We start from the raw sequence: 72,089 nt of genomic DNA on the forward strand, positions 1-72,089 counted from the left end.
CTCCATCCGATGCGATCTGCCAGGCGTTTCGCGTGGTCTACTCTGAGCAGGATGTGGCGAAACTCGTCGACTTGGCGATCCCCATGGATGACCCGGCCTGGCCGGGACTTGAGGAAGACGCTGTTGAGGTTGTCCGCCGGGTAGTCCACCGGCGTACGTCGGCGACGGTGATCCGGCCAAGGCGAGGACCTCTTCCGAAGGTATGTCTTCCTAAACCCACCTTGTCAGATTTTCTCGAGGCCGGGGCTTGGAAAGTTATCCAGAGAAGAAAGAAATCGAGGCCGGCGGCGGCGCCGGCGCCGGTGACCGGCGGATCGGCCGGGATCCGAGCCGCCAGGGTGAGTCGTTTGAATTCTATTTTGGGCCTGGCTGGGCTCGAACAGACTGTGGTGGATCTGGGCCGGCCTGACGATGGGTATGAGGCCCATCGCATGGCAAAGCAGAGTGGGCCGGAGTTAGCTGGGTATGAGGCGCAGGCTAACCCGGACTCCACGTGCACCGAAGCCAAAGGCCCTTGCATGCGAACGAGCAATCGTGTTTCACCGTGCTTCGTGCTTCTGTCGTCGCTGTGCCCTAGGTTTCGGCGCCGCGGGGGACGATCGGGGTTTCCTCGCTATGGTCCGGGGCGGGCCACTCGGATCCCACCTCTGATGGCGGGACGGGGGGCTGCGGCTGCAACCGGTCCCAAGAATCCGGTGCTCGCCGGGGCGGCGCCGGCTGGCCGTGGTGGCGGCGTTCCACAAGGGCAGCGGGCGGTGCTGCCGGCAGGACGTGGCGCGCCGCCGGGGTTGAGACCCGCAGTTGCTGCCGGACGTGCAACCCCGCAAGGGCGCCGACCTGCGCAGGCTGTGGGGGCGGTGCAGGCCGCCGGGCGTGGTGCTCAGAGACTCCGGCCACCGGCGCCGGCTGCAACGCTGCCTGCGGCTGTGGGGCGCGGCGCTGCTCCGCCGAGGCCGCCGACGCCTGCGGCTGTGGGGCGTGGCGCTGCTCCGCAAAGGCCGCCGACGCATGCTTCGGTGCCGGGTCAGCAGCCACATGCTGCGCCTCCGCCGCATTATGTTGCGAGACCGCCTCAGAAGCATGTTGTGCCAGCACAGAGCCCGCCAGTGCAACCTGTCGCGGGCGAGGGAGGTGTGGTCGTGGCTCGGGTGCCGGCTAATCGCGGCGGTAATGGCCCACCCCAAGGAAAGTGGGGTGATGATGGATACAATGCCTATGGGGACGGACAACATCATGGCTCATCGTCTACGGGTGGCGGGCGTGGCTACGCATGGCAGAGTGATGGGTCAGACGAACGACCTTTCTACGGACCACCGGGAGGTTTTGTCGAGGGGGCATCTGGCCCCGATTATAGGCAGCTTAGGCGGTTACCGAGGTCATCGTGGGGGTCGCGGTGGTCGCGGTGGCAGGAACCGTTACCGCCAGCCTCCACCGCCTGTCGTGGTGGATCCGACGGCCGATGCTACCGGTCAGGAGATGGAGCTATCCGGGCAGGCTATGGATGTAGTGACTGCTCTCGCTTCCGCGGATGTGCCGCTAACGCAGTCCTTAGTGACGGAGGCTGTCGGGGATGTTGACAAGACTGAGGCGGATAGAGACTCCAAGTGGGCGCGTAAAAAGGAAAAAATGTTGTGCTACCGTTGTGGCGAGAGAGGACACTTTATTGCCGAGTGTGAGACTGGGCTTTGTGATACTTGTCTCAAGCCTGCGCATGACTCGGGGGAATGCCCTATTCTGCGAGATCAGATGTCGAGTATCACCATTTATGGAGTCTATTGCTCTGAAATGATGTTTTTTAGTCTCCTAGTGCGAGGGAGATACCTGACGAACCCCATAGCACAACTACAGGGATTGTCAAAGTTACTAAGAGTGATGTGTCTGAGGCATAGATTATACACAGGCTTACTGATTTAGTTCCAGGTGACTGTGTGGGAACTCAGTCGCCTCGAGGATAACACTCATAAGGTTGTACCTCGGAGGACTTGGAGTGCATGCTGAGTTTTGGGCTATGCAGAGTACCTAGTGCTGAGTGCATCCTCGAGTTCCATGAGTGGAAGCGAGTTGAGCCGCAGGGCAAGCCCCTCACTCAGGTTTGGTTACGATTCTTAGGGGCGCCTTCCAAGCCGCTTCACGATGCTCGAGTTGTTGCTAGCTTGGGGATTCTGGTTGGGAAACCTGAGAAGGTAGATATGGCTTTCACTAGAGCTAATGGAGTGGCCCGCTTGCTGGTGAGTATCCTCGATATTGAGTTTGTGCCTGACGTGGTCAAGTGGACCTACAAGGGTGAGGTCTTCAACCTTGAGATTGAGTTTGAGGACACAGATCTTTTTGCTGAGGCTCTGGCAGGGACGGATGTGGATATGCATGATAAGGATGATGGTTCGGGTAACACGGAGTCGCAAGGGGATGAGGTTGTGCATCAGTCGGCCAACGGGCCGAGTTCCACCTTGCAGGCGCCTGGGTCTGGGGCTGCCCCTTCTGTTACGGCACCTATGAGCACTTTGAGATTCGGTTCGTTTGAGCCTGCTTCCGCTCCTCCTAGGCTTTGGAGCGATCGGGTGGAGTCTAATGACGTGCTAGAGGGCACGCTTCCACCCTTAGACTTTGCAGGGATTGACGGCTTTGCCGAGAGAGGGGGATCGTGGGTAGGCGGCCCCTTCTTCCCCCTCTCCTTTCGATGCTTCGCCTCGGTCGAGGACCGAGGGGGAGGTATCTCCGGTGCCATGCGCCAACGTGTCGACGTTGAGAGGGAGACCGGGGCAGGAGGCCTCTGTTCTTTCCTCTCCTGCGGCGGTTAGGCCGACCTCACGTGCGGCGTCTGTTGGCTCCGAGGGCGGGCAACCACATGCTCCGCCGCAGGGGTTGGTCCTGCCGGCGCCGACTTTCATGGGCGCATCATCCGCCGGCTTGGCTGCTCGTCTTGGAGAGGTGGGGGGCAGGCGGTCCCTGTTCTCACCTCCCCTTGCCAGCCTATGGGTGGGGCGTTGACTGAGCCGGCCGCATTAGGGGGGAGCGTGGGCAGATGTCCCAGCGTTCTTCCCATATGCGCTTGCCGGGACCGGCGCCGGGGCCTGGGGCTCCTCTACATCCGAGGGGTGGGGATGAGGCGGGAGGCCTGACCCCTATCGAGGCTTCTAGGGAGGAGGTCATAGCTTTTGGAGGTATCCCGGATCCTGTTTCCGAGGGGCGGCGGATGATCTGTCGCATCCAGGACCAGCCGGATGTTGATGACATGCAACTGAGGTGCGCCAGGCAGGCGGCCAAGCTTCGTGATATTGAGGTCACAACTGGTATGTCAGTCAACACTTCCAATTCTATTCTGCATTTTTCTGATGATGAGATTATTCATAATGCAAATCAGCTAGGAGTTTCACTTGGTAGTAATGATAATGAAATCTCGCATTCAGTTAATGACCTCTTGGATCTTGAAGCGGATCGTGCTTTAGATATGATTCGCAATCTAGCAGCTGTTAAACCTATGAACGATTCCGACATTGCTCAGTTGGGAGTCAGGGTGTTAGATACGCTTTGTGCAGATATTGCCCCTCCTCCCCCTGCGACCGAGGAGGAGAATGATTCTTTAACTATTGGGGATAGGGAACCTATAGAGGATCATTTTGGGAGCCCCACTGACACCGGTTGTGAGAACCGAGTGGAGGATATACCCAAGCCTAAACGCAAGTGGAAACGCAAAATCTACCCAGCCTCGGCAGTGCGTAGAAGTGCTAGGAACCGGATGACCAAAAAAATTATGATGAGTTATGAGGGGAATTTTTTGGAATAGCAGAGGTCTGAGGGACTTGGCTAAAAGAAGATTTCTAGCAGAGGCTTCTATCGAACATAGGCTGGATTTTATTGCTCTTTCTGAAACAGGAAGAGGCAATTTCTCTCCTCAATTCCTAAATACGTTGTCGGGAGGTGTCGATTTTGATTGGCATTGTCTCCCCCCGAGAGGAAGATCTGGCGGAATCTTACTTGGGGTTAAATGCGAGACGTTGGAAGTCCGAAGTGTGGTCATGGGAGATTTTGCTGTCAAATTTCGGGTTAGGTCGAAGGTCGACGGGTTTAATTGGGCCCTGGTGGCGGTCTATGGGGCCGCCCAGCCAGAATTCAAACCGGACTTTTTGGCGGATCTAGTCCGTATTTGCGGGTCTGAACAGCTTCCAATCTTAGTGGGGGTGATTTCAATATCATTAGAAGGAGGGACGAAAAGAACAATGATAATTTTGATGGCAGATGGTCATTTATGTTTAACACCATTATTGAAAGCTTGGATCTGAGAGAGATAGAGCTTCCGGGAAGAAAATTCACATGGGCTAATACTTTGCCTACTCCTATGTTTGAGAAGCTAGACCGTGTCCTCGCGAGCATTGACTGGGAACAGAAGTTTCCTCTAGTTACCGTCCAGGCTTTATCCCGTGGAATCTCGGACCATACCCCTTTGCTGGTTGACTCTGGTGAGGCAACGCACGTGGGGAATAAGAATATCTTTTCTTTAGAACTAGCGTGGTTTGAGAGAGAAGGCTTTTTTGATCTTATAGCCAGGGAATGGGCTAAACATTCAGGAGGAAGGACTTCAATAGAGAGATGGCAGAATAAGATTCGACACTTGCAAAGTTTCTTGCGTGCATGGGCTAAGCATCCTAGTGGGATTTATAAGGTCGAAAAGGAAAGGCTCCTTTCCCTTATTCAGGCCTTAGATGTAAAAGCCGAGTCCACGATCCTAGATTCAACGGAACTTCATGTTAAATTAGATGCGGAGATGAGATTGAAAGAGCTATTGCGAGAAGAAGAATTGAAGTGGGCATTGCGGGCGAAGGTTCGCAAAGTGGTCCAGGGGGACGCCAACACTTGGTTCTTTCATATGATCGCCAATGGCAAGCATAGAAAGAAAAGGATCTTTCAGCTTGAGCAAGACGAAGGGACGATTGTAGGGCAGGAAAATTTAAAACTATACATCACTGATTATTATAAGCAGCTTTTTGGGCCTCCGGAGGATAATTTCGTATCTCTAGATGAGTTGCGGAATGAGGATGTCCCCCAGCTTGCTTCAGATGAGAATGATATTTTAACTGCCCCGTTCTCGGAGAAAGAGGTGTTTGAAGCTATTTCTCAAATGAAGAATAATAAAGCTCCGGGACCGGACGGATTTCCGGCGGAGTTTTATAAAAGGTGCTGGCATATTATTAAAGGGGATTTGCTTCCGATGTTCCAGGATTTATTCGCTGGACAGCTTCACTTGTTTCATCTGAATTTTGGAACCATCACTTTGCTTCCTAAGAAAACAGAGGCGATCCGAATTGAGCAGTTCAGGCCCATCTGTCTTCTGAATGTAAGTTTCAAAATATTCACCAAGGTTGGGACAAATAGGCTCACGCAGATTGTGCATTCTGTGGTGCAGCCATCCCAAACTGCTTTCATGCCGGATAGGAACATCCTTGAAGGGGTGGTGGTCCTGCATGAAACGCTCCATGAAATCCATACGAAAAAACTAGATGGGGTAGTTTTTAAAGTGGATTTCGAAAAAGCGTACGACAAAGTCAAATGGCCATTCCTCCAACAAGCGTTGAGGATGAAAGGTTTTGATCAAGCCTGGCGATGACACGTAGAATCTTTCACGCAAAAAGTAAGTGTTGGAATTAAAGTGAATGATGACATAGGTCGCTATTTCCAAACACATAAGGGCTTGAGACAAGGAGATCCAATGTCACATATTCTGTTCAACATTGTAGTTGATAGGTTGACGATTCTAATAGGGAGGGCTAAGGATGCTGGCCAAGTAGGTAGTTTGGTACCTCATCTAGTTGATGGAGGTGCCTCTGTCTATCATCTTTATGGAGCATGACTTGGCAAAGGCGAGAAACATGAAGCTGGTGTTATGCTTGTTCAAACAATTGACCGGACTGAAAATAAATTTTCACAAGAGCGAATTGTTCTGCTTTGGAAGAGCCAAGGAGGAACAAGAGGCATATAAGCAATTGTTCGGGTGTGAATTGGGGGCTTTACCTTTCACGTATTTAGGTATACTCATTCATCATCGTAAGCTAACAAATAGCGAATGGAAGTGCACTGAGGATCGATTTGAGAAGAAATTGGGCTACTGGAAGGGCAAACTGATGTCGTATGGAGGCCATTTAATTCTTATTAATTCGGTGCTCACAAGTATGCCCATGTTTCTTTTGTCTTTTTTCGAGGTACCAGTGGGAGTTCGGAAAAGACTCGATTTTTTTTGGCAAAGTGATGAAATGAAGAGAAAGTATAGATTAGCTAAATGGGACATTATTTGTCGACTGAAGGACCAAGGGGGTCTAGGTATCGAAAATCTTGAGGTGAAAAACAAATGTCTTCTTAGCAAATGGTTGTATAAGCTTTCTCAAGAGACCGAGGCCACATGGGCACAGATTCTGCGTAATAAGTACCTTCAATCCAAAACCTTATCCCAGGTGACAGTGAGGTCGATGGATTTGCCTTTCTGGAAAGGCCTGATGAGAGTTAAATCGCTCTTTTTTAACCGGACCAAGGTGGTTGTCGGTAACGGTACTTCTACGAGATTCTGGGAGGATACCTGGCTAGGGGATACGCCCCTTGCGCTTCAGTATCCTTCTCTCTATAGTATTGTTCAACAGAGAGATGCGACCGTTGATTCAGTATGTCAGTCCACGCCTCTAAATATTAGCTTCAGGAGAGCATTAGTCGGCAATCGTTGGGAAGCTTGGCTCCATCTTGTAAGAAGACTGATGGATGTTCAACTCTCTCAACGTCCGGATCAGTTCTGTTGGAAGCTTACTAGGAATGAAGAATTTACGGTTAAATCCATGTACTTGGATGTCATTAATTCTAGTTCTATTCCTACGTCGAAACATGTTTGGCATGTCAAAGTTCCCTTGAGAGTTAAAGTGTTCATGTGGTTTGTACACAAACAAGTCATTTTAACTAAGGATAACTTGATTAAATGCAACTGGACTGGATCCTCTCGTTGTAGCTTTTGTGACAGGGATGAAACAATCAAGCACCTCTTTCTCGATTGTCCTCTGGCAAAGATTCTATGGCAATCGGTGAACATAGCCTTTAATATTACTCCTCCACATAATATTAACACGTTATTTGGGACGTGGTTGGATGGGATTGAGTCCCAAACAGCGAGACACATTCGTGGAGTATGTGCTTTATTATGGGCTATCTGGAATTGCAGAAATGATTTGGTCTTTAGCAGAACAACAACTACTCATTTTTTTTGCAGGTTATATTCCGAGCCACTGCTTTGATCCGTATGTGGTCATTACTCACTCCGACGGAGGCCAGGGAGCGTTTGGTTACTGGATCTATCCGATGGGAGATGGTAGCACGGGGTATTTTCAGCCGGTTTGGATGGCGGTCATGTAATAGGATAGGCAATTAGTTTTCCTATCTATCGTTTGCCAGCCGGTTGTGGCTGTTATTTTTGTTCCTTGGCTCTCTGTGAGCAGCTTTTTTCGAGACTTTAAGACTTTTGTTGAACTAATTTGCTTGCTAATAAAGGTGGTTGTATGCATCTTTCTGATGCAGAGGCCGGAGATGTCCCCCTTTTCTAAAAAAATTAAATGATATCAAAGTGGGGTCCATTTTGATGTGGACATGTGAAGTAAGGAAAAGGCAAGAATTATAGGGAGCTTAGTATTTGTAGAATTTATAAACAGGAACAGCAGCACATCACATGTTTTATTCTATCAGCTTCCACATCTGAAAGCTGCACATTTTCAAACACATACTTATCCTCTCTAATTTCAGTTTAATTTCAAAGCAACTTTGGGTTTAGATTGAAGACATCAAGAGGATCTTTGTAAGAGCAGGGACACCCATCTTCATCTTCTTTTTCTTTCTTTTTTTCGTTATGTGTGTCCATCAAATGGATGGGTAATGCATCATCAAAGTTCTTCAATGGGGAGCCTTGCATCTTGATTTGGTTGAGTTGCGACTTTTGCTGCTGTCTGTCCAATATAGATGTAGGGATTGGGAGTGAAAGGGGGGAGTGAAAAAAGGAGATGTCTTCACCTAGAGTTCTGTCAGCTGAGCACTGATCCTTTTGGTGGTAATTCTAATTCGCAGTTGGATGCCCGCCCCGCCACGCTTCTCTCTCGTTTTTATTAGATGTAACACTCTTGCATCAGGGATGGCAACTGGTAGTGAAGCCACGAAGGCAGCTGAGGCTGTGCTTCAGTGGCATGAGCTTGAGTGGCATAAACAGGACAGCAAGAGGATGCTCCACGCGGTTTGCCGTGTCGGGGATCTGGACCGCATAATCAATCATGTTACTATATTCTAAGTGACATTTGCAACATCTGCAAGTAATATCATGGCTTTGATGTGATCTTTGTCATTGTGGGAGGTAATACACAGAATGCTTTGGGATGAAACTGCTGAGGAAAAGAGATGTTCCTGATGAGAAGTACACCAACGCCTTCCTTGGCTTTGGAAGGACACCAACTTCGCACATGAATTGACATATAGTATGTTCACTAAGCTGCCAAAAGTTTTGTGGCACAGTTTCTCCAATATGCATGCCACTTATCTCTACTCCTAATGGAGCAGTTGGTAGTCTTCGTTCCAGGTTAATTTTCGTCCCACCTAACCCGGTTTTTTTTGGTACCTCCTCCCACCTCCTGCCGCGTAACGCTGACCGGTAAAAACTGAAAAAAAACACGTACCAAACCCTCCGCCAGCCCCATCGCTCTTCAGGTCGCGCCCCACCTCCTGCGACGAAAAAAAACCTACTACGGTTAACTAGTGAAAAAAACCCCGCCTCGTCACATGCCCTCGAGAGCAGCGAAAAAAAGCCCCGCCTCGTCACATGCCCTCGAGCGAAAACGTAGGACGACTCGCACGCCAGTCTCCCTGCACTGGATCGGAGACCGCCGCCGCCCTTCATCCGTTCGCCGCCGCCCCAGTCGCACAACGAATGCGCCGAGCCGTTCCCCATCTGGCCACGCGATCCGCCGCCGCCGAAAACGTCCGCGATCCGCCGCCGCCGAAAACGTCCGCGATCCGGCGCAGATCCATCAGGTATGACGTCCGCTTTACCTATACCCATCACATCTCATACAACCATCACAACTCGCCGATGCATTTCATATAGGTATCACGCGCACGCCGCCGCCGCCGAAAACGTCCGCGATCCGGCGCAGGGAGACGTTCAGTTTACCGATGCATTGATCCACGGCCGCCAAACACGTACAGGATCCGGCGCTGATCGTTTTCGAGGAGACGCCGACGAAATATAGGTATATCATACAGCCATCACATCTCATACACCCATCGCATCTCATACTCCCATCACATCTAATACACACATCACATTGCAAGTTGGTAGTGCTTTCACAATGGCCATCCCACATACGTCATGAGTGAGAGTTCAGTATCCTGTTCCAGTGAAAAATTAGGCACACTTAGTCATATTCTAATTGAATCTGGAATGAGACAGTAGACTTTTCCAGTTGAAGCAAAATCTATGTACAAGTTCGATTTTATCCTAGGGGTGTGAGTCAGGTCATGTTAAATGTATATCAGCTCACAAGTCATCAAGATTTTGTTTCTTTGTATGTTCGCCTTATAAGTATCAAGAAACTTGTTTGCTAACCTGAATATAATTCTCAACTGATGGCTAAAATGGCAGGCAGAGAAAGAGCAAGCAGATCTGATCAAAATGCCTGGTAGAGCACCCTACAACAAACCTCCAAAATGATTAGCGGCATTCGATCATTTCACAGTGCCTGCAGAAATAAAATCGGAGTAGTAATCAGGACAAAACCTTTTTTGCAGAAATCCAGTGATGCTAAACATGACATATCTTGCACATATATGAAGAAGCCAGCATCATCCCGCATTGGTCATGGCAGTGAGAAACAATTAGAAGTCCTAAAACAGAGTAGGATCTATTAGAGAAAATTTGAAACGGTGAAAAATTAGGCACACTTAGTCATATTCTAATTGAATCTGGAATGAGGCAGTAGACTTTTCCAGTTGAAGCAAAATCTATGTACAAGTTCGATTTTATCCTAGGGGTGTGAGTCAGGTCATGTTAAATGTATATCAGCTCACAAGTCATCAAGATTTTGTTTCTTTGTATGTTCGCCTTATAAGTATCAATAAACTTGTTTGCTAACCTGAATATAATTCTCAACTGATGGCTAAAATGGCAGGCAGAGAAAGAGCAAGCAGATCTGATCAAAATGCCTGGTAGAGCACCCTACAACAAACCTCCAAAATGATTAGCGGCATTCGATCATTTCACAGTGCCTGCAGAAATAAAATCGGAGTAGTAATCAGGACAAAACCTTTTTTGCAGAAATCCAATGACGCTAAACATGACATATCTTGCACATATATGAAGAAGCCAGCATCATCCCGCATTGGTCATGGCAGTGAGAAACAATTAGAAGTCCTAAAACAGAGTAGGATCTATTAGAGAAAATTTGAAACGGTGTGTTAGTATGTGACCATAAAATAAGGTTGTAGACAGACCAGGAATACTCGTTTAGATCATCATGTTGGATTTGGTGTTTTTCCATGTTGGATTTTTTCTGACTCCTACCAAATATAAGAGAACCATCTCCATTACCAAGAAGCTTCATTATCGGAATCCACTCCCCTAATCGCCTTTCTCTGTATCTATCTTCAACATATTTTCTAGCCCTGAAATCTGTAGGGAAATTAGACGCAAACTATGACAGAAAAGTGTGAAACACAGTGACAATAGAATTAGCTCACCCCTTCATACTGCTGTAGAGTAAAGTATTTATATATCAGAAAGGCTATCAGAAATCATCACTGAAGCAATCATATCAGAAATCCATGAACTGTCATCTGTACAACAAGAACAAGGAACAAAGGGTTTACTATTGGGTATCCAACTCGGCCAGTAGTGGCGACCTTATACATTGTTCAAATCAACCTGCAAGTCTAATATAATTTATTTATAAACAAAATTATTAGCAGAGAACCGACACTTAGTCTTTTTAGAAACTGGAAAGTTTGATTTGATAACATAAGTGTGTTCTTTCATAAGGCACAATATCTGAAGCATTTCAATCTATATTTCATAACATAAGTGTGTTCTTTCATAAGGCACAATATCTGAAGCATTTCAATCTATACTCCAAATAACAATAGCCGTGACTAATAGTATATCAGGGAAGAACATTAGGTTCATTTTTTTCATGAGGCAACAAAAAAATATGATAAATATCTTACTGCGTATTAGCAACAGGATGGATATATAGTGCCAAGGCGGCAAGCTCTTTCAGCAATTAGCTCAATATAATGAGCCATATCAGTAATCCTATAACGAATAGCAAGATTTAATTTCATAAAGCAGAAGTAATCAGCTAATGTAAATCTACGGACACACAGAAACATATACGTCAGGATTAGCAAGGTTCAGACATATCTTAGAGCCACAATTCCCAGTAAGCGTGAGCATTGCTACAAAACAACAGGAAAACAAATCCCCATGCATACATAATGCTTAGCAGATAGTAAACCCTTTAGTGGTATAAAAATCTAAGGAAAACTCAACTCATAATAGCACTTACAGTTCTGCTTCTTAAAAGTACAACCCATAGCAAGAACAATTATAGGTTCGTGATGGCCTCTCCTGCAAAAGAGGCTGAAATTTCACAATCTATCCCTTTGGAATAAGACCATGAATACCACTACATCAGCCCTGGCGTAACAAAACCAATAACCAACCAGAAGAATTAGCATACAGAAGAACACATACTAAACACACTTACCACTGCTTCCACCAACACCATATCCTATGCAATCCTAATACAAACACGCCAGTCCTATGCAATCCCTCCCCCCAAAAGTTGTACATCACATTACATTGCACCATACACCTACATTGGTCATAAAATTTATGAATAGTGCAGCCTGTTTTGACGATGGAAAATACAGAATGATTGTACTTAAAAAAATCAATATATAGAGTGAAAAACGAGGCAAACTCATTCTGTAACTTCTTAGCCTTCAGCTTCACAGATTTATGACTAAATCCCAGCTCAACGGCCCAACAATATGACAGTGTTGGATTGTTCCATCTCAACACCCCAAAATTACTAAATCCCATCAATCAGAACATGTACAAAGAAACAAAGGAGTGATCAACAGCCAAAAAATAGGCTACATTACGAAACTGAGAATCAGGTCATGGGGTTCCAGGGGGAAACTCTTCGCGCCCTGAGAAATTGCTAACATAACATATTACAAAATGGAAGGCAATATAGTAACATCCTGACACATGGAACTGGATCATTAATGACGATTCTTTGTTCATTGATAAAATGTGGTAACACTACAAGTCAAATGCAAAAAAGATGCCTTGTATCAATGGCATTTAGTGAGGATCACTTGATAGCAGTAATTATCATTATTTTTCAAAAGCCTGTCAGATTATCATATTGATCATGTACATCAAAAAATAAAGGGTTTCAATCAGCTTAGGCAATAACACTTATCTTCTTTGTGTCATGAATAATCATTGCAAGACTGTCAGATTGAAGATCCAGAGCAAACCCTTTCTGTTGCTGCTGAATATTTGCATTTAGTGAGCATCACTGGTTTGCTGCGAGTGTCCCTTAGATGTCCAGCATGAGTAGATAAGTGTTCTTGCTAAGACAGACTCACTCATTAAAATTAGTACAGAAAACAAATTGTAGTGGATCATCAGTTTTAGTTGTCTTGGCTAAACATCAGTTAATTCAAATATTCTTCCCATCAAGCAATGATTGTTCATTAAAGGGATCTTTTTGGTACCTTAGGTGAGTATGGGGAATTCAAAAAGTACGGCAGGTGAACATCAAAGAGATGATGACGTAACTACAGGTATGATGCAGTCCAACGTAAATTCGATCACATGCGATGCTTGCTTTTCTGACAGCGAAATGTGTTGCAGTCCTTAAGAAAGGGGTAATTGATGATGAGTACAACGCAAACACCATACCCGTATCTGAACATTTTGACGAAATTTACGCGACAGAACCAGGTATAGTTCAGTGTGCAGATTACTTATATGTGTTGCCTAACACAATATTCTTACATGCATCGACTATCGGCATTTTGTGTTGCAGTCCTTACGAATGTTGGAACTGTTGAAGAATACAATGCAGGCATCATACCCGTAGCTGATAATGTTGACGATACTAACACAACAGAACTAGGTATGAGACTGTGTGAGTACTTCTTGGAATGTTGCCTAAATCCTATGCCTCCATTGATTCATTTGTCTTGTATTCATCAACATTACAACTCTACAGATGGTTCTAAATTGCTACGTATTGATGATGCTCATGATTCTTCGTTGTCCGCAATGAGTATTATAACACTGAATTTTGGCACACCTGTAGCGCAACATGGAAATGGTACTGACTCAGACTATTTCATGTGACATGAGTAATAATATTTATGTGTGTAATCCATCATGCACAACCTAACGCAATTTGAGTTGATTTCTAATTTGTAGGGCAAGAACCTTTGAAATTCAGGATGCTTGAGTCTTTTGAAAACAATAAGGATAATACGACTAACCTACAGGATGAAAATGAAGGTAGTCTCCAAGCATGCCTACCCATTTCCAGATTTACGAGATGACCTGTACGGGATTATTGTTTTATCCTTTTATTCACATTGCAGAGGACACAACTTGCGAGCATAAGGCAACGGGATCTGGATTTTTTGAACGGACTATATCCGCAGATCAAGCTAGGGAACAGTTCAATGCACAGAAGCGCGCAGCTTATCGGAAGAAAAAAGATGAGGATATGGTCAGGTTACAAAAGGATAATCAGCCTTCCCTTCCAAAGACTGGTAAGTAGTTTGGCGTGATTTTTCTGACTACTCTTAGGATTACATAGATTATTATTTGAAAGGGCACGGTATGCGATGAGTTCGTTATAGTAACGTAACTATATATTGCTCCTTAAACTCTCATATATGTGGTACGTATGATAGACCATAGGGATCTTATCAACGCGTGGAGGCGGGCATCTTATCGCACAAACAAGTCAGATTGTTTAAAAAAACATGAAGAAGATGGGCATAATGTTCATCGCCGTTCTCTATGTGATATCACCAACGTGAAACAACCTTCATATGTAATTCCAGGTATATTGTTGGTACTTACGCAATGTTGTGCGTTATATGTGCGTATTACATAAGTGTACTAGATCAGCTTCTATGCATTTATGCCGGAATACAATAGGAGATGAACTGATGGGACAATTCAACAAAAGCGGCTTGGATCATAAGCTTGGGCAGCTAAACAAACAGACACGAGATGATGTATGTCCCCTTCGTATTTCAAGTAAGTCTATTTTATCTTACATCCGTACATTCATATGTTTGTACGGCTACAGCTAAACATTCCCATACAATACGATATTCGTCCCGTAATTGATTCAAACACATCTGGTTCTGTCATTTAAGTTTATACGATCCAATCATTCCCATCAGATAACCCAGGTAGCTCGGACTATACATCAATCTCGCATAATGATGCGGGATATCCTTGTAGTGGTACGGACACTTCTGGTATGATTTCTGCGAATGATATACAAGGTAATATCATTGGACCTAATCCAATTTCATTTCATATCAATTTATGTTGTTGCCTATGGTTTTTGAGAGAATGGCATGAATGTCACCAGTAAATGACTTTAACGCCAACAAAGAAATGCGCAAAAAACAGAAGAAGATCGCAAAAGAGACCGTAGAAACGCCCTAAGGAGAAGTACTAATCGGCGGAAAAAAGATCTGCGACTCCAGGATGAAAATGCACAGACCCTTAATTTATCAGGTAAGCTTTAAAAGTTTTATTAATTATAGTCATTACCACGGTTAATGTCAAAACCTTTGAGATTGCAATATGTATTGATTACTTTGCGTAAGTATTCAACCCAACAAGCTTATTTTGGTATACATCAGTGTCACATGATGGTTCAACATTTCCTGCAACAGCTACTGTCACATCTGGACTCATTAATGACATAGATCTACAAGGTGAACAAATTGTGGGTACTAAAGTGTCAGTTGCTGAGTTGGTTATGTTTTTGTTATCTAAAAAGTGTGAGTGTCCTGATTGACTTCAGATTTAATCTTGAATGACACCCAAGAAACAAATCCAAAAACGGAGGAAGAACTCAAGAGAGACCGTAGAAACGCCATGCGGAGAGCTACATATCGAATGAAAAAAGATCGGCAATTCCAGGATGAAAATGCTAATGCCATTAATGTATCAGGTGAGCTCTAAAAGTTATATTAATTATGATCAGTACCACTACTCTTGTCTTAACCAGTGACTTGGCGATGTGTATTGACAACCTCTGTTAACAAGACAACCCATCTATCTCCAACTATCCATCATTCTCGCATAATGGGTCAACGTTTCCTGCTACAACTACGGTCACATCTGGTCTCATTAATGGCAATGACCTAGAAGGTAATCATATTGTTGGGACTTCATGATCAATTAAGGGCCCGTGGATACATTATATTTTAAATTTTGTGAATGTCCTGAATGACAGCAGACGTCATCTTGAATGACGCCTAAGAAACAAATCCAAAAACGGATGAAGAAATGAAGAGAGATCGTAGAAATGCCATGCGGAGAGCTTCTTATCGGAGGAACAAGGATAAACTTCTCGAAGAGGGAAACAAACATCCACTTTCATCATCAGGTAAAATATTACCTTGAGTTTCACCATGTGTGTTACTGACTTGTTGTTGCTCATACCAAAATACTTTTTAGCGACCATCATGCTCGAAGCGTACAGTTTAATGGTACATCTTAATGCACATTGTTTGTATTTACGTTAAATTAGAATATGTATGATGACACTGCCTCCATACGTCTTAATATCAAATAGTGTTAATAGCAAGCCCCCCCTAATAGCTTGAGCTATACAGAAATATTGCAGGAGGAAGCAACATTTACCCCTTCAACATTTGACATGTCTGGTGTCAATCATGATAATGATCTTGCTAGGAGGAAACGTGATAATGAGCGGAAATGTAATTTAACAAACGAGCAAAGGGAGCAGATAAACGAACGTAGCCGAGCTTCTTATCAGAAGAAAATGGAGGAGGTAACGGTTGATGTGAGACAAAAACAGAATGAAAAAGTACGAGATAAGCGGACGGAACGCCGGAAAAGCATGTCAGTAATTGAAAGGGGGGAGACAAGTGCTCAAAGGAAGGCAAATTATGCCAGAAGGAAAAACACCCCGTGCAAGAATCCATCGCTATCCCCCGTCCAGACCTGGGAAACTCAACCTCTCAATGTCCGGCATTCACCTGCCGCACATCACCCGTCTCTCGGGCCAGAGGAGATGATTCATCTGATGGCGACCCTCCGACGAACATGCCGAATTACACTGTCCGTACCGATGGTATGAAAGTACTATTGTCACTTTTCTTATGGTAATGATAAGCAACCCTCTTGTAACATGATGAAGTCTACTGGCACATTCGCCACGACGACAATGCAGATGACATCGGTGTATTCCTAAGCGACATCATGGGCGATGAGCCGACAGGTCCCAATTTGATGGACGAGGAGTACTACATGTTTCGCAACCAAGGTATGGTCAACTCTGAACTAGCACGTCGTGTGGCTTTATTGTAGTTAGAATTATGTGCAGTTTTTATTTTGAACGTGATGTTTCGACAAATCCCCATAGGATCCGATAATGACAGCATGGATGATGAGAGCGAAGCAACCATGACTGGTGGTAATCCTAGCGAGATTGATCCATTTGACTTTGTCTACTCAAATATTCCAGACAACACTCACATCCTGAAACTCGCCGCAAACTGTGAACACTGCAAGGCCAGAAAATTTGAGTCTGAGACTGACGGATTCTGCTGTCGCAATGGCCAGATCGAACTTAAGCAACCGGAACCAGTCCCAGAGTTGATGAGGCTATGGTCCAGCATGGAGGCAGATTCTAGACATTTTCGGGAGAACATACGGTTCTTCAACGGGCATTTTGCCTTCACAACCCTTGGCGTCAGCCTTGATGAAAACTACACAAACATGAAGTCTGGGGTGTACACATTCCGGGCACACGGCACCATCTACCACAATGTGCATTCGTTCGGGCCTAGCTCCCGTCCTGAACATCTGCAGTTGTACTTCTATGATGACGACCCAAACCTTAATCATCGTAAGGCGGCGACCAATCAATTAGACCAAGATGTCGTGAAGATGTTAGTAGACATACTCAAAGAAAACCCATACTCCCAGCAATTTAGGAGTTTGGGTGCACACAAGGACAACCTCGATGATTATAGGATAGACCTAAACACCGATAAGAGGCTTGACCAAAGAAGATATAATAGACCGCTGTCAACTGAGGTTGCTGCAATTTGGGTTGAGGGCAGTGACCTAGCCAAAAGGTTTGACAGGAGGATAACGCTTTGTGGTAACAACAACGAAAGGCACAGTATACGTGTGACCTCCGGAGCATATGATCCGTTGTCTTATCCCCTATTCTATCCAAGGGGGGAGCTAGGTTGGCACCCAAAGCTACCTAAACGTAATGTTCCATGGGAGGTTGTACAACATCCTCAACTGGGCCATGATGATGAGGATGATGCAGGTATGTCGTTTGTGTCCGATTTGGTTACAAATAATATATTATTTCTGAAAAGTATCCTCATTTTCGTGGTACTCAATCATGTGCAGAGGGGAATAGCAGGTTATGCGTCTCCGTTAGAGACTACTACTGTTACATGCTGCAAACACGGCCTGCGATCTTCAATCCCATACTCTGTGGAGCACGCCTGCTGCAGCAATGGGCGGTCGACATGTACATCAAGATTGAGAGTTGTCGGTTGAGGTGGTATAGGAAGAACCAGACGCAGATTCGTGCCGACTTGTATAAAGGAGTTGTTGATGCGATCACATCGGGGGAGACGAGAGCAAGCGCTGTTGGCACCCGAATAGTTCTCCCTGGAACATACCCTGGTCGCGACCGCGACATGAAGAAGAGGCATATGGATGCCATGGCAATTGTCCATACATACGGGAAGCCTGACATCTTCTTGACCATGATTTGCAACCCTAAATGGGAAGAGATAACAAATGAGTTGCTTCCTGGTCAGACGGCGCAAGACCGACCTGATATTGTGGCTCGCGTGTTCTACGGCAAACTAGAGGCTATGAAATACATGTTGTTCAAGAAGCATATCCTGGGTGTTGTGGTCGCTTACGTTTACGTAGTCGAGTTCCAGAAGAGGGGCCTCCCCCATGCACATTTTCTGTTGATCATGGATTCAACATATAAGCTTGTCGTCCCGGAGCAGTATGACCGACTAATTTCTGCAGAGCTCCCAAACAAGCAGAAGTATCCGGAATTGCATGCATTGGTGGTAAAACATATGATGCACGGACCCTGCGTGCTCTCAACCCGAAGAATGTTTGCATGCAAGATAACGAATGCAAGTGCAAATACCCGCGCCCGTTCAATGAGAACACAGCACAAGGCAAGGACTCATACCCAGTTTATCGGCGTAGAGACGATGGAAGCTGTGCTAAGGTCCGAGGGAAAATGTTGGACAACAGATGGGTTGTGCCTTATAACCCTTACCTTCTGCGGATGTTCAATTGCCACATCAACGTTGAGGTCTGCTCTAGCATAAAGGCCGTCAAATATCTTTACAAGTACATTTACAAGGGCCATGATAAGGCTTCTTTCAGCATCGACCAGCCCGATGCCGATGGTAACATCGATGAGATCAAGAGATACGTTGACGCAAGGTGGGTCACCCCTCCGGAGGCTATGTGGAGGATATTTGGCTTCCCACTTTGCGCCAATTACCCGCCTGTCTTGCAGTTGCCTCTTCATCTCCCAAATATGCACAGGGTTGCATTCAATGCGCAGGCTGACTTGAAAAATGTTGTCGCCTCCGAAAATGCTTCAAAATCCATGTTAACAGAGTATTTCAAGGCTAACCAGGAACACCCTTGGGCTAGGCATATATTGTACAAGGATTTTCCCGGAAGCTTCACGTGGCAGAAGAAAAAGAAGTTTTGGAAGCCTAGGGTCGAGCGTTTTCAAATAGGTCGCATCGTGTCTGCCAATCCTGCCGAGGGGGAGCGATACTACCTGCGTGTGTTGCTAAACCATGTTACGGGCAAAACATCCTTCGACGACTTGCTCACCGTGGACGGCGTGCTATGTGGGAGCTTTAGAGATGCTGCTGAAAGGTTGGGACTCATCGAGGCAGACAACACGCTCGACGACTGTCTTACTGAGGCTGAGCAGTGGGCGATGCCATGTTCTCTTAGGAGGCTCTTCGCAACCATCTTGGTGCACTGCGAGCCAGGCGACGTGCGCGGTTTATGGGATAGGCACCTCGAGCCTATGTCAGATGACTATCGTCGAACACGCACGTCCCCGAACGAGGTGGAGCAGATGGTGTTGCTTGACATTAGGGGTATGTTGCAGTCCATGGGTAAAGACATTGTTGATTTTGCTCTGCCAAGCATCGATGATGCGTTTGACCCAACCGAGGGCGAGGCAAGAGAGGTCATCGAGGAATCAACCGTTGAGTTTGACATGGATGACACTAAATTGGCATCTTCCCTGAACTTGGAGCAGAGGGCCGCATACGACGAGATACTAGCGGCTGTTGAACGCGGTGATGGGGATGTATTCTTTGTTGATGGCCCTGGAGGTATAGGAAAGACCTTCCTATACAGGGCGATGCTTGCCAAGGTGAGGAGCGATGGCAAGATTGGTATCGCTACCGCGACGTCGGGCGTCACCGCTTCTATCATGCCTGGCGGCAGGATTGCCCACTCGAGGTTCAAGATCCCATTGAGTTGCGATGATGGAGCCTCGTGCAGCTTCACCAAGCAGAGTGGGACCGCGAAGCTGCTAAGGATGGCCTCATTGATAATATGGGACGAGGCCGGCATGACGAAGCGACAAGCGGTCGAGGCATTGGACAATAGCATGCGCGACATTATGGGAATACGCGACCGACCCTTTGGAGGAAAGACTGTTGTTTTTGGTGGGGACTTTAGGCAGGTGCTTCCGGTCGTCAGAAGGGGGTCGCGGGGCCAGATAATTGATGCAACCCTCCGAAATTCTCATCTATGGAAGGGTATGCGGCAGCTTCGGCTCATCACCAACATGAGGGCTCATAATGACACGTGGTTTGCAGATTACTTGCTAAGGGTCGGCAATGGCACTGAGGATGTCGACGATCAAGGCAACATACTACTCCCTGAAGACATCTGTCTGCCGTCTACAGGCGAGGTTGACGACCTGGAGAAGCTTATTGACCACGTGTTTCCGAGTCTAGATGACAACATGTCTGATTCGAATTACATGACATCTCGCGCAATCCTTTCCACGACAAACGACAATGTCGACAAGATAAACATCCGCATGATAGAGCGTTTTCATGGAGATGAAGTAATCTACCATAGCTTTGACAGTGCGGAGGACGACCCATATGGCTACTACGCTCAGGAGTTTCTGAATGGATTGACTCCTAACGGTCTTCCTCCGCATGCACTCAAGCTAAAGCTGAACTGCCCTGTCATACTTCTAAGGAACATTGATCCAGCTAATGGACTGTGTAACGGCACTAGGCTTGTTGTTAGAGGTTTTGAGAGGAACACCATTGATGCAGAAATCGTGATTGGACAACACGCTGGCAGGAGGGTCTTCCTTCCTCGAATACCTCTCTGCCCATCTGAAACGACATGTTTCCGTTCAAGTTTAAAAGGAAGCAATTTCCTATAAGGCTTAGCTTTGCTATGACCATTAACAAGGCTCAAGGGCAGACCATCCCGATTGTTGGTGTGTACCTACCCAATCCCGTGTTCTCTCATGGTCAGCTCTATGTTGCTCTGTCTCGAGCCATCGCAAAAAGAAATATAAAGATACTCATTCAGAAGGAGAAGCCGAAGGAGAAGGCCAACAAGCAAAAGGACAATCCAAAGAAGCGAAAAAGACCGACTGTGTCCTTACTGACGTCGATGAAGAACATCGTCTACAAGGAAGTCCTTACAGGCTGAATTCCGGTCTTGATAGACCGGCAGGTTTTGTAATGACAGAGCATTTACTCTTGCGATGGTCAAGATTTGCTGTAATTCGTTTTTTACATATAACTTTTTATTTGTTATTTTGATAGTTGGAGGTATACTCCATTTAGTTGAGCTACTAAATGCATTTCAATAATCATCCGTCACATTGGCACCATCATCGTTGTTATAGGTTTTCTACTATCGCAATGTTTTTGGGAATGTACATGTCACACAGCGTAGTATTTCATGTGTAATATGTGATTCAGATATAATGATTGGCCTGATAAATATCTGGAACATGCAATGAAACTCTTGTATTACGGCAAGTGATCATATCCGTTGTTATTATTTTGGTATTTTGATAGGATGCTTGAATGTAAAATTATTGGCATCCTTATTATCCCTGTATTATTCTGATAGGTCGGAACTATCAGATTATTATTTGTCTGAATTATAAGACCAACACACGTAGTGTAATTTCAGTGTAATTTCCAAAGTTAACCACAGTTCAAATTTTTCTGTGACTTCTGTGTTTTTTTTTGGGGGGGAGGGGTTGCCCTATGTTGGGTCTCCAAGCATTCTAGAACCTTTTTCTTTTTGTGGTTTGTCTTCGTTGGGTAGTATTTGTATCAATTTTATAACCTTTTTTCTATGTTTTCTGTAGTGTTGCATCTAAGTTTACAGCAGTTCCAAGATTGTAATCTCGTTAGTTATAGTGTAATTTCCTCTGAAATTACATAGTAATCATAGTGTTCTTACAGTGTACTTGTAATTGCAGTGTAATTTGCAGGGTAAGTACAATGTAAATCCCACTACTATGTTATTGTAATTACAGTGCAATTTCTCTATAATTTATAGTGCTGTCATAGTGTAATTTCCATGGGTAATCACAGTGCATTCTTACTAGAATATTTCTTTTTTATATCTCATTTCTTCTATATACATTTTCTTTACATTATTCTTCCTTGTTGCAGTTTGCTTCCCTGTAACCATTCGAAAGCATTGGTTTTCTTAAATCGTTTGTTGGAAGGGAAGAGCCTTTGCTTTCCTAGATCCAGCTTTCAATGAGCAGTCTGAATTTCTCTTGCAGATTAGAATGATGGAAATTAAGAATTGATTCTAATTTCTTATTTGATCCCTTTTTCAGAATGCAAATTAACAATGATGGAGAAGAATGCTTTTTTGCTTGAGAGAGATGTTGAACTTCTTTTTTCACACTATGGATAGGGCAGTGTGTATGTTGGTTCAGTGTGTCTTCATCTGTAGAAGAGAAAGTGTGTATGTTGGTTCAGCTGTGTCTCTATAATCCATAGATGACATGAGGTACTATACTTGCAAGGTTTTCTTACTGTAATTTCAAGGTTTTTCACTGCTTGTCATGAATGCAAGTGTGTCCAGCCCAACCGATGTACATACATACCTGGAATATTAAGAGTTTAACAAAAGACGACACTAAACCACCAAGCGTAGATGAATGAGGTGACAACGAGTAGCCCTAAGAAACAAAGAAAAACATGCCCAGAGAGAATCAGTACTCAGGTATATTGCAGTGCCAACTAAATTGGCATTACTAATACAACTGCTTTTCGAGGTTTTGACATTGTATAAATACTCGGTGTGTGTGCCGGAAAGCTATAGTGATATTGTGTAAAAGGCAAGAGAAATAACATCCATATTGCACAAAATGATCCATTAGTCATAACTTTATACAGTACTTTTGAATGCGAAGTAGCAACACACGGGCCTGCCAAAGTCGATGCCATTAGCAATAAACTGTTAAAAGGATGAATATTAAGTTTTTGTCCTACTATTTATCTTCTGCATGTTTAAAACATAACAAAATCGGAAAAGGAAATAACTTAATTTTAATATCTTCAGACTTATTAGTATTAGTATATATATCCATAATAAAAGAAGCCAAAATCCCCATATAATATCCTGAAAGAAATAATATATTATCGGCAGACTTAGTATTTATTACGGCAGGTGATCATATCCGGTGTTTATATAATGGCATGTTCGGTGTTTTTCCTTGTATAGTACTACTGGGTTGATCACGCCGAATCACAACTTTCCTTCCAATACGTTATAGTATCCAATCTCCCGGTGTGGCCTACCATACGTTCATTGGGTTTCCCAGTTTGGCCATTAATTTTCCCTTAGAAGGAAAGTTAAATCCTGCTTGTTTCGGTCGGGAAAGGGAGACGTATATAATAGATATATGTTCCGGCGTTTATTTATTTGCCCAATGCAGTAAGGAATAAAAATAATTGCTTGTCCGTTTATTAGCAAGGTTTTGTAATGGAAACATGCAAAGATGGAAGGATAAGGGGCACCTTCCAATCCATACAGCATGCTAATGCCTCACCGACCTGGTGCCGGACAATTCCCCTCCGACACTCATATATATGGTCCGGTTGTGAGTCCACCATTGTCCAATGCCCCCTCGCTCGCTCATCCTGGTGCTAAGACGACTTTCTGCCCGCGGTAATGGCTGCAATGCCGATTTTTGATGGAGTGGACGACGCAGTCGAGTACATCTACAACTACGTCATGGTTTCCTCAGACGAGGAGGAATTAGAGTTTGTTCTGGCAGACCTAAACTCCATCTATACTTTATTTGCACTTGTTAGCTGCAGATCACTATCATTATAGTTTGCATTATCGGCTTCTTATTTTAAACCCGAGTAAAAATCTGTTCTTTCACCTAACCATGGCGATTAGTTGGTCACGTTCATAAGTTGTTGCATGCATGTACTGGTTAGGATCATGCTATCCTTTCTAGGTCCATAATGTTCTTAAGATCAAACGCAGTGGTTGCAAAAAACTGGCCATGCGCTAATATTATCCTTTTACATTATGCCATGATAGTACCATCCACAACACGTTATTTTAAACTACAAATTTTCTTTGAACGGTAGTATATTGCAACGGGTCCTGGTGCATGATACATGTACCATCTACAGATTTTTTCATAACTGTAATACTACAGAAATACATTACAACCTAACATGTCATAATAGATTTGGTTATCTTAAGAAATAGTACTTCTCTCCTCAAATGATAGTACAACTCCAATTAGAAGATACATACATTTCAGACCTTACTAAATTTTTGAAAAAATGTACTATTGTTTGCCCACACATTGAAGTACTACATTTTTTTGATACCCTTATTTTTCTAACAGCTTTGCTATCATGCCGGTTTGTTTGCAGCACAATATGGATAAGGAGCCCTCGTCCATTCTTGATCGAGTTAAGTCTACGGACTATCCAAGACACCATGCGAGCTGATACATGGGTCAATCCGAGGTGCTTCGATCTTGCAGTGCGTAAGCTTACTAGCGACGCGATACAGAGGAACGCAGGAACAGACTTTGTTGGCTCCACGCATATGTTTGATTTGCAATTCCATCGCCTAGCATGGGGGCTGAGTCAGACTGGCTTAGGCCAAGCTGAACGCACCAACTTGTTGATTAACACTGTTATTGTACGGCCTTTGCCGAAATACAACGTGCTCATGACCTCGTCCATTGTAAGGATTTTCATTCTAAAAAATAGGTGTGTATACTACCTGTTCACCATTAACTTTGTATACCTATTGCAGTACCTATTGCCGTTGTATTTGGTGGATTCCTCCTACGGCCTCCTTGCAGTTAATATTGAAAATAGGAGGACTCTCCTGATTGATCATTCCAATGAGTCATTCCTAGGCTCAGAGGACTTTCATGACAAGGAACTTATGAAGGAAGCCCTGATAGTTTTGCAAGAATTTGGCAGTGTATTGCAACAGGGGAGGCCTGGTTTGAATCCCCAACTCGTGGATTGGCCACAAGATCATACCTATATTACAGCCCCGCGGTAACAGTTTAAATTGGTCATGCATATTATAGCCACACTGATATAGGTTCTAACATATGGATTTTTTTGGTCACAGCCTGGACTCTGGATTCAAAGTCCTACAGGAGATGGCTCACCAAGATGATACTCTCGGGCATAACATGTCCAGGACTTCGGTACGTGCATATATAACAAGTTTCTGTCTTCCATAGCTTTGTAATTATAAATTTATGTTCTTCCTATCACGTAGGTCTGTTGTGCAATTCATTTTTCAGCGATTTATTAAATTTTTATTTATGTTTTTCAGGATTCAATACAGCTCAGAAAGCACTTGCTGGTCCAGATGCTGATGATCAAAGGCAATGAAGCAGCTGGAAACATCCCAGCTGAAATTACTGCGTCCTTGAGGTTTTTGGACGAATGACTATGGACTGATGCATATTCAAATGTCGCAAATATAATAAGCTAATAGAAATTTGTTAGGGATCAAATTGAGAATTATCCTTTTGGCAATATGAATAATGTATTGGATTATATATATGTAGGGAATAAACGGTTTGATGGCACCCTCTAGCTTCGTATTCGCTTCAACGTTGTCTGCTTGTTTTGGTTATATCTATATATTTTGGCTTCTATGTATATTTTGTACTTTAATACCCGTGCGGTCAGGAGCAGGTTTGTTGCATGTTACTTTTTGTTGTTTTGTTGTTTTGGATATATTAAACATTTGTTTTGCGACGCACCCTATAATTCCTCGTTTCGTATAACTGTATCCAAGATATGTCAACTAGAACTCGAAATATCACGTCAATGAGAACAGTTCATGAACTACATATTTGGCAATACGAACTATATATAACTAACACGTCAATGCCTACTTATCAACATCAGCGCTAAAAGAAAAGCAGTTGTTGTAAATCATAGGCTTATGGAAAGTATGTACCTCATATTCAAAGCTTATTGAAAGCCAACAATCATTTCCTGCATGCTTTGCCTGCAAATTAAAGTGGAGCTTCACCCTATTGTCATGATGTAATGGACTCAAGTTATCAAAATTTTGTGGATCTTACTCTTACATGAGAAGGCATCAAGGCTCCCCCTGATTGTACATTCACAAAGGTTTGGTTCATTTAAGAACACATTTACACTGAAAACAGACATATGCAATACGATACATTAGTAGCAAGGAAATCCCATGTTACCAGGAGCATGACGAGTTCAAGACAGAAGAAAATATGCCATACCAGTCGAACGATGTGTATTCTAATAGCTTCATGTCGAATGTCTTGTCAACTCATACAAATAACTACCAGATCAGATGTGTGTCTAGAAGCTTAGCTTCATAATAAAAGCTGCCAATCAACACATCAAAAGATAACTACAATGAGTTAATATACAGTCAACCAAACAAGTGACATAAAAGGCCAAAGCATTATTTTTCAGTGAGAAAATAAGTGAACAAAAAATTTATTATAATTTCACCGTATATTTTAATAGACAAATCGCATATTGTAACTATTGTATTTTTATATGCGAAAATTTTATACCTCATAAAAACTATTCAGTAACTTAAAGAAATAGTAAAGAAAAAAAATTGTTTTAAGCAAGTTTGGATCTTTTACATCTTCTCTGATTTTTTAGCAGACGTACTCCGTTGCAATCCTTCGGTGTATACATTAATATGAGTTAGTAAATTAAATATTTCATTTGTCTAGAGATATGATTTTCCTAATAAAGAGATAATGCTTGTACATACAGACGACCACGGGGAGTAGGAAAAGGAAGTTTCTTTTATTTCCTTTTCTGTTGTATTCACAAAATAAGTGGGCTGAAATAATGGAATTGGGAATATATTATCTGATACTGGGATAAATAACAAATACAATAATTTAATTCTTTAGTAAGTTCTGATTTTTACATCTTTTCTAATTTATTAACAGGTGTGCATTTGATGGAAAAAGGAAATATATCTGCACCATCAACAATGGTATATATGGTAGAAAACAATGGTATAAATGGTACGACTATAATCAGCCATGATCTGCTACCCAGTTATTCTCCGCATGGCCTACCTATAGATGTTAACCTCCTCTACCATCCCTCCTCCCCCTCCTTGCTCTTCCTTCGGCCATCACAACAGCAGACCTGGAGGAAAATCACAACAGCATCAAGAAGGCGAGTTCCTCTAGGTACGAACAATTCTGGATCTTTATCTTCTCTAAAAGTGTAATAGTTGTTATATTAGGATCATGTTAGGTTGAGGTATACAATCAAAAGTATGTTTTATCTTGCATTTTCTGTATGTTCCCCTACAAAATTATGCATGCAATTATGAACACATGATTTTCTAAAGCACATTTTATAGCAATAAAAGCATGCATGCAATTCTGAACATGGGAGAAAACAAACAAATAAACAAACACTTCTGAAAAACTTAATATCATGCTGTCAGTGGTTTATTGTGGTGGGCAACAGTACATTCTCAGTGTCTGTTTTCTCTAGCTGGATGGCTTGAAGCATTTTCTCTTTTTCTGGCCAAGTCATCCTTTTCATCGCCTCAACTGCCTCCCTGCAACCAGGAAACAAAACAAAACTGTTTTCAGCCCTTCAATCTAGGCATAGAAGCTGATCATACCTGGAATATTATTAGAAAAGGCTTATTAGAAAAGGCTGAAACATAATTTACCCTCACAAACACAAGCATCTCAATTCAAGAAACAACGGAGGAGTTGGAGTTTCCTTCTTATTAGAAAAGGCTGAAACATAATTTAGGAGCTTACTGGAATACTTTCTCCAACTCGGTGTTTCCAGGGTCCAGTTTCAGTCCGGCTTCGAACGCATCACATGCTTCTTTGTACTCCAAAGATGGACAGCTAGGCAGATTATACGAGTGGAGGTGGTGACATACACACACACAAGTGCAAGTCAGGAAAACTAGCTAGGATTCTCACCTTGAGCGACATGAGAGCAGATCCTTTCCTGTAGTAACCTTTTAACCATTCACGACGCAGTTTTATGCAGGTGTTAGCATCACGCAAAGCCTTATCTGCTTCAGTCATTTGCAGGTAGCAAAGGCTCCTGTTTGCGTACAGCATCGCATCACTAGGGTCCAGCTCAATTGCGTGCATATCAGCAATAACATACAGGTTAACAAGACAATACTGATTCCAAGTATCAGCAATAACATACAGGTTAACAAGAAAATACTGATTCCAAGCATATCAGCAATAACATACAGGTTAACAAGACAATAATGATTCCAAGTATATCAGCAATGACAAACAGGTTTATTTAGTGATGCTTCAAGTTGGTATCAGTATGAACATGAGAACTGAGGTTTCGCAAACCTCTGGACCTATGACTGCTGAAGCTTTATTCTTTTCAAATAAGAGAGGGCTGCTGAAGCCATATTTGTTTGTACTGAAGCCATAACTATATTAGACCAATGTCTCTCTACTCCTAAGGTTTTGTCAGAGTGATATTTTTGCAGACATAAATTAACTTACACATTTATAGCATCCTGCTTCTCAGGATCTGTGTAAGCATAATTATGTTGACTATTGAACAATGCCTACCAACAAGACTCAAATCATTCTGAAAGAAAGATGTTCAAGATAAAACAGCAAACACTTAATGCCTACCAACAAGACTCAAATCATTCTCAAAAACTATATTCAGTAAGAAATGCCTGTTACTTTAGTCACAAAAATTTCAGATGGAGGGTGACTGATGCCCTCGGCCTCTTATCGTCTTGTACTACTAAACAAGTTTCCAAAGGGCAAAGCCGCGTGTACGAATTGATTTAGGAAGTTCACTAGCTAAATGCCCGTGCGTTGCTAGGGGCAACAATATAGATACATAAATTAAAAGAAAAATTCCATTTAGCACTGAGATGACAAATAAATACTGAATAGCAGTATGGGACGTTATCATTGGTGTACCATGTGCATTGTACTCTCGTTGAGGTACCCATTAGCAAAATGATCTGTACAGGGAGCCAAGTTCCTCGATTCGAGATGACATCGAAAACAAGACGCATATATCTTCAGAATGTAAAAGGGAGCCAAGTTCCTCAAATCCAGATCACATCAAATCCAGTGATCAGGTGAGAGCCGATTTAAAGCCAGCATCCACCCATCCATTAAGCACCTACTTCTTTGATCGTCTGGATGTCTAATCTACGCTAACGATCTGCTAATCAAATAATCTGTCCAATTTCTAAACCAAGATGAAAACCTAGCACGCAAACCTTGATAGAGCAATAGTACTTATAAGACAGAAAGAGAAGGGCAAAGGGAGGACTCACGCTACTGCTTCGCTTTCTCCGGCGGCACAGGTCACGCATGCACGGACTCGTTGAAGCTAGAAGGAAAGGGGTCGCCGGCCAACTCCTCCACAGCATCTCTCCGACCGCCACCTGAGCCCAACTTCTGTCCCACCAAGTGCCTCTGTTCACTTGCCTCCTACATCATCAGGCGCCTCTCATGGATGCGTCAGATGCGGCGTCGGGAAGCAGTCGTCGTCCTCGCCGTGCATGTGTGGTTTGGTGACGGCGCCGCGGCACAGAAAGACAAGAGGAACGAGATCAGGAAAGCAAAGATTCAAAGAAGACCAGGAGGGGGCGGATCGGAGCAGCGTGCGTTTAATGGAGTTGTCAGGTATGGGGAGTGGCGTACCAGAGCTGTGGCGTTGCAGATCGGGACGCCTTGCTTCGGATCCACCTGAGACATTGCCGGAGAGGAGTGCCGCCGCGGATCCGACCGGAACGGGACCGGATCGACCACTCGCAGGTGCTCCAGGAAGCTCGCCCCGTCCGTCCCGCTCGGTCGCGCAGCACACAGCACGCAGCACCAAGGTCCGTCAATGCAGGAGATCGATGCGGTGGTCGGTGGGCGAAAGAGTGCGGCTGCCTGGTCATCGACGCGGTCGGCGATGCGGCAGGGGAAGGGGAAAGGGCGAGATGGTTTGAGCGAGTGAGTTGAGAGGAGAGGAGAGAGTGATGTGGATAAGGGGAAAGGGGCGAGGGGGTAGGTAGAATGCGGCGGGGGGAGGGGAAAGGGCTTGCCGCGTCGCTCCAGTGCTTTGCCGCCCGAGAGGCATGCGTGCCAGGTGGGCCGTCGTGCCGGGCCGCCTCGCAACAGCCCTGTTTGGGCCGGCCCATACTTGTTTCGCTGCTGCCTCCCTGTTTCTTCTGCTTTCTATTTCTTTTATTTTCCTTTTTCTCTTTCTTATCTTTTTTTGTTTCTGTTTATATTTCTTTTCCTATACTGTTTTATTCTTTATTTATATCGTTTCCTTTTTATTATAATATACAAAGTTCATTGCATGTTACACAAGTGTTCATCGGTATATTAAGGAAATGTTCATGGTTTTTTACAAAAGTTCAACATCCATTACAAAACTGTTAAACATTTATTAGAAATTGTTCAATGAATACATTGTTTTGAAATTTGTTAAGTGTATATTACACAAATGTTCAATGTGTATTACAAAATTGTTCAACTTATATTACATAATGTTCAATGGGTATTCAAAATTTGTTCAGATGATATATTCGTATGTTTTTAAAAAATCATGTATATTAAAAAAAGTTCATTCTATAATGAAAAAAGTTCATTGTATGTCAAGAAAATGTTCAACGTATATTACAAAATGTTTAGTGTGTATTTTTTAAAAAATTTCAAAATAAGTTCGATACTTAATAGGTCGCTCCGCAAGCCTATCACTAGGTTTCTTTAAGACATGTGGTTAGTTTCGGGCCTATCACTACGCGGCTGGAGCTCGTTACCTCCAAATGGGCCGGCCCAGTCGCCCCTGCCTTCAGCATTATAATCAAAAGAATTTTTTATCACAGAGAAAATAGTTGTGTTAGTTTCACATTATATGATGCAACAAAAAATACTATTTATATTTCAGCATAGCTATAAAGTGATGGGTTCCAACATACGCACTGATGTAACGATGACAGACCACACTGAAACACCACGAGAAGAGGTGCATATAGCTAACCTTCCTCTCTATGTATATTATAGATGATAATATGAAAGGTCTATTTTTATATTTTTGGTTTTTTCAGAATATAGGAGACATGGATATGGACTTTGGAGATGCACGAAAAGAATCCATTGAGGGTTCAGATGCAATGTCGCTGAAAGGGGACGAAAATTCACAACATAATAATGTCGAAGAAGTTATATCTCATAACAAACCAAAAAAGATGCTAATTTACATGTTATCCCACAAGGTATTTTTTTAATATTATTATCAATCTTTTTTTTGTGATATTGCCTTTTGTATTGAACTAATCTTGCTCATTTTGATTGTTAAGTTGGCTCGTATTTTTTAGAATTCGACAGACTATGTTTGTACCGCTAGGGATATTACAGTCATCGAATCAATCAAGTCTGCCCCGAAGAATACCCAGTTCATAGACATTGGAGATGCCTTGTTATCAACCGACGATTTGGAATGCCTTATTAAAGATGATATGTTCTTACATGACGGTGTAAGACCAATTGCACAAACTTTGAAATTAATAATACGAACAATATATAATATCATAAAATATAAATATAATCTAAATGCCCATTACAGGTGATAAATGCTTACATATATTGCATGCTTGCTCACGACCATCTACAAGACAGGGCGGGTGAAAAGGTACACATTATTAGCATATTTGTATCGGGCCAGATAAAAGAAGACGGGGAAAGAGACATAGACCCATCAAAATATCGTCGCATCGTGCGTCATGTTAATAGTTATCTACAACAAGATATGGTTAGTTTTTGTCTCGTAATCCATGCATATAATTATGGATTGTTTTTATTTAGTTCATATGTTTAATGTTTTATTAATAACTATATCTAATTGTGACTGTGACTTGTATCTTATTTACACCAGTTATTCATTCCGATTAACATGCCGGGCTACCATTGGTATCTAGCAGTTGCCAACGCCAAAAAACGAGAGATCCAAGTATTGGACTCACTTGGTGAGAATGTCAAACGCAATGACCTTGCTACTACGGTAAATATCTATTTCTTTTCTCATCTTAGCATTTATTTTGTTTGACTTCATCCTTAACATTTCTCATATATAAAATAGTTGCTAGGGCTCGAGAAATGGCTGAAACTTGTAGAGCATAGTCCGGAGTTTATCAAAGCTCATAAGTGGCCTGATCTCAATGTTACAAAATGGACGGTTGTAGAGCAAATTCAGGAGGCAATACAAACCGATGGGTAAGCACTTGTTACAATGGTTTGTTTTTAGATTCATCTGTGTGATATTCTGAAGCATTATTTTATAATATTATAGCGTATCATGTGGATTGTTTATGCTAAACTATATGGAATACTGGACACCGCATGGACTGTCAGACCAGTTTACGCAGGTATTTCAGTTTTATACATTATCTCATAATGTTTTATCAGAATATCTTATAAATTGTTTTCATATTTTTTTGTAGGAGGATATGAAACATTTTCGACAAAAATTAGCAATTATTTTGCTCGATTCAGAGCTTAATAAGTTAAAAGGATGTCCCATGTACCATCAACCTCTCAACGAAGAAACTTTAGCTAATTCTGATCTTGAGATCCTGGATAATCCATCTGACGTGGTCGAAGAGAAACGTCCCGCCCCAATCACTATCATTCCCACGGACCAACGTGAAATACTTGCCGGCCTCTGCAACTACATCATGTCGATCAATGATGCTGGATGTTTGGAGTAAGTATCATGTATCAATATTTAATGTGCGGATGTATATTATTGTTCTTCTTACCATCCAAATTACAGGAAGGTATGGGTCCGGAGCTCCACACCCGATCCAATGAGCTTAAGTCTTAAGAAACTTCAGTGCATACTTAACATGGAGCAGCCCATGGACAATGATTGCTTCAACACCGCCGTGCTTATGCTGGCATGTGACGAGGGAGTATTGTTCACAGACCCTCCTATACACTACATGGATCTACGATTTTGTGTAAGTTACCGTAACTCTTCATTCTAGGTGCCATTAGTATCAACATGTTGAAACAATATTCTTTTTCTTTTACTTAGTCCATGCTGCTAGAGTCAACACGAGGTCAGAAATTTTGTGAGAAGGAAACTATCCAAACGTTGGCAACATTATTTGATAGCTGGCCTGGGATGGAGACCGACATCTCATCTTGCAATAAGGTAAATAAAATATTTTGACCATTGTTATCATGGTTTGTTTTTGTTTCTAATAGCTCCACTTGTAGATTTATCTTCCCTATGCATCCATCGGCCGATACATCCTGTACATCATCGACAAAGAGGCACGTCGTCTATATATTATGGATCCTATTCAATCATCACAATCGTCAGAGGATAAAAACTTGAGGCATTCACTGAAATTAAAAAGTTTTTCAAGGGATTTCAAAGAAGCACTCGAAATAAAGCTGTCTGGGTGGAATTTTGATATATCTAAATGGCATCGTTTATTTCCGGCCGGTGTTCCAACGAGTATAGACGGGTAATGAATTCATAACAAGAATATTTACTTTTGTTATCATTATATTATTTATAATATTAATTGAAAGTTTTCCAGGAATGTGTCTGGCTATTTTGTTTTTCATTTTATGCTCTGGTGGAACGGTAAAGAATTGGTCAAGCCGGTTTGCGCGGTGAGTATTGCGGGTTGCATGTTTTAAGACCTTCTCCGTGAATTTTTCATACTAAGTACATTTATTTTTTCTGCAGGATGGGTATGAATTGAGGAAGCATTTTTTATTATACTTGCTAAAACATCGCGGGAATGAAGCTAGAGGAAACTTTCCTGATATTGTGAAAGAATTTCTTAACCGCATCATCTAGATATTAGTATTTTTGTAATAGATGTTAAGTTGTAACATCACTCAGCTTGTTACATTGCAATAATGGACTTCAGTTTGTGTTATATTGTTTGTATGTGTGGATTTTAACATGTAACTCTGGTAAACTATTTCAAGAGCCCGTGGCAACGCACGGGCACTCTACTAGTGTTTGCAGTTGTACAATATGCATCAAACCAATAAGGAAAATACATTTATCTCTTCATATAAACTGACCAACTCTTTTCCTGGTAAAGCATTTCAATTTTCGGTAACTTCTACTGTGCTAAAAATTTACCCTTGCTCAACAGACTATGGTGTTGACAAGTATGACACTGGAGAGCGCTTTGGGCATTTCGGAATCGCTAATGAGGATGCAGTATTATCAATTTGCAATAGCCTATGTCGATGCTGTGAAATTATATTCTATGATATGATAGATGCAAATTTTTATTATTTAGATCATGGATGCAAATGCAGGTGTACAAGTTGGCTGTGCATGTTAAATCCAAGGGTGGCAATATCACTCGTGTACCTGGTCATGTCAAGGGAGGATATATTCACTATTATTGCCTTTGCACAGGACCTGATGGCTACAGGTTTGCCCGTATCCAGAGGGCTGAGATACATGAACCTCTTTGTCAAGTCATGCTTCGTGTTGGTGATCTTGAGCGTTCTATCAAGTTCTATGAGAAAGTATTTTTTGCTTTTCTAAGGCTGGGTTATTCCAAAAGTTGGAGATGCTAAATATTTTTTTGTATCTCTAGGGGAGCAGTCTCATTCTCATACATGATGATTTATTGTTTGTTTCCATGCAGGCCCTTGGGATGAAGCTACTAACGAAGGACGTACTTGATTATAAGGTACCTTCTGTTCTAAGATATTTTTTAGATGTAGTGTTCTTTCATCTTAGTAGACTGAATATTTAGGAGGACTTGAGCAGCGCGGCTTGCGACGGAGAGGGAGGGGTGGGAGGAGAGGAGGCGGAGCAGGGTGGGCACCGCCGAAGACGGCCGCAGAGCACGCACCATCTCGTCAAGCGAAGCGGACGATTTTTGCTGTTCGTTTACTTCCTGATGATCACGCTGGGCGCAGCCAAGGGGACTACAATCGACCAGGCCAAGTTTGACGACACACTACTAGGCAAAAGCCTATACACAGAGGCATAGCAGTAGCGGGTTAAAATAGGGCGCTACTGCTACTTTGTAGTAGCGCGTTTCAGAAAAGCGCGCTATAGCTACAACTATAGTAGCAGCGCGTGCGCAGCAAAAAGCGCTACCACTATAAATCCCACCGTGTTGGCGGTAGGCTAGGAATAGTAATAGCGGTTCCGCGCAAAGCGCGCTACCACTATGGTCATTGTTGCAGCGCGTTTCCTGCGTAGGGCGCTACTGCTAAGAAAGAAAAGAAAAATGAAACAAAGAAAAGTAAATGAAAATGAAAGAAGTAGGAAACTGAGAAATGAAAAAAAATGTAAGGATAAACAAAAGAAATAACTGCTTTCTATATCAGTAGCGTGTTAGCTATAGCGCGTTTTCAAAACAGCGCTACTGCTAGTTCGACTTAACCACCCGCGGGCTCAAAATTTTGCTAAGTCCTCCTTTTGCCCCCTCTCCCCCCTGTACCCCTAATTCCTCTGCCGCCGCCCGAGCCTGCCCTCACCGCCGCCGCCTGAGGCCGCCCTCAACCTCACCGCAGCCGCCCGCCGCCGCTCTCGACCTCACCGTCGTCGCCTGCCGCCGCTCTCGACCTCACCGTCGCCACCCTCGACCTCACCGCCGCTGCCCGAGCCCGCCCAGGACCGCCGCCTCAGCAGCCTCGGGTCATGGCCCATGGCGGACGGTGATGGACTGGTAGCAGCATGGGACGACGGTGCCGGATCGGGACGACAACGCGTGGGAAGGCTGGTAGCGCGGGTAGGGCTGAGCCCGGCAAATGGCGGAGGTCGATCGGTGCAGCGGCTGCATCTGATCCATTGGGTGTGCGTGTGCGTGCGTACTAGGTCAGCCCGTCGTGCGTGCGTGCGGGGCGACGCTCTACAGTTCGAAAATTGGAAGAGCGTTATGTTTTTTTAGACAAAAGAAGAGCAACATGTGTGTGGGCTGGGCTACAACCTGGGCCCATATCGAATTCTATATAGATAGGTAACAGCTTTGGAAAAACTCCACGCCCCGGGCCTGGGCCCTGGGTGCCTGGGGCCCAGCTCCGCCCCTGCCCTTCACAATGCTCCATCTTGTACATATGCTAAGGCTGCCATGTAGGTAAAAAAAATCTGATGTGGCAAGGTAATAAAAAGAAGAGATATGAGTTTATGACCCTAGAATAAAATAGTTTAGTTGCTAAAGCATTAAATGAATAAAATAGTTTAGTTGCTAAAGCATTAAATGAGGGGAGCTTAGCAACAACAAATAAAGCACCTATGCATTGTGAACATTAGTTGCTAAACTTTTTAATACGCTTAGCACCTTATCTAAGGAGTGCGGTGTTTCGGTGCTCAGACTCATTTGCATCCGACCAGAAAAAAATCACAAAAAATTCAAAAGAAAAAATAAAAAATTCCAATTTTTTTTGCATGGTAGACAATTTATCACGTGAGGTCCGCTCCAAATTTTAGGTCATTTGGACTTCTGAGCAGCTCTCAGCAAAAAAGACAAATTGAGTTAGAATAGTGCATGAACAGTATACATGTTTCTATGATCCAATCGCCTCAGCAGCCTCGGGTTCAAGACCGTATAGATATCCCCGGTGCGGAAAAATAGCATATCTCCGGTCAACCAATCCTACCTGAAGCAGCGCTAGGGGCTAGATTCGGCGATCTAAGGATACTTCATGACGATGTACTGCGGATAGAGAAAGGCCTCATCGCCTCGAAAGATCCAGGATACCCACTCTACGTGGTTAACGTTCCGCGGCAATTGTCGTACGTCGACACATTCCCCGCGGAGAAGTTCTTCCTTCGATTCGATTACATATTCAACATGTTTCACGTGAAGAAGCTGGATTTTACGTTTGTCCGTCTTTATGCCTTGCATATGAACTACCTCATCGGGGTTGAGCAGATACCTCATATCTGTGTCGCTGACCCGTACTTCATGCACGAGGGCTTCTTGGGAGTCTGCGCAAAGCGCCGTGAATACGCGAGGGAATACATCGTCAATTTCATGCTCGCCAATAAGGACAAGGAGGCGATTCTCGTGCCTTATCATCCCTTGTAAGTCATCCGCGCGGATATCCTTCCTTCGATTTCAATCATTCATTTGCACGGTGGAGGCTAATTAATTTGAGGTGTACTTATTTCGCGCCGTCCTCATCATCCTCTACCCCCGATACTCCCACACTCTTTACTTGGACTCGTCGAAGAACATTAACAAAAAGGATTACACCCACATCAAGTCTGTTCTCGATAGTGCTATGTTTTACTATGACGCACGGGGTGGAGAGGTCAAGGACAAGAAGAGAAGGGACGGCAGGCCCGCCTTCGGCCATAAGACCAACTTCTGCTGCATCCAGTAACCGAGTGGTTCTCTTAATGATGGATTCTATGTCCTACACCACATGCTGGAGTATAGACGGGATCACCAGAACCTTCGCGATGCCCATATTCTGCAATGGGCAAAGAACATAGGAGATATCGAGGATCATCGACTTCGAGCTGAGTTCTATCACATTCTGCGCGAACTTGCCTAAATCATCATGAAGGAGGTCGTCGGAAAAACAGGGATGTTCTACGAAGAAGAACAAATGTCGCGGGAAGACGTCCGAACACGGGTAGCCGCTCAGCGTCTCGACCTGAAGCCTTTCACGAGGCTCGAGGACTATCTCCCTGACTTGGATGGATGGCACTACATGTTGGAGTGATTGTCAATATATGACAATGTGTCCGTTTAATCCATACTTTTTGTATGATGAAACTTTGAGTTATGCACGACGAAACTTTATTTGTAATGTAATTAAACCGTCCTCCTCGACTAGCGACGATCACTCTAGTTAGGGCATTTTGGGTACGATCAACTTTGTTATTTATGCTTATGATATGTTGCTTCTATTTTTGCCAAGTCTGTCTCTTTCTGTTGCTCAACTATATATGTTGCATATCATCGACTCATGTGACGATGCAGGTGCATAGATCATCGACGGCGAAGAAGTGCTACGCCAGGAGTATATATACGACGAGTGGCCGGAGTGTCAGGCCCAGGTGTACAGGTTTCCGGTTTCCGAGCGACAGGCAGTAGTTAGTTTAGGTTCACGCTAATGCGAGAGAGGCATACGAACTCATGTACTGCATAGTTCCGCTCTCGCTCAAAGTGATAGCTCTTCTCGCGTATATCATTCTTTAGATGGATGATGATGTAGTTGCAAGTAATCGAGACTTCTATCGCTATTTTCGAGATGATGATGAGAGACCACTTTGTGTTGGATGATGATTATGATGATGACATGATTTGATGAGACTATTTGTATGTATATGCTATGATTACATTTGTATGTGTATGATATGCTAAAGATTATTGTATAAAGCCTATTCAAATACAAAACAAATATGCAGAAAGAAAAAAGAAACTAATAAAACTAGCAGTAGCGAGGAGAACAAAGTTAGCAGTAGCGCTCCCTTACCAGTAGCGCTTCCTGCTAAAAAGCGCTGCAGATATTAGCAGCAGCGCTCTACACTAAAGTGCACTACTGCTAGCCATGTATAGCAGTAGCGTGGGACGACGGGCACTACAGCTACACGTTAGCTGTAGCGCCTTATCAGTAGCGCGTCGTCCCGCGCTACTGATAGGCAAAATACCCGCGCTACTGCTAGGGTTTTCTCTAGTAGTGACAAGGTTGATTTATCTGACATTCCATTCCCTCCTACTCCGTCTCTATTTTTTTTTGTCAGCATAATAATTCGGTGCTCCAAATTTGCACATGATAAGGATTTAGCTATTGAACACAATTAAGTGGCTTCCTATGAATAGTTGCAATCCAGCAGCTTGCCTTGTGATATGAATGAAGGGGAAATATATCTCTTTGCCCTCTGTGTTTGTGTTAACTTGAGCTGGCTGGTGCTATGTAGTCGTTTTAAGTCGTCGGGTGAAGTTCACGAAACCTGCCACATACTCCGTACTTTTTTTATTTAAATCGGGTCCTATCATAAGTATTTTTGTTGGACGTTGCACGAACCACAAAACCTGGGATTAATTGTGCATTCCAAAACCTAGTCTTTTGTGACACGTGAGCTGTAAAACCTAGGTTTTGTGAAATTCACTCACATAATTTGTGCTTCCTATAAGACTGGGTATATATCTCTGTAATAAGAACACAAAAAGGATGTATAAGCTGAAGAATGTATACATATTACAGTCTCTTGTGCTAGTAGCTCAAGAATGTATAACCTCCTTTATTTGTTTCAATGTGTTGACCCTTTTGTAGCTTTCAGGTTTGTTCTATATGCTGACCTGTTGCCATATTCATATGTCCAGTGACAGGAACTTGAAAGGCACCGCATAATTTGACCAGCACTCAACTTAGTGCTAGATGAAGCGGTTGAGTCTGAAAGAGGTACTTTCTGCTTCCTTTGGTTCTTTTGTATAATGCTTGGTATTGCTTATTGAAGTTGGCAAGAGCTAGGGACTTAGGACATAATTTACATGCACATTTTATATCTCGATTATTTGGGCAGTTAGTATTTGCTAGCTAATTGGTTAACTAAAATTCGGCTAAGGGATAAGATAAGTGTCGTAGGATTTTTTTTCTAGTCTAATGATGATTCTTTCTCTGGGGCCAAGTGCCTTGTAGCGTGGGACCAGGTTTGTATGCCCAAACTTGCTAGAGGTCTTGGAGTTAAAAGCCTGAGAGCACAAAACTTTTGCCTTATGTTGAAATTTGCATTCAAATTTTTGCACGCTCCTCTCTTCCCTTGGAAAGATTGGATTCTCAACCACTCTCCACTGCATATAGGGCTAGGTAAAAATGCTTCCTTCCTTGGGAAAGCCATTTTTAAACACCTCTCTGCTCTTCGCGAGATCTCACATGTTTCCGTTGGATCGGGATCCTCCACATATTTTTGGCTAGATCGTTGGGTTCTCCCCGAACCCCTGTGCACTGCTTTCCCTTCCCTCTTTTCCCACCACACAAAACCAAATGCTCCTGTAGCTAATATTATGATGGATGGGATTGATCTGGTCTTACGTAGCCTGCTAACCTTAACTGCTTCCAATGAACTTGCTTCCTTGAGACTTCTGTTGCAGGATGTGAGACTTTCATGGACAAAACAAACATGCTAAAGATTATTGTATAAAGCCTATTCAAATACAAAACTAATATGTAGGAAAAAAAACAGAAACTAATAAAACTAGCAGTAGCGAGGGGAACAAAGTTAGCAGTAGCGCTCCCTTACCAGTAGCGCTTCCTGCTAAAAAGCGCTGCAGATATTAGCAGCAGCGCTCTGCACTAAAGCGTGCTACTGCTAGCCATGTATAGCAGTAGCGTGGGACGACACGCGCTACTGCTACACGTTAGCTGTAGCGCCTTATCAGTAGCGCGTCGTCCCGCGCTACTGATAGGCAAAATACCCGCGCTACTGCTAGGGTCTTCCCTAGTAGTGACAAGGTTGATTTATTTCACATCCCATTCCCTCCTGCTCCGTCTCTAATTTTTTTGTCAGCATAATAATTCGGTGCTCCAAATTTGCACATGATAAGGATTTAGCTATTGAACACAATTAAGTGGCTTCCTATGAATAGTTGCAATCCAGCAGCTTGCCTTGTGATATGAATGAAGGGGAAATGTATCTCTTTGCACTCTGTGTTTGTGTTAACTTGAGCTGGCTGGTGCTATGTAGTCGTTTTAAGTCGTCGGGTGAAGTTCACGAAACCTGCCACATACTCCGTACTTTTTTTGTTTAAATCGGGTCCTATCATAAGTATTTTTTTTGGACGTTGCACGAACCACAAAACCTGGGATTAATTGTGCATTCCAAAACCTAGTCTTTTGTGACACGTGAGCTGTAAAACCTAGGTTTTGTGAAATTCACTCACATAATTGGTGCTTCCTATAAGACTGGGTATATATCTCTGTAATAAGAACACAAAAAGGATGTATAAGCTGAAGAATGTATATATATTACAGTCTCTTGTGCTAGTAGCTCAAGAATGTATACCCTCCTTTATTTGTTTCAATGCGTGGACCCTTTTGTAGCTTTCAGGTTTGTTCTATATGCTGACCTGCTGCCATATTTATATGTCCAGTGACAGGAACTTGAAAGGCACCGCATAATATGACCAGCACTCAACTTAGTGCTAGATGAAGCGGTTGAGTCCGAAAGAGGTGCTTTCTGCTTCCTTTGGTTCTTTTGTATAACGCTTGGTATTGCTTATTGAAGTTGGCAAGAGCTAGGGACTTAGGACACAATTTACATGCACATTTTATATCTCAATTATTTGGGCAGTTAGTATTTGCTAGCTAATTGGTTAACTAAAATTCGGCTAAGGGATAAGATAAGTGTCGTAGGATTTTTTTTCTGGTCTAATGATGATTCTTTCTCTGGGGCCAAGTGTCTTGTAGCGTGGGACCGGGTTTGTATGCCCAAACTTGCTGGAGGTCTTGGAGTTAAAAACCTGAGAGCACAAAACTTTTGCCTTATGTTGAAATTTGCATTCAAATTTTTGCACGCTCCTCTCTTCCCTTGGAAAGATTGGATTCTCAACCACTCTCCACTGCATATAGGGCTAGGTAAAAATGCTTCCTTCCTTGGGAAAGCCATTTTTAAACACCTCTCTGCTCTTCGCGAGATCTCACATGTTTCCGTTGGATCGGGATCCTCCACATATTTTTGGCTAGATCGTTGGGTTCTCCCCGAACCCCTGTGCACTGCTTTCCCTTCCCTCTTTTCCCACCACACAAAACCAAATGCTCCTGTAGCTAATATTATGATGGATGGGATTGATCTGGGCTTACGTAGCCTGCTAACCTTAACTGCTTCCAATGAACTTGCTTCCTTGAGACTTCTGTTGCAGGATGTGAGACTTTCAGGGACGCCCGACTACAGGACGCTGCTCAATGGCTCCTCCTTCACCACCAAAGGAGCCTACGATGCGTTGGCCTCTTAGCTTGCCGATCACACGCTTGCATGCATATGGGATGCCCGCGTGCCTAGCCGGGTGCGTGTCTTCGGCTGGCTCCTCTACCTCGACAGGCTAAACACCAGGGCCAACCTTCATCGCAAGACTCTTCTGGAGTCTTCATCATGCCTCCGATGCGGGCCCGCGCCAGAGGATCGTGCTCACCTCTTCTTCACCTGCCCAGCTGCTCGGTCTATTTGGGACGCCATTGGTTTTCGTCCTCGTTTCTCCCCTTTTGCAGCGCTTTGGACACCCCCGTCCCATAGGGGCCTTCCAGTGACCGTGTGGCCTCTCATTGTGCTGCTCATCACATGAAAAATATGGGATGGTCGGAATGCTAAAACATTTAGGGACATAGATACTCCTGCCTCATATGTTCTTAGAGGCATTATCTCTCACCTCACCCTATGGTCCCACCGCCTCAGAAAGGGGGATGACAAAGTCCACGCCGGCTTGTGGCGGGACTTCTTTTCTTCTCGCCTTATCTAGTTTGTAGAAAACATTTCCTTTTGAAATATATTCAGATGGGGAGCCTCCCCCCCCCCCCCCCCCCCCCCCCCCCCCCTATTAGAACTCTGAGCTAAGTGTACACGGAGCATGGGATTCTTTGTTCTGCAAAGAAGTAGATCATCCATCAACCATAATAGTGCTACATTTCTCAGTAAGTATGTGCATGCTGCGTATCCTGATGGAATATTGTTAAGTTAGTTTTTACCGCGCTGAACAGAATGAAGTTATCAGGGAAAACCAGACAGCTTGGCTTCATTGTAAGTATTTGTTTTCTGACAGTTTTGATTTTATACCTTTGTCATTCCTCTATTATTTGAGTGATGATGCGATAGGGGAGCTGTCAGGTTGTTAGCAATAAATGAATTCAGAAAAGGTAGGCTCAGCCTATCTTTCTAGTAGATTATCCTCTAGGATGAGTAGTCAGTCCTCCTGTGGTTACCTGAAGAAACGTAAGAAACTACGTACATAATTTGAGGTCTCAGCTAAATAATTCACTTTTGGTATATGTGTCGTTGCGCCCTGTTTACAACTACAGGTCTGAACTTCATGTGTCCTGTTGTGTTTTTTTGCAGGTGTGCAGGAGCACGGCGGTCATGCTGGTCTCACCATGAGATCGCGAACCCTTTCCTCGCCGATGGGGCATAAGCTTTCGTGCATTGGTTGGTTATTTAGAACCGTGCTGCTGCGAACGACGTTTTAATTTTCACTGCACAACTTCAAATCTTGACCCTTGGTTGCTAAAGTGCTGCTGCTAAGTAACTCTGTTTTTTTTCCTCTTCTCCGATACCACTCCGATTGAGTTATTACGGTGTGCCTCTGTTGTGTGCATGTTTAGACTAGAACGAGGCACCGTGAACACACACAGTCCCTGTCCCTGAGGCTTGAGGGAAAAGTTTGAAACTTGGTAACGATGAAACAAAATAGAAAGTTGTGATGAAATCGAATGAAATTATCATTCCATGCATAACCAGAATTGATGCGCCCACTATTGTTGAAAATGAAATCCTAAGATGGGATTACTGAACTTGCGGCATTGGTTGCTGATCCCCTGAAGCTTATACGTATACGAATGAAATGGAAAGTTTTTTTTGAGGGGAAATGCAATGGAAAGTTTAGCCTGTACACAAGCCAATTTCTTCCTTCCTTGAGGTATGGCGATGCAACTACTACAGGATACAGGTACGAGTGAGTAATAAGACAAAAACAACGTTTCACAAGTAGTAGTTGAAGATAAAACCACGATTTCACAAGTAGAGCTAGCTAGGTTTGTATAAGAATTGAAGGCGGCAGGCCGGGCCATAGGCCGGGCAAAAGGGGCGACCGCCCCGAGCCCCAAGAGGGGAGGGGGCCAACTAAAACTTACACTAGTAAGAACTATATAAGTATACATTACATATGAAAGATTATTAAATGGATAAAATAGAGCCTCAATTTGCAGAAGCATAAGTTCACACCACATAATGATAAATTATACCACGCTTAGGCAAACCAATCCGACTGACGAAGTTAAGTTCAAATACATTAGTCTCTCTTTACGATGCATGTCTTACTATCATAATGAAAATTATGATATCTGGATTTCAATGTTTAAACCAATGCACAATTTTTAATTCGATAAACGTGTAGGCATCTCATTTGCACCAAAATCAAACCAAGTGAATCTGGACGAGCATGTTAGGTAATTGAATCATTAGGACAACATTTTTGGTTCTTCGAATGACTAAACCCAACATGCAAGCCACATTTTCTATGCCCTAGAAGTTTCCATAAATATGACTGCCTAATATATACTAGAAATCGCTATAAAAATATTTGTTAGTGTGTCTATAATTTATAAATCTCTATCATAATATTTAATATAATATTACAAGATATATGAACACACGCATGTATATGCAAATGTGTATACACTACATCGTTTATGCAATATTAGAAAAATAAATATGAAACCTTGTCTTACCAATAAAGAAAAAAAATTGATACATCATAAAAAATTTATTTTGTAGAATTAAAATTTTCAATTATATACATTACAGCTGCATACCAATGAATAATATAACTGTTATTTGAAAACATTTTATGTGGCTAAGTAAGAAAAAAATATTAATTACAATTGTACTATGGTAAACTTAGTTTAAAATAAGTATAAAAGTTTAATATGAAAAACAATTGATTTACATTGCCTCGGGCCCAAAAATACTTTGGACCGGCTCTGGAAGGCGGGATAGAATTCAGAGGAGCAGCCATTTGATTTCTCATTAGCTAAATAAAATGATTAAGTATGACAGAGTCCACAAGCGGTCGATCAGAAGAGGGGAATTGTTGGAGTTAGCACTAAGCAATTCTTGGCCACACCGCCAGCAATGTCTGTTGGTCGGCGTCCTGTCGTGTTCGATCGGGAACAAACAACGAACGCTCTGACTAAGCTAGCTAGCAGAGCAACGAAGAAGAAAATAGACACGAACATGCATGCTGGAGCAGACAGATCAACAGGAAACAAACGCACGACTGCCCCTTCCTTTGCTTCACTTGAGTCGTCCAACTTATAGGCCGACGGCTTCGGACGACGTGGCGGCTTGACGACCAAGTGATTGGGCTCCCTTGATGAACGTGACCTTGGGTATCGGGGCGACTCAGATGGAGTAGGACTGCTTCTGTCTCAGCAACGTGAAAGTGAGCTCGGCGGGTTCCACGTCGACCAACACCAAACTGGGCATGGCCACCGCCACCTTGTACACCTCCGGTTTGCAGGTTGGTCAGTGTCCTGACCACGAGCTGCTGCTGCTGGAACAAGGTCACGACGATGCTTGGATAGTTGAGTTGTTCTTGGGGCACACCTTCATGATCGGAGCACAGACCGGAGCTGTTGCGGCTAACGGGCCGCATCGCCATCTCGCCCAAGTTGGAGCACAAGTAGCCTATGTACTGTGCTTTGTTGATGCCGTAGGCCAGGCCAGGGTCCATGGCCCTGGCCAAGTCGACGTGGCCAACGCCTGTCGCGTAGAGGGCAGCAGGATGTGCCCCCCGCTGTTGTCTCGGGTGGAGGCTGTCATCATCAGCGCTGACCTGCAAATCGATCCAAAAAGCAGCAGCATGATCGAATATTAGATACTGTAACAAGTACTCGTACTAGCTAGCAGCTCGGGAACAAAGGGAATTATATGATTGCTTGCATAACGTTGTGTGTGGTAACGCAGAAGCGGGAATATATTTTTTCCATTATCAAAAAAATATACTCCTATATGATGATTGCTTGCATTGGCCGGCGGAATTACGTACCTCATGATGGCCGGACCCCGCGTCGGATGCACCCTCTTTAGAAGTGCCATGAGCCCGCTCACATGGGGCGTGGCCATCGAGGTGCCCGACTTGAAAGCCAACGCCTCTGGGCGAGGATGTTGAGCCCCGGAGCCAGCAGATCCGGCTTGAGGACGCCGGGGCTCAACTTGCTCAAGCCACGCCCCGACAAGTCAGCCACCGTAGCGCCGGCGATGAATCCTGCGTGCCGGCATCCCAGTTGACGAGGGCATAGCGTATCGGCCCGCCTGACGCGAACTTCTTCAGGATCTCACTCTGCTTGTGGGTCACTTGAATGACCTGACTCAATGGGCCGAAGTCGTGCAAAACAATGGTATATCCAACCTTTTCTGGTTGTACCAAGACAACGAGACCTCCTCGCTGGCGCCTTAAGCACCAGTAGACGAAACCAGCGCTCACGCGGCTCTCTACGTGGGCCGGCCCGAGAATGAGCGGACGAGCTCACGCACCACACGTGCTTCCCCTCGATCGCTAAAAAAAAGCTCGATCGTCTCGTGGTTGACTGATAGTGCTAGACCGGTTAAGCATTGACTTTAGAGATTTTTTCTTCAAAAATTCAGAAAATAGAATTCAAGAATAAAAATGCTCACGGATTATAAAAAAGTTCACTGATTTTCAAAAAAGTTCATCAAACTTTACAAAAAGTTCATGAATTTGATAAAAGTTCACCGATTTTGAAAACAAATCATGAATTTTTTTAAAAAAGTTCATCGGTTTGGAAAAAGTTCACACATTTTGAGAAAAGTTCATTGATTTTGAAAAAAGTTCATCCACTTTCCATAAAAAAAAGTTCACGAATTTGAAAAAAAAGTTCATCGATTTTGAAAAAAGTTCATCGATTTTGAGAAAAGTTCACGAATTTGAAAAACAAGTTCATCGTTTTTGAAAAAGTTCATCTACTATCAAGAAAACGGTTCACGAATTTCTTTCGCAAAAAAAAGTTCGCGACGTTGAGAAAAAGGTAAAAGGGACAGAGAAAAAAATGAAGAAAGAAGAAGAAAAGGCCAAACAAACCATGTTGTAACACTTGAGGTTAGTTGGTCGGGTGGTTATGTTGTTGAAGTCCTAAGAATCCCGTCGCGGGTTCGAATCCTGGGTGGCACGCACTTTTTCTCTTTTTATAGAAACAGAGAACGAGCATATGGGCCGGCCCGCTATAGAAACCTAGCATACAGGGGGGTGTGCGCCGTGTACCAAAATGCCTATATTCGTACGAATAGGATTTGGCCAAGACAACGGCCGAAGCGTACAATCTCACAAGTGTACGGGCTAACTGTTGGATTATGAATGGGCTTAGGCCTATATAAGACACTAATCCCTGGCTAATCTTGAGGCCCATGTATGAGATGGCGGGTGGTGGGAAGTTTTAGTCCCATCTTGCTAGTTGAGGAGAGCTGAGACCCCTTTATAAGGGTTGCTCCACCACTTGTTATTGGGAGCTTGGGAAGATGAGTGGTACACGTGCGCTCCTCCTCCTATCGTAGTCCTTTCGATAAGTAAGAGCGGCGGAGTCTCGTCCCGAAAGCTTGCTTATGATTTTTCTTCGGACGAAAGACTTCATATAGCAGAAGATGGCCACCAGGGGGCCCACGAGGCAGCTGGTGGGTGGCCCCCCTCTGGTATTTCTTCCGCTCAATATTTTTTATATATTCTAAAAATAACTTCCGTGGAGTTTCAGGACTTTTGGAGTTGTGCAGATTAGGTCTCTAATATTTGCTCGTTTTCCAGCCAAGAATTCCAGCTGCCGGCATTCTCCCTCTTCATGTAACCCTTGTAAAATAAGAGAGAATAGGCATAAATATTGTGACATAATGTGTAATAACAGCCCATAATGCAATAAATATCGATATAAAAGCATGATGCAAAATGGACGTATCAACTCCTCCAAGCTTAGACCTCGCTTGTCCTCAAGCGGAAGCCGATAACGATAAATATGTCCACATGTTTAGAGGTAGAGGTGTCGATAAAATAAAATATGGACATGAGGGCATCATGATCATTCTTATAACAGCAACATATATGGATATTGTCATATGATTTCTTATGCTCAAGTAATAATCTATTCGCAATGTCAAGTATGAATCAGAAACTTCATTGAGAACTAACAAACTATAATCTCAGTCATTGAAGCAATTGCAATTTATCATAACATTAGAAAGAGTCTATGTCAGAGTTTTTCAGCAAGTCCACATACTCAACTACTCCCTCCGTCCCATAATATAAGAACGTTTTTGACACTATACTAGTGCCAAAAACGTTCTTATATTACGGGACAGAGGGAGTATCATTTAGTCTTTCACAATTGCTAACACTCACGTAATACTTGTGGTTACAGAGTTTTAATCGGACACAGAGAAAGATAGGGGCTTATAGTTTTGCCTCCCAACCTTTTACCTCCAGGGTAATGTCAACAATAATAGTTCATGCTAACTTACATTCAATTGGATATATATATCAGGATCTTTCCAACACACTGTGCTTGCCAAAGGATAAAATGTAAAAGGGAATGGTGAAGATCACCATGACTCTTGCATAAGGTAGGAGATAAAAGCAAAAGATAGGCCCTTTGCAGAGGGAAGCAGAGGTTGTCATGCGCTTTCATGGTTGGATGCACAAAATCTTAATGTGAAAGAACGTCACTTTATATCGCCACTTGTGATATGGACCTTTATTATGCAGTCCGTCGCTTTTATTTCTTCCACATCACAAGATCGTATAAAGCTTATTTTCTCCCACACTAATAAGTCATACATATTTAGAGAGCAATTTTTATTGCTTGCACCGATGACAACTTACTTGAAGGATCTTACTCAATCCATAGGTAGATATGGTGGACTCTCATGGCAAAACTGGGTTTAAGGATATTTGGAAGCACAAGTAGTATCTCTACTTGGTGCAAGGAATTGGCTAGCATGAGGGAGAAAGGCAAACTCAACATGTTGGATGATCCATGACAATATATTTTATCTCAGATATAAGAAAAGATAACCCATTACGTTGTCTTCCTTGTCCAACATCAACTCTTTAGCATGTCATATTTTAATGAGTGCTCATAATCATAAAAGATGTCCAAGATAGTATATTTATATGTGAAACCTCTCTTTCCTTATTACTTCCTATTAATTGCAACGATGACCATAGCTATGTTTGTCAACTCTCAACAACTTTTAATCATCATACTCTTTCTATGTGAAGTCATTACTCTCCATAAGATCAATATGATCTCTTTTATTTCTTTTTATTCTTTTCCCTTTCTTTTATTCCCTCAAGATCATAGCAAAATAATCAAGCCCTTGACTCAACACTAATCTTTATTATATAGCTCACGGACTCGATTACATAGAGGGATCATAAAGCAAAACTCAAAACTAGATCATACCAAAACTTTATTCTACTGGATCAAGATATTACTAAAAGGATCGAACTAAGAAAAACGGTAAAGATAGGAGTGTGATGGTGATACGATACCGGGGCACATCCCCCAAGCTTGGCAGTTGCCAAGGGGAGTGCCCATACCCATGTGATTATATCTCCTTCTTCGGAGGTGATGGTGTGATATTCTTGGCGATGATACTCCTCGGGATACGATTCTCTTCCTCGAGCTTATTGAGTTGCTGCTTGAGATCCATTATCTCCTTACGGAGCTTACCGGTGACGGTTAAAGCTCCTTGCACCCATGGATGTTGCATAGCTGCGGGGGAACAAGTAACACTCTTTTTCATATTCTCGTAAGAAAGAAATCTAACATTGGAAGGGATAACCGAGTTTGGAATAGCCGAGCTCTGTAGTTCCCCCATAGTGAATCCAGCTCGGAAGCGAGAAGTGACTTCTTCATCCTCCTCCATGGCATCTATCCTCTTAAAATCAGCCTCCATCTCTTCCTCCGTTGCTAGCCCAAAGTGGTCAGCATCGCTGTTTGTCCTTGATCTTGATGCCGGATGAGACACCCGGCTCTCCCCAACTGACTCTTGAGAAGACATCTTGCTCTAATCTGCAGCAGCAACGGCTCGAAACACAAACAGAGGATAATTGCGTGATACGATGGTCAAAACCTTCGGGAGATTATATAATGAATTTTTACCGACCAAAATACGTATCATGCAAGAAAACGGAGTCCGGAGGGCACACGAGGTGCCCACGAGGCAGGGGGCGCGCCCTCCACCCTCGTGGAGGCCTCGTGTCCTTCCCGGACTGCTTTTTATTTTTCGATTTTTCTAAATATTCCAAAACGGAGAAAAATTGCCATTAGAACTGTTTTGGAGTCGGTTTACTTACCGTACCACATACCTATTCCTTTTCGGAGTCTGAAACGTTCTGGAAAGTGTCCCTTATGTATTCCTCCGGGGTTACGGTTTCAATAACATTGGTTTCAACATTTATAGGATTACCTGAGATATAATGTTTGATTCTTTGACCGTTCACCACCTTCGGATTTGTGCCTTCGAAGTTATTGATTTTTATGGCACCGGAAGGATAGACCTCCTCGATAACGTAAGGACCTTCCCATTTAGAGAGAAGTTGTCCTGCAAAAAATCTTAAACGAGAGTTGTATAATAATACATAATCACCTACATTAAACTCACGCTTTTGTATTCTTTTGTCATGCCATCTTTTAACTTTTTCTTTAAACAGTTTGGCATTCTCATAGGCCTGGGTTCTCCATTCATCAAGTGAGCTAATGTCGAATAACCTCTTCTCACCGGCAAGTTTGAAATCATAATTGAGCTCTTTAATAGCCCAATATGCCTTATGTTCTAGTTCGAGAGGTAAGTGATATGCTTTTCCATAAACCATTTTATACGGAGGCATACCCATAGGATTTTTATATGCAGTTCTATATGCCCATAATGCATCATCAAGTTTCTTGGACCAATTCTTTCTAGATCTATTAACAGTCTTTTGCAAAATTAATTTGAGTTCTCTATTACTCAACTCTACTTGACCACTAGACTGTGGATGATAAGGAGATGCAATTCTATGATTAACATCATACTTAGCAAGCATTTTACGAAAGGCACCATGAATAAAATGTGAACCACCATCAGTCATTAAATATCTAGGGACTCCAAACCTCGGAAAAATAACTTCTTTAAGCATCTTAATAGAGGTGTTATGATCAGCACTACTAGTTGGAATAGCTTCTACCCACTTAGTAATGTAATCAACAGCAACTAAAATATGTGTGTATCCATTAGAGGCAGGAAACAGTCCCACATAATCAAAGCCCCAAACATCAAATGGTTCGATAACAAGTGAAAAATCCATAGGCATTTCCTGACGTCTACTAATATTACCAATTCTTTGACATTCATCACAAGATAAGACAAACTTACGGGCATCCTTGAAGAGAGTAGGCCAATAAAAAACGGATTGCAATACCTTATGCGCAGTTCTATCTCCAGCATGGTGTCCTCCATAAGCCTCGGATTGACACTTGCGTAGGATCTGTTCCTGTTCATGCTCAGGTACACAACGTCTAATGACACCATCTACTCCTTCTTTATAAAGATGTGGGTCATCCCAAAAGTAATGTCTCAAATCATAGAAAAACTTTTTCTTTTGCTGGTATGTGAAACTAGGTGGTATAAATTTAGCAACAATGTAATTAGCATAATCAGCATACCATGGAGCAGTACGAGAAGCATTTATGACATTTAATTGTTCATCAGGAAAGCTATCATCAATAGGTAGTGGGTCATCAAGAACATTTTCTAACCTAGACAAGTTGTCTGCAACGGGGTTCTCAGCTCTCTTTCTATCAACAATATGCAAATCAAATTCTTGTAGCAAGAGAACCCATCTAATAAGTCTAGATTTAGCATCTTTCTTTTCCATAAGATATTTAATAGCAGCATGATCAGTGTGAATAGTTACTTTAGAATCAACAATATAAGGTCTGAACTTATCACAAGCAAATACAATGGCTAGGAATTCTTTTTCAGTAGTAGCATAATTTCTCTGAGCATTGTCTAGAGTTTTACTAGCATATTGAATAACATTTAATTTCTTATCAACTCTTTGCCCTAGAACAACACCCACAGCATAATCACTAGAATCACACATAATTTCAAAAGGTAAATTCCAATCAGGTAGCTGAACAATAGGTGCAGAGATTAATGCTTTCTTAAGTATTTCAAATTCTTCTACACAATCATCATCAAGGACAAATGGTATATCTTTTTGTAATAGATTAGTCAGAGGCCGAGAAATTTTTGAGAAGTCCTTAATGAACCTCCTATAAAAACCGGCATGACCAAGGAGACTTCTTATACCTTTGATGTCTTTGGGACATGACATCTTTTCAATAGCATCAACTTTAGCTTTATCAACTTCAATACCTCTTTCAGAAATTTTATGCCCTAAGACAATGCCTTCTAACCATAAAGTGACACTTTTCCCAATTCAAGACAAGATTAGTTTCTTCACATCTCTGCAAAACTCGATCAAGGTTGCTCAAGCAATCATCAAAAGAGGATCCATAAACGGAGAAATCGTCCATGAAAACCTCACAAATCTTTTCACAAAAGTCAGAGAATATAGCCATCATGCATCTTTGAAAGGTAGCAGGTGCATTACATAAACCAAAAGGCATACGTCTATAAGCAAAAGTACCGAAAGGGCAAGTAAAAGTGGTCTTAGCTTGATCATCAGCTGACACAGGTATTTGAGAGAAACCAGAATAACCATCTAGAAAGCAAAAATGTGTATGTTTGGATAATCTTTCTAGCATTTGATCAATAAAAGGTAAGGGGTAATGATCTTTTTTAGTAGCTTTATTTAGTTTGCGGAAATCAATTACCATCCTATAACCTGTAATAATTCTTTGCGGAATCAATTCATCTTTATCATTAGGAACGACAGTAATACCTCCCTTCTTAGGAACACAATGGACAGGACTTACCCACTGACTATCAGCAACGGGATAAATTATACCTGCCTCAAGGAGTTTTAGTATTTCCTTTCTTACCACTTCTTTCATCTTAGGATTTAACCGTCGTTGGTGATCAATAATTGGTTTGGCATCTTTCTCCAAATTTATTTTGTGTTGGCATAAAGTGGGACTAATGCCCTTAAGATCATCAAGAGTATATCCAATAGCAACACGGTGCTTCTTCAGAATTTTCAATAATTTCTCTTCCTCCTTCTCTGAAAGGTTAGCACTAATAATAACAGGATATATCTTTTTTTCATCAAGATAAGCATATTTAAGAGTATCAGGCAATGGTTTAAGCTCAAACACGGGATCACCCTTGGGTGGAGGAGGATCCCCTAGGATTTCAACAGGCAAGTTGTATTTCAGAATAGGTCCCTGTTTAAAGAACACTTCATCTATTTCCCTTCTTTCATTCATAAACATATCATTTTCATGGTCTAGCAAATATTGTTCTAAAGGATCATTAGGAGGTACGGCAATAGAAGCAAGACCAATAATTTCATCTTTACTAGGTAATTCCTCTTCACGGTGTTGTCTATGAAATTTAGAGAAATTAAACTCATGAGACATATCACCCAAACCAACAGTAACAACATCCTTTTCGCAGTTTATCTTAGCATTAACAGTGTTTAAGAAGGGTCTACCAAATATAATGGGACAAAAACTATCTTGTGGGGAACCAAGAACAAGAAAATCAGCAGGATATTTAGTTTTCCCACACAAGACTTCAACATCTCTAAAAATTCCAATTGGTGAAATAGTATCTCTATTGGCAAGCTTAATGGTAACATCAATTTCTTCTAACTCCGCAGGTGCAATATCATGCATAATTTCTTTCTATAAGTCAATAGGTATTGCACTAGCACTAGCACCCATATCACATAAGCCATGATAACAATGATCTCCTATTTTAACATAAATAACAGGCATGCCTACCACAGGTCTATGTTTATCTTTAGCACATGGTTTAGCAATTCTAGCAGTCTCATTGCAAAAGTAAATAACATGCCCATCAATATTATCAGCTAAGAGATCTTTAACAATAGCAATATTAGGTTCAACTTTAACTTTCTCAGGAGGTGTATAAGTTCTAATATTGCTTTTACGAACCACAGTTGAAGCTTTAGCATGATCCTTTATCCTAACAGGGAAAGGTGGTTTCTCAACATAAGCAGTAGGAACAATAGGACCATTATAAGTGATAGTCTTTTCTTCAACTTTAATAGGTGCAACTACTTTTACTTCTATGGGAGGATGATATTTAAACCACTTCTCCTTAGGGAGATCAACATGAGTAGCAAAGGATTCACAGTAAGAAGCTACTATCTCAGAGTCAAGTCCATATTTAGTGCTAAATTTACGGAAAACATCGATATCCATAAAAGATTTAACACAATTAAACTTAGGTGTTATACCTGACTCCTTACCTTCATCGAGATCCCAATCTTCAGAGTTGCGTTTAATTCTTTCCAATAAATCCCATTTGAATTCAATAGTCTTCATCATAAAAGACCCAGTGCAAGAAGTATCGAGCATGGTGCGATTGTTGTCAGAAAGTCGAGCATAAAATTTTTGAATAATCATTTCTCTTGAGAGCTCATGATTGGGGCATGAATATAACATTGACTTAAGCCTCCCCCAAGCTTGAGCGATGCTTTCTCCTTTGCGAGGCCAGAAACTATATATATAATTACGATCACGATGAACAAGATGCATAGGATAAAACTTTTGATGAAATTCCAATTTCAGTCGTTTGTAGTTCCATGATCCCATATCATCACATAGCCTATACCATGTCAATGCATCTCCCTTCAAAGATAAAGGGAAGACCTTCTTCTTAATAACATCATCGGGCATACCTGCAAGCTTAAATAATCCACAAACTTCATCCACATATATTAGGTGCTCATCAGGATGTAATGTTCCATCTCCTGCAAAAGGATTAGCTAGCAGTTTCTCTATCATACCCGAAGGAATTTCAAAGTAGACATTTTCATTTTCAGTAGGTTCAGTAGGTTGAGGAGCAACTCTTTGCTCTACTGGTCGGGGTGAAGATACCCCGAACAAGCCCCTCAGAGGATTACTTTCCATAGTAACAAGTGACAGTAAATTTCAGCACACTATATAAATTTTTCCTTACCAAATTCCGCCTACCAAAGGCGCTTCACTCCCCGGCAACAGCGCCAGAAAAGAGTCTTGATGACCCACAAGTATAGGGGATCTATCGTAGTCCTTTCGATAAGTAAGAGTGTCGAACCCAATGAGGAGCAGAAGGAAATAATAAGCGGTTTTCAGCAAGGTATTCTCTGCAAGCACTGAAATTATAGGTAACAGATAGTTTTGTGATAAGATAATTTGTAACGAGCAACAAGTAACAAAAGTAAATAAAGTGCAGCAAGGTGGCCCAATCCCTTTTGTAGCAAAGGACAAGCCTGGACAAACTCTTATATAGAGAAAAGCGCTCCCGAGGACACATGGGAATTATCGTCAAGCTAGTTTTCATCACGTTCATATGATTCGCGTTCGGTAATTTGATAATTTGATATGTGGGTGGACCGGTGCTTGGGTGATGTCCTTACTTGTACAAGCATCCCACTTATGATTAACTCCTATCGCAAGCATCTGCAACTACAAAAGAAGTATTAAGGTAAACCTAACCATAGCATGAAACATATGGATCCAAATCAGCCCCTTACGAAGCAACGCATAAACTAGGGTTTAAGCTTCTGTCACTCTAGGCCCAAATAATGGTGAAGTGTCATGTAGTCGACGTTCACATGACACCACTAGAGGAGAGACAACATACATCTCATCAAAATATCGAACGAATACCAAATTCACATGACTACTAATAGCAAGACTTCTCCCATGTCCTCAGGAACAAACGTAACTACTCACAAAGCATATTCATGTTCATAATCAGAGGGGTATTAATATGCATAAAGGATCTGAACATATGATCTTCCACCAAATAAACCAACTAGCATCAACTACAAGGAGTAATCAACACTACTAGCAACCTACAGGTACCAATCGCGGACTTAGAGACAAGAATTGGATACAAGAGATGAACTAGGGTTTGAGAGGAGATGGTGCTGGTGAAGATGTTGATGGAGATTGGCCCCCTCCCGATGGGAGGAGCGTTGGTGATGATGATGGCGATGATTTCCCCCTCCCGGAGGGAAGTGTCCCCGGCCGAACAGCTCCGCCAGAGCCCTAGATTGGTTCCGCCAAGGTTCCGCCTCGTGGCGGCGGAGTCTCGTCCCGAAAGCTTGCTTATGATTTTTCTTCGGACGAAAGACTTCATATAGCAGAAGATGACCACCGGAGGGCCACCAGGGGGCCCACAAGGCAGGGGGCGCGCCCAGGGGGGTAGGGCGCGCCCCCACCCTCGTGCCTGGTGGGTGGCCCCCCTCTGGTATTTCTTCCGCTCAATATTTTTTATATATTCTGAAAATAACTTCCGTGGAGTTTCAGGACTCTTGGAGTTGTGCATAATAGGTCTCTAATATTTGCTCCTTTTCTAGCCCAGAATTCCAGCTGCCGGCATTCTCCCTCTTCATGTAACCCTTGTAAAATAAGAGAGAATAGGCATAAGTATTGTGACATAATGTGTAATAACAGCCCATAATGCAATAAATATCGATATAAAAGCATGATGCAAAATGGACGTATCAACACGCGCGATGACGACTCCCTTCGCGGGAGTGCGTCGACTCGGTCGTGGGCCTCCGCCCAGGCCCACGACTTTCTACCCGACGCGACTACTCCCGATCCATCCCTAACTCCATCATCCTCTACTTCCACTACTTCCCCTACATTGACACCATGGCCGACGACGCCACCGCCAAGAAGAAGGCCACGAACGACGCCGAGGCTACTGCTGCCGCGGCCGCGTTGGCCTGGCCAACCGGAGGGTATAATCTGTTCATCCCTCGTTTACTCGTACTTGTACTAGCCGTATATGTGCTGCCCATAGATGGTTCGCCTCTATGTTTGTACGTGCTAGTATGCTTAGGTATCGCTATGAGATGCATACCTTTTATGCCATGCTTATTGTATACTCGTGGATTAGTCTAATCGGGAAAGTGCTAATATTTCCAACAGTCCAAAAACCTTATTTTAGGCACTTTTTGATTCAAGGCTTTGCTGCTACTGTGAAACCGGAAAAGTTTACCGGGACGCATTTTAAGTGTTGGCAGACTAGGACCACCTGTGGCTCACAGCGATGAACGTGTTCTGGGTTGGTGGTGTGTCCCCCACAGAAACGATTGCTCCTGAACAGGAGAAGGCGTTTAGGGAGGCAACCACAATCTTTCTGGGAGCAGTTCTGAGTGTGATTGGAGACAAGCTGGTTGACGCATATATTCATATGGGGGTTGCCAAAAACTTGTGGGATGCGCTCGAAGTCAAATTCGGCGCAACCGATGCTGGCAGTGAGCTGTATGCCATGGAGCAGTTCCATGACTACAGGATGGTTGATAACCGTCCTGTATTGGACCAGGCTCATGAGATACAGTGCATTGCTAAGGAGCTGGAGCTCCTGAAGTGTGAGTTACCGGACAAGTTTGTCGCGGGTTGCATTATTGCAAAACTCCCTCCTAGTTGGAGGAACTTTGCTACTTCTCTCAAGCACTTGAGACGTGAATTCTCTGTCGAGGATGTCATCGGTCATCTCAGTGTTGAGCAGAACTCGAGAGCAAAGGACTCACACGTGAAAGGGGCAGAGGGTTCTTCTAGCGCCAATGTGGTGCAGAAGAACTTCCACAAGTTCAAGGGAAAGAACTCTGTCCAGTAGAATACTACCTTTAAGAAGAAGGGTAAGAAGAAAGACAAAAAGAGAGACGACTGCTTTACTTGTGGTTCAGAGGAACATTGGGCAAACAAGTGCCCAAACAAGTACAAGAAGCCAGCACTGGACTCCAAGTCTGTGAATGTCACTCTGAGCAACAATGATGCGGCATCTGGGTATGGTAATCTGTTTACCATACTTTCAGTTTGTCAGTCCACCAATTGGTGGGTTGACATTCGGGCCAATATTCATGTGTGTGCTGATGTGTGTTTGTTTTCTTCTTACCAGGTCACACGAGATTGTTCCGTCCTGATGGGGAATGGCTCTCATGCTTCTGTTCATGGTGTTGGCATGGTAGATCTGAAGTTTACTTCGGGAAAGATCGTGCAACTGAAGAACTTGCAGCATGTCCCCACCATCAAGAAGAATCTCGTTAGTGGCTCCCTTCTATGTAAAGAAGGGTTTAAGTTAGTATTTGAGTCTAACAAAGTAGTCGTATCTAGGTATGGACTATTTGTTGGAAAAGGATATGATTGTGGTGGTTTGTTCCGCCTTTCCCTGGAGGATTTCTGTAATAAAGTCGTGAACCAAATTCATTCTAATGTGAACGAATCTGAGGTTTGGCATTCACGTCTTTGTCACATAAATTTCGGTTGTATGACGCGGCTAGCTAAGATGGATTTTATCCCGAGTTTCACTTTAGCCAAAGGCTCTAAATGTCATGCGTGTGTGCAAGCTAAGCAACCTCGCAAGCCTCACAAGCTTGCGAAGGAGAGACACCTGGCACCATTAGAGCTCATACATTCAGATCTCCGTGAGATGAATGGTGTGTTGACTAAAGGTGGACAGAAATACTTCATGACTCTAATTTATGATTCCACTAGATTCTGCTATGTGTATTTGTTAAATACTAAGGATGAGGCTCTACACTACTTTAAAGTCTATAAGGCTGAAGTTGAGAACCAACTTGAGAACAAAATAAAACGAGTCCGGTCTGGTCGTGGTGGAGAGTACTTTTCTAATGAGTTTGATTTATTCTGTGCAGAACATGGTATTATTCATGAGAGAACGCCTCCCTACTCACCCCAGTCAAACGGGGTTGCCGAACGAAAAACCGTACTCTAACTGATTTGGTTAACCCCATGTTAGATACATCGGGTTTATCCAAGGCATGGTGGGGGGAGGCTGTCTTGACATCATGTCATGTCCTGAATAAAGTTCCCAAAAAGGATAATGAGACTACTCCCTATGAGCAATGGGAAAAGAAAAGAACTACACTCTCCTACTTGCGCACTTGGGGCTGTTTGGCGAAAGTCAACGTGCCGATAACCAAAAAGCGCAAGTTGGGACCAAAGACCGTGGACTGCGTTTTTCTTGGCTATGCCAAGCATAGCGTTGGCTATAGATTTCTAGTGGTGAAAATTGATGTACACGACGTGAAGGTCGGTACGATCATGGAGTCTAGGGATGCTACATTCTTTGAGGATATTTTCCCCATGAGAGATATGCAAAGCACTTCTAGACTGGAATCTGATGAGACTCCTGAACCTACCATTCCAATGGAATACTATGAACATAAAAGTGATGAGAGTTCCACGGAGGATGACGAGGAAGCTCATATTAGGAGCAAGAGACAGAGGACTGCAAAGTCCTTTGGTGATGATTTCCTCGTGTACCTCGTGGATGATGACACTCCCAGTTCCATTTCAGAAGCTTATGCATCTCCGGATGCTGACTACTCGAAGGATGCGGTCCGTAGCAAGATGGATTCCATCTTGGCTATCGGGACATGGGAACTCACTGATCGTCCTTATGGTTGTGAATCATTGGGGTGTAAGTGTGTGTTCAAGAAGAAGCTTAGGCCCGATGGTACTATGGAGAAGTACAAGGCTAGGCTTGTGGCCAAGGGTTATACCCAGAAAGAAGAAGAGGATTTCTTCGACACTTATTCACCTGTGGCTAGACTGACAACCATTCGAGTGTCACTTGCTTTGGCTGCCTCGCATGGTCTTCTCGTCCACCAGATGGACGTTAAGACGGCTTTCCTTAACAGAGAGCTAGACGAGGAAATTTACATGCAACAGCCAGATGGCTTTGTAGTAAATGGTCAGGAAAGAAAGGTGTGTAAGCTAGTGAAATCTCTGTATGGCCTGAAACACGCGCCTAAGCAATGGCATGAGAAGTTCAACACTACTCTGACATCTGATGGCTTTGTTGTTAACGAAGCTGACAAATGTGTATACTATCGCTATGGTGGGGGCGAAGGAGTTATACTATGTCTGTATGTCGATGACATACTGATATTTGGGACCCACCTCAAAGTCATTGAGGAGGTCAAGGCTTTTCTATCTCATAACTTTGAGATGAAAGACCTGGGCATGGCTGATGTTATCTTAAACATCAAGCTACTGAGAAATTCTGAGGGTGGAATTACACTTTTGCAATCCCACTATGTTGAGAAGATTTTGAGCCGTTTTGGGTATTCATACTGCAAACCTTCTGCAACACCATATGATCCTAGCGTGCGGATTCGAAAGTTCGAAGGCACGGCTGTAGATCAATTGAGATATTCTCAAGTGGTTGGTTCACCGATGTACCTAGCATGTGCTACTCGTCCTGACATCTCATTTGCTGTGTGCAAACTGAGCCGGTTTGTTTCCAATCCAGGAGATGTGCATTGGCATGCTGTTGAGCGAGTGATGCGTTACTTGCATGGTACTGCAAACTATGGAATTCACTATTCTGGGTACCCGACGGTACTTGAGTGGTATAGTGATTCGAATTGGATATCTGATGCTGATGAGATGAAAGCCACAAGTGGACATGTCTTCACACTTGGTAGTGGTGCTCTTTCCTGGAAGTCTTGCAAGCAGACGATCTTAACCAGATCGACTATGGAAGTAGAACTCACATCATTAGACACATCATGCGTCGAAGCAGAATGGCTTCGAGAGCTTTTGATGGATTTGTCGGTGGTTGATAAGCCAGTGCGGCTGTCCTTATGAACTGTGACAATCAAACGGTGATTGCCAAGGCTAAGAGTTCAAAGGACAACATGAAATCCACAAAGCACATAAGAAGAAGATTGAAATCTGTCAGAAAATCAAGAAACTCCGGAGTAATAGCGTTGGATTATATCCAGACGGCTAAGAATCTGGCAGACCCTTTTACGAAAGGTCTATCACAGATTGTGATAGAAAATGCATCGTGGGAAATGGGTATGAGACCCACGTAAGTTTCCATGGGGTAACCCAACCTATGTGATCGGAGATCCCGTGAATTAGGACCTGGGAAAACAATCCAGCGGTCAGCTGAGGAGAGTATCCTTAATTAACCCACTCCGTTGGAGATGCAGTAATACTCTCAATTCTGTAAGGTAGGCAGACTTTTGTCTTAATGTGTTCCAAAGCTTATGTAAGCAAGATGCTAACCTACAGAGCATTCTTTGGAGGAACACACCTATGTGAGCCCAACTGCTGGTCACAGTCTATGAGATTGGGTAATCTCTAGTAAGCTCATGAGAAGGTACAGAGTATGACTAATAAGCTCCACCCGTGGGGTTTAGCCTTCGACAGCCACATATCAGCTGACAATAGGCGAAACTTCTGCACGCCAAACTGACAATTCAAGGCATAGTCCATTGTTCAGTTGTGAAGAAGTCTGATCCTGTTGCTCTAGGTGGATGTTCAACTTAACAGTCTCCACTGAAGATTCTGGTATATCAAACATTGTTTGGAACAGTTGACAAGCTTATGTGCCTCAAGATCTGGTGGGGGATTGTTGAATTATGGATGGGCTTAGTCCCATATAAGACACTAATCCCTGGTTAATCTTCAGGCCCATGTATGAGATGGCAGGTGGTGGGAAGTTTAGTCCCACCTTGCTAGTTGAGGAGAGTTGAGACCCCTTTATAAGGGCTGCTCTACCACTTGCCATTGAGAGCTTGGGAAGAGGAGTGGTACACGCGCGCTCCTCCTCCTCCGCCGCCCGCCTCCCCTCGCCTCGCCTCGCCACGACGCGCGCGCCGCGGGTTGCGGGAATGAGCCCAGCCGGAGCTTATTTTTGCCGCTTAGGAATGAATTAATTAATCAGGGATTAATTAACGAGTCGCTAATAGGTGGGCCACTGTCCTGGGAGTGCGTCGACTCGGTCGTGGGCCTCCGCCCAGGCCCACGACTTTCTACCCGACGGACTATATAAGAAGGCTCTGCCCAGTGGAGTGACCTAGTTCGGTTCACTCACTCCCTCTCGCGTAACCTAGCCGTCATCTACTGTTCCTCACGCTGTGCTGCCTCCGGCGATCCCATCCCGACGACCGCGTGCACGGTTGATTGGGAGAACAGGTGCCTCCGGAACCTTGTCGTTCGAGATCCTGCCCGGGAGAACGGCAATAAGGTTTTTGGGGAGCGTCTCGATGCGACTGCTCCCGATCCGTCCCCAACTCCGTCAGCCTCTGCTTCCACTACTTCCCCTACATCGACACCATGGCCGACGACGCCGCCGCCAAGAAGAAGGCCACGAACGACGCTGAGCCTGCTGCTGTCGCGGCCGCGTTGGCCTGGCCAACCGGAGGGTATGATCTGTTCATCCCTCGTTTACTCGTACTTGTACTAGCCGTATATGTGCTGCTCATAGATGGTTCGCCTCTATGTTCTGTACGTGCTAGTATGCTTAGGTATCGCTATGAGATGCATACCTTTTATGCCATGCTTACTGTATACTCGTGGATTAGTCTAATTGGAAAAGTGCTAATATTTCCAACACTAACTTGGTCGTGAGATCAATGCTGTCGCCGAGGTCGCAGATGACGGACGACATGACCAGGAACCAAGGCAATCATCTCCTCGTAAGGATACACGCAGTACCCACGATGGCCCTCGATACGTACGGTACAACAGAGGGTGGAAAGTCGGCGGCGGCAGCGTCAGGAGCTTCATCCTATCGGCAAGACTCTCACCCACGGCGAAATCGTGAGTGTCATCTATTGGGCCTTCGAGGTACACGGTGGCCGGGAACCACCGTGAGCAACCATGGCTCGGCGTTGCAGACGGAGGATGCAGCCGGGCTGTAGTTGCCGGCGCAGACAACGACGTGGACGCCTTGCTGCATGGCGTTGAAGCCGCCGATGCTGATGGAGTTGTGGTCGTACGTGGGAATGTCCCTCGCGGCGAGGGACAGCAATATCACGTGCACACCGTCCGGCACCGCCTCGTCCAAGGCCCTCAGCACGGCTGCCTCGGGGCAATCTCTGGATTTTCTGCACACATTGTAGATTGCCAGTAGGGATGTCAACTGGGTCCCGTTTAATCCTGATTAAAGTCCACTAATGGTATAATAGTTCAAAAGAGTTTTTGTTTTAGGAAAATGAACTAGCGAGCTAGCAAAAACTAACTAGATGGGACTGGCGGATGCCATTTATTTGCCACTTACATCCCTAATTGCCAGGTGGACGTAAGGAGGCACGCCGGAGGCGGAAGCCCGTTGACGGAGACGTTGGCCACGAAGTTGTCGGCAGCTGTGGGGGCCACGTGCGTGCCGTGGCCGTGCTCCGTGTCACGGGCCAGGGTATCGTCGGGGACGTACATGTTCTTGACCCCTATCAACTTAATTCTTGTTGCACTTCATGGCCGGATGGCACGACCCCTTCCAGAACGGCGACGGCATGTCCATGAACCCAGCGTCCTCCAGCGACGGGTGGGTGTCATCGATGCCGGTTCGGCAGGCCGAGGAAAGCAGGCGTGTGCGTCGTCTGCTCGCGGTAGATGTTGTTGTCGAAGGAGCGTACGAAGCCTGGCTTGGCGGAGACCTCCTTGAGCTCCTCCTCCGCCAGCAATCAGTAGGGAGGCCAAGTACACAAAAATTCTTAATATAAATCCACTCTCAAAAATGTTTGTGCATGCATGTGACAATCTTGGGGGGGGCACAGCCCCCCAGGAATGCACTAAGCTCCGCCATTGGGTAGGAGTAGAGCATGGACCGGTGCCACGCTCTGGCAGCATCAGCATCGGCATCGGCATCTTGGCCTCCTTCTGGTAGCTCGAGCATGACGATGTACATCATGTAGCCGTCGCTGTCGGCTGGCTCGAGCTCGGCGGTGGTGGACGTGAGCGCCGCCTTGAGCAGCTCGGCGATGGTGGACGCTGGCTCGATGTGCGGCTCCCTCTCGTCCAGCTCGGCGGTCGTGGACGCCACCACCGCCAGGAGGAGCAGCAGTAGCAGCGCCATGCTGCTCGCCATGGCTGCGAGCGAGCGGGAGCGGTGGCTGGCGAGAGGTTTTTTTTAGGGGTAAAAGCCTTTTATTGATCAAATTCCACAGAAGGTGGGATGCGAACCGGGTCATGTGGCTGGCCAAACCACACATGACGCCTCTGTGCTAGATTTAGAGCAAATCTTGCTAATCTATGAGCTTCTAAATTTACATTACGACTTTCAAAAATAAAATTACAAGCAAAAGGAGCTGATCTGGACTTGATTTCGTGGATGATTGCTCCATACTCTCCTTGGTTACCCTTCGCTATATCTCCTATGACTTGTTTCGAGTCCGAGGAAATAATAAAACAGTGTAGATGGAGATCTTGCGCCAGAGGGGGGGGCACAGCCCCCCAGGAATGCACTAAGCTCCGCCATTGGGTAGGAGTAGAGCATGGACCGGTGCCACGCTCTGGCAGCATCAGCATCGGCATCGGCATCTTGGCCTCCTTCTGGTAGCTCGAGCATGACGATGTACATCATGTAGCCGTCGCTGTCGGCTGGCTCGAGCTCGGCGGTGGTGGACGTGAGCGCCGCCTTGAGCAGCTCGGCGATGGTGGACGCTGGCTCGATGTGCGGCTCCCTCTCGTCCAGCTCGGCGGTCGTGGACGCCACCGCCGCCAGGAGGAGCAGCAGTAGCAGCGCCATGCTGCTCGCCATGGCTGCGAGCGAGCGGGAGCGGTGGCTGGCGAGAGGTTTTTTTTAGGGGTAAAAGCCTTTTATTGATCAAATTCCACAGAAGGTGGGATGCGAACCGGGTCATGTGGCTGGCCAAACCACACATGACGCCTCTGTGCTAGATTTAGAGCAAATCTTGCTAATCTATGAGCTTCTAAATTTACATTACGACTTTCAAAAATAAAATTACAAGCAAAAGGAGCTGATCTGGACTTGATTTCGTGGATGATTGCTCCATACTCTCCTTGGTTACCCTTCGCTATATCTCCTATGACTTGTTTCGAGTCCGAGGAAATAATAAAACAGTGTAGATGGAGATCTTGCGCCAGAGAAATAGCTTCACGGCATGCAATAGCTTTCAAAGTCGCAGAATCAAAAACTCCGTCTATGACCAACGCAGAGCTGCCCTGGAAATTTCCTTGGCTGTCGCGACAAACTGCCACTAGTAGAAAAAGAGGCTTCCATACGCCCCCATTAGTCCCCAAAATAATCGAACCGCGACCAAAGGGGTCTTTAGTCGCGGTTCGGGAGGAGACCCGCGACCAACTATCTGGGCCCAGCGCGCTCGGTCGACAGCTGGCGGACGGGAGGGGCTTTAGTCCCGGTTGGCCTGGCCAACCGGGACTAAAGGTCCTCAGGCTGGCCCGAAGGCCTTTAGTCGCGGTTGGCCAGACCAACCGGGACTAAAGGGCACATCAAACTCTACCCCCCCGGACCGCATTTTCAGTTTTAGAAAAACCAAAAGAAAATGATGGAAATGTCAAAAAAATAAAATAAAATAAGTTTCTCATGTGATATGTGGTCTAGTTGTTGGGAAAATTAACAAATATGAATTTCGACTTTATTTGCAAAATCTCTTTGGAATTTCTTAAAATGGGCATAACTTTTGCATACGAACTCGGATGAAAAAGTTTTTTATATGAAAAATCATCTACTCGAAAAGTTACATCCGTTAAACATTTTCAAAATCCTCAAAAACCTAACAGAAAAAAAGATACGGGGCTTTTAAGATCTGGAGAGGCAAAAAAATTCAAAAAAATTCAAATTGTGGTCAAACTGTGGTCAAACAATGGTCAAACTAATTATTCTAGAATATTAGTGTTACTAAATAATTATTTCAGTTTTTTTAAAATTTTGGTCAAATCTGGTCAAACTGTGGCCCAACAGTGGTCAAACAATGGTCAAACTAATTATTCCAGAAATATTAGTGTTACTAAATAATTATTGTTTTTTAAAACAATAGTTTCAAACTCAAACAGTGAAATGTGTCACTTCATGCTCAAGCTAAATTCCTGAGGGTTAATAGAATTGACATCCTACTATTGTCAGGAAAACAACAAGTGCAGACTTGGAAACGAGGGAGAATAGAACCCGGAAGTTAAGCGTGCTCAGTGAGTAGTGAGAGGATGGGTGACCGTCCGGGAAGTTAGATGATTTGGAATGATGAGGGGTGATTAGAGATTAGAGGTTAAATTGAGCAGTGATGAGGGGTGGTGATTAGAGATTAGAGGTTAAAATAATTCAGAAATTTGAAAATAAAAAAAATAAAAAAATTCGCAAAAAAACCAGGTTTAGAGGGGCTAAAACCCTAAACCTGCGGAGGAGGCCTTTACTCCCGGTTAGCCACGAGAACCGGGACTAAAGCCTTTAATCGCGATTCGTAAGAGGCGTGACTAGGGGGGGTCTTTAGTCGCGCATATTTAGTCCCGGTTGCACAGCCGGAACTAAAGGCCTTTGCGAACCGGGACTAAAGGCCCATTTTCTACCAGTGTGCCACAGCCGAACCTCGCCGTTGTGCCCTTACCCCCGCATCTACATGGATCTTTGAGAGGTTCACCGGCGGGGCCTTCGAACGCCGGGGGATTTCTGCCGCTGTAGCACTAGTAGTTGCCGTAGCAACTTGATTACTAGGCTTCTTTACCTGTACTGCCTCCAAATCAGCTATGAAGCGTTGGACAATCACTTGTATTGTATGTGGTGTTTGGAAAACTGCTTCATAGATTGCTTTTCGTCTAGAGGACCAGATCGCCCATAATGTCACTGCTGTCAACACAAACTGATCATGTGGTAAGCTCTCAATCAAGTTGAAAAGCCAGTTTTTTGCGCTTGGTTCAGATGTCGTCACGAGCTTGCTACCCAATTCCTCATCAACGAGCGCCCATGTACATCTTGAGACTGTACATGCAAGGAGAGAATGCTTCCATGAGTCAAGTTTTTACATCACTTTAATATAGAGGTAATATCATTCGGAGTCATACAACTTGCGCTCGATGTTCAGTTTGGTTCTAAAACTTACAAAATACAGAATTATGGTCACATAACTTGTTCCAACGTGTAAATACGGTGTTTTCTACCGTATCCAAGTGTCTGTCGTGCACATGGGGAGTGCCGGTGCAGCATAGGCCCACCAGTAAGTGGCTGGAAGCGTTTCTTTGCAGATAAATGCCTTGCATTTTATTTATTCAAGTACATAATTCCTCAAATAAAATGAAAAAATTGCATTTGGCGAGATTCGATCCCATGAAATTCCTGGTAAGTGACTAGCGTAGATAGCCACCAGATCAGACACACTAGACATTTAACGTTAACAACTGTTGCTTATCTACCATATATAAAGACGGGCCGTACACATTATTTGAAATTTGAAATTTTAAACTAAAAAGGGGAGCACCGCGGCCTGTGACCACTTGGTTGAACCTCGCATGTGCGTGGGCTAATCACCAAACCAGGTTACCCTTCGTGCTTTCAAAGGATAAACAATATTTATGTTGTCAGTCCTTGTAAAAAAATATTTATGTTGTCAGTTCTTATGTCATGAATATCTAAAACTATATTTATGATTTTTTAAGGTGCGGGGGTAAGGGCACAACGGCGAGGTGCGGCGCAAAGATCCAGCCATCGGTGTAATTGACTCCTCTCTTTTATCCCCCTCTTGCTCTGCCTCATCTGCGCCACAAGATCCGTCTCCGTTCCTAGCTCCAGCCATCGACAACGTCATTTTTTGTCCTCATTACACAATTCATTCCCAAGCGCCGAGGGCTATGCACGCACCTCCATGGCCGTGTCATGACATAGCTCAGATTTGACTATGTCAATGGGCTGGACCACATGGTGCTCAACTCCGTGGAGGAGGCCACCACCATCGTTCGCAGGCTCATCCTCGAGCTTCTTAGAGGCCATGACTGAGGCCCAATGGATTCGTCGCAGGCATGGGCACAGGCGCGGCCTCGTGGGCTATATCACCGGTGCACCGCCTCCCAATCCTCAGCCGCTGAAGCGTTCGCCATCAGCCGTTTCTGCTCCCAGAAATTAGAGAATCAGGTCGTGGTGGTGGAGTGTTGTGCGGACGGCACATATATATTTGCTGGTTAGTAAGTGGGGTGGTGGCACAAAGGGAATTTGGTTTGGTGGGCTCAAGGACAGAGCCAGGCGCGGCCTCGTATTGAAAACACCACAGTGTAGTTTTTTTTTGAACACCCCTGTGTTGTTAGCCGAAGATGCTCAAGATTTATATATTTGGGCCCCTCCAACATTTTACCTCTTATATTGGCCCCTCTCTACCAAGATTCCTGGTTCGTCCGTAGTGGTGCTCACCGAGTGATTGCTTGAGCTCGTCTTCACTGGTTGCGCTTGCATTGTTGGCATCCAGATATTTGTTTCCTTTGTCAAAATTCAGAAGCCGCACAAAATTGCTTACAGAATACACCTGAGGCGACGATGCCATGCCAATTTGAAACTCGATGCACACCTCTCAAAACGTATGTAGTCTCGACAACGCAGCGCACGGCGCATCGTGTTGCAGATCAGGCGATCAGAACAATCGTCTATCAGGCTGCACGTCGGCCGTGAAAAGGCAGAGCATGAAGAGAAACATACATACACTGATACAAAGGCTGGTACTGTACTTTGTTAGGAACACGGTGACACATTTGATAATCAAATTCGTTCTTGTAACTGAAGCTAGATCTTTCACTTGTCGTAGAATGAATAAAACAAGTCTGACAAAGTAGCGCAAGTTAAAACTAGAATAGTACACGAACTGGCAGCTCTGCTTATTAGTGCAACCAACCTCAATGCGATCAACTCGCACACGTAGTTTTTTTCGTTTGGAGGAGGAAGATCAATGCAGATTTGGCATCGACCAGGAAGGGCGCTGCCTACCGTGCAGGCATTTCAAGAGGTTGCCGTGGGAGAGATTCTGGGTGGTGAGGTCGTCGAGGTCGAGCATGGAGACAGTGTACCTCCCCCAGTCGCCCCACCCGGAGTTGGCGTTGGCCTCCTCGTGCGCGCTGGCCACGTACACGCAGTTCCTCCGCACCCCGTTCACCCCGTTCGCCTCCACGCAGAAGCCGCGGGCGTGGTCCACGAACACGGCGCGGTCGCCGATGCCGCCGTCGGCGACCTCCGACCACCCGGCCGCCAGGCTCCCGCGGTCCGCGCGAAAGGCCTTGAAGAGGCCCTTCGAGCGGTGGCATCCTCCCTGCACGACGAGGAGGAGCTCGGAGGCGGACGACACGACGAGCGTGGACTCGCGTAACCACGAGCGGTCGGGCATCACCAGATCTGGCGGTTCGATCGCGACGACCACGGCGAAGGTCGCGCCGTCCACGGCCGTCACCTTGTTGGCGCGCTTGTCAAGGAGGTAGAACGTGCCGTCGCAGTAGGTGATGCTGCCGACGCGAGCTGGCGGCGAGAGGTCGGCGGGGGTCCACGACCTGCCGTCGCCCTGCAGCCGGCAGAAGAACGCGCCCTTGCCCTGCGAGACCATGACGGCGTCAGGTGAGCGGTCCCAGACCATGTCACGGAGGATCATCTGATACCCGTCGTGGAAGGATGGCGGCAACGCGGGCAGGCTCTCGGACGCGCCCGTGAAGGGGTTCAGCAGCGTGGCCGTGAAGTCGTCGGCCACGGCGAGTGTCCAGCCGCGCGGCGAGGCGAAGAGGAAGGAGCGGCCGCACGCGGCGGGCATAGGGGTCTCCGTGATGCTGTCGTCGGCGAGGGACCAGAGACGGCGGTTGACGCGGGAGTTTTGCTGGGAGGGCAGGAGGAGCAGAGGGACGCGGCGGCGGGCGGCGTGCTCCGCCGAGGCCGAGCGCCAAGATGGGCACACCGAGCGGAAGCGCGCGAGGTCCGCATGCTCGGTGATCCTGTCGGCGATCCCGGCTACGAGCTCGGCTGGCAGGTCGGACCAGCTCATGCTGATGGCGTATGCGTGTTCTTGGATTGATGGAGGGATGGAAGAAGAATGCGATGGAAACGGAGCTATGAGCTTTGGTTGACTCTTGCTCGTGTGGAGTAGAGACTGTGGAGTGCGGAGTGCTTCTAGATCGAGGTTGCGAGGAAGATTTGCTCCCTGGTCCTCTTTGGTTTGATTATTCTTAAGCTAAACCACCAGGCCCACGAGCTTTACTATATTGAGCGCTAATACAAATATCTACCGTGCATAGATCCAACTTTTTTTCAATCGTCGGAATTCGTGCCTAGAAAGACATGCAAATCATCGGGTGTGTCTTTTAAAGAAAATCGTTGTGTTTCTCTACCCTCCAATGGCGGAGAAAATTTTTAGTAGCATAATTCTTTTAGAGAGAGAGCTTAGATGATCAAATTTTATGCCCCCCGCCGCGCACAAGCTTATACTCCCCAAAGAGTTTGGTCAAGCTCCGCCACTATGTAAGTTGCCTGAAAATTGAATTCAGATTTTTTCAACCTGTTAATTGCTGCTCCAAGATTCATGTTTTTTTTTCTGAGCTGAAAATTTGCCACGAAGGGGATGTTGAACCCTTCTTTGGTAGCTTAGAAAGGTGGGCGCGTAGGGAAGGATAATTATAACGGAGATCTTGTAAAACATGGTGGACGCATTTGTCTTTCTTCTTTAATACTCTCTCCGTTCCTAAATATTTGTCTTTCTAGAGATTTCAAATGGTCATCACATACGGATGTATATAGACATATTTTGGAGTGTAGATTCACTCATTTTGTTCCGTATGTAGTCATCATTTGAAACCTCTAAAAAGACAAATATTTAGGAACGGAGGGAGTATATAATATGCACGCTCGTGCATATTCGAGAAATTTTTTTTTGCCACGAACTGCTAGCAAAAAAAATATATCACGAACAGAGAGATTGTTGCTCCAAGATTCATGTTTTTTTCCTGTTGTGTACTGACTTGTTCTGGGCTGAAAATCTGTCACTAACCTCTGTGTTGGGTGACTCGGTATCTCAATGAGCTGAGGCCCGTTAACCGGACGACCAAGCTAGCTCTCTCTAGCCCATCTGACAACCCAGCCCTCCCCTCCCTCCCTATGCTTTTTCTGTTTTTTCTATTCTTATGCGTTTTTGCTTTTGTTTTTTGTAATCCAGTATTTTTTTCCTACGGGTATTTTTGGGATGTTTCATGAGTGCAACTGTATTCATGCAAGTGCTATACAATAAGCGTATAACTACACAAGAGTGTGAAAGTTGTACTATTATATGTGTATTACTTGTATACAAAAGGTGCAATTTCAGTACAAGGTTGTGCAACTTTTATATTTTTATTTTTATTTTTATTTTTATTCTTCTTAAAGGGTAATACCACCGTCACTATTTCATTCTTGCTTAGAAAACATCATTATTTTGATTTTGATATAGTTTTTATTTCTTTTTTTTTGTTCTTTAAGGGTAATACCAATTCCACCAATTCATTTTTTTGTAGAAACTTCCTTTTCGCAAAAGATCCATTATTATATGCTTAGCATTGTATATTATATAAAAGCAGTAAATTGTGTGAAAAAAAATTCACCATGTTTCCTTTTCTTAAACGGTAATGCCAATGTGACTAATTTATTCTTTCTTAGAAAACTCCATTATTTTGATTTTTTGTTTTAGTTTTATTTTATTACTTCTTAAAGGGTAATACCATTGCCACTAATTCATTCTTACTTAGATAATTTATTATTTTAATTTAGTTTTAGTTTCTATTTCATTTTCTTCCTTCAAAAGGGTAATACCAATGCCACTAACCCATTCATTCTTTGGGCACTTATTTTGTGAAAATTTCACTATTATATGCTTATTCTTGCATATTAGAAAACAAGCACAATTTTTGTGTAAATTTTGTGCGAATTTTGTCGTTACGTTTTTCTCTTAAAGGTGATAACAATACCACTAATTCATTATTCCTTATACAACTTCATTATTTTTATTTAGTTTAGTTTTAGTTTTTATTTTATTTTGTTTCTTCTTAAAGGGTAATAACAGTGCCATTAATTCATTCCTCCCTAGAAACTTCATTATTTTGATTTGGTTTTAGGTTTTATTTCATTTTATTTCTTCTTAAAGGATAATGCAATTGCCACTAATTCATTCATCCCTAGAAAACTTTACTATTTTGATTTCTTTTTCTTTCTTATTTAAGGGTAACACCATTGCCACTGATTCGTTCCTTCTTAGGGAACTTTTTTGTGTGAAAATTACACTATTATATGCTTATTCTTGCATATATTATAAAAAGTGCAGTTTTTGTGTAAAATATGTGGTGATTTTGTTACTATTTGTTTATTATTATTATCGTTATTTTCATTCTTCTTAAAGGATAATGCCAGTCTCACACAGACAAGAGTTTATTCATTTGTCAAATTTGAGGGAGGCTGGTAAAAGGGATGCCCAGTCCTACTTAACTTAATACAAAAAAAATCGCCTTGGAAAGTTGATTGATTGGAGGGCACATGTGGATTCGGCTAACCATGGCTTGTGTTTGTATGGTTGT

General features: G+C 43.8%; 3 protein-coding genes, 2 long non-coding RNA genes and 1 pseudogene across 5 annotated transcripts; 1 reads left to right on the forward strand and 5 right to left on the reverse strand.

Moving 5' to 3' along the window:
* The first annotated feature begins 8,149 nt into the window (after positions 1-8,149).
* On the forward strand, positions 8,150-34,684 carry LOC120972729 (lactoylglutathione lyase-like; annotated as a pseudogene).
* On the reverse strand, positions 9,199-10,866 carry LOC123493794 (uncharacterized). The gene is made up of 5 exons (XR_012201493.1): positions 10,311-10,866; positions 10,140-10,222; positions 9,785-9,891; positions 9,614-9,696; positions 9,199-9,396 (listed from the first exon to the last, which is right to left on the reverse strand). It is a non-coding gene; the product is annotated as an uncharacterized lncRNA (long non-coding RNA).
* On the reverse strand, positions 25,607-26,390 carry LOC123493797 (uncharacterized). The gene is made up of 2 exons (XR_006663037.2): positions 26,160-26,390; positions 25,607-26,062 (listed from the first exon to the last, which is right to left on the reverse strand). It is a non-coding gene; the product is annotated as an uncharacterized lncRNA (long non-coding RNA).
* A 9,716-nt stretch (positions 34,685-44,400) lies between the features above and the next one.
* Positions 44,401-45,726, reverse strand: LOC141040785 (subtilisin-like protease 1). Its single transcript, XM_073506910.1, has 3 exons — positions 45,682-45,726; positions 44,986-45,436; positions 44,401-44,429 (listed from the first exon to the last, which is right to left on the reverse strand). Exons 1-3 carry the CDS (start codon positions 45,724-45,726, stop codon positions 44,401-44,403), a joined length of 525 nt encoding a protein of 174 aa, XP_073363011.1.
* A 16,665-nt stretch (positions 45,727-62,391) lies between these two features.
* On the reverse strand, positions 62,392-63,651 carry LOC141040809 (subtilisin-like protease 4). Its single transcript, XM_073506932.1, has 2 exons — positions 63,518-63,651; positions 62,392-62,671 (listed from the first exon to the last, which is right to left on the reverse strand). Exons 1-2 carry the CDS (start codon positions 63,649-63,651, stop codon positions 62,392-62,394), a joined length of 414 nt encoding a protein of 137 aa, XP_073363033.1.
* Positions 63,652-68,269: 4,618 nt separating this feature from the next.
* On the reverse strand, positions 68,270-69,681 carry LOC109755898 (putative F-box protein At4g22660). The gene has a single exon (XM_020314776.4). The coding sequence runs from the start codon at positions 69,536-69,538 to the stop codon at positions 68,462-68,464; it is 1,077 nt and encodes a 358-aa protein (XP_020170365.1). The 5' UTR covers positions 69,539-69,681; the 3' UTR covers positions 68,270-68,461.
* Positions 69,682-72,089: the final 2,408 nt, after the last annotated feature.

This window comes from Aegilops tauschii, chromosome 1 (assembly GCF_002575655.3).
Source record: "Aegilops tauschii subsp. strangulata cultivar AL8/78 chromosome 1, Aet v6.0, whole genome shotgun sequence".
Classification (NCBI taxonomy): domain Eukaryota; kingdom Viridiplantae; phylum Streptophyta; class Magnoliopsida; order Poales; family Poaceae; genus Aegilops; species Aegilops tauschii.

Excerpts from the sequence above, each read along its gene's own strand:
- LOC141040785 (XM_073506910.1), bottom strand. The coding sequence starts at position 45,726 with ATGGCCACGCCCCATGTGAGCGGGCTCATGGCACTTCTAAAGAGG. Across the intron at positions 45,437-45,681 it reads TCATGGCACTTCTAAAGAGG|GTCAGCGCTGATGATGACAG; the intron begins GTGCATCCGACG and ends ATCGATTTGCAG. Across the intron at positions 44,430-44,985 it reads GAGTCGCCCCGATACCCAAG|TTATATTATTCATTGGTATG; the intron begins GTCACGTTCATC and ends TTCAAATAACAG.
- LOC109755898 (XM_020314776.4), bottom strand. The coding sequence starts at position 69,538 with ATGAGCTGGTCCGACCTGCCAGCCGAGCTCGTAGCCGGGATCGCCGAC.
- LOC141040809 (XM_073506932.1), bottom strand. The coding sequence starts at position 63,651 with ATGGCGAGCAGCATGGCGCTGCTACTGCTGCTCCTCCTGGCGGTGGTG. Across the intron at positions 62,672-63,517 it reads CTGCTCAAGGCGGCGCTCAC|AAAATCCAGAGATTGCCCCG; the intron begins GTCCACCACCGC and ends CAATGTGTGCAG.